At 40.4% G+C, this 72,089-nt stretch overlaps 1 protein-coding gene across 2 annotated transcripts; it reads right to left on the bottom strand.

The window, feature by feature from the left end:
- Window positions 1–22,047: 22,047 nt before the first annotated feature.
- On the bottom strand, window positions 22,048–40,215 carry RGS18 (regulator of G protein signaling 18). 2 transcript variants are annotated; one of them, XM_089515807.1, is made up of 5 exons: window positions 39,599–40,215; window positions 32,948–33,046; window positions 30,576–30,637; window positions 28,940–29,136; window positions 22,048–23,912 (listed from the first exon to the last, which is right to left on the bottom strand). In XM_089515807.1, the coding sequence occupies exons 1-5, from the start codon at window positions 39,712–39,714 to the stop codon at window positions 23,655–23,657; spliced, it is 732 nt and encodes a 243-aa protein (XP_089371933.1). In that variant the 5' UTR covers window positions 39,715–40,215; the 3' UTR covers window positions 22,048–23,654. The 2 variants fall into 2 exon arrangements, with proteins under 2 accessions (XP_089371933.1, XP_089371935.1); XM_089515809.1 differs by having other exon boundaries at window positions 28,940–29,106; window positions 39,599–40,213.
- Between the last annotated feature and the right edge of the window lie 31,874 nt (window positions 40,216–72,089).

Consider the following 72,089-nt stretch of genomic DNA (forward strand, 5'->3'; position numbering starts at 1 on the left):
ATAAATAGAGGCAGGTGTTCCAAAGAAATCTTTTTGTAATAATTTGTCACTATGCAAAAGCAAGGTAGACACATGCCTAAATATAGGGCTACTTCTTTGTATCCAAATCCTTCTATTTGGATATTGTTTGACCTCCATATCCATAGCATTTTTAAAACTGCTCCTGCTTTACATAAACCTGTTGACAAACATACCAGAAGCATATGCCAAAACAATTCAATAATTGTACAGTCTAAAAATATGTCTTTGGAGGAAGGACACTTTATTGATTGTGACAAGCCAACCTTGAAAGTATCAAAGGCAGAAAGACTGAAGGAACATTCTAAACACATGACAGATTGAAAAACCCTATCCTCCATCTTGTTTTGAGTCTGAGAGCTTGCACCTTGATTGATTTATCCCTTGAAACCTTACCAGGTGAAGAATTTAGGCAAGAATCATATCAGCTACGGTGTGACAGAAGCTAGGGCATTGTGATAGCTTTGCAAGGATGTTGCTTTGGTGGGGCTATCCTCATCACAATTCTGTTAGTCTTCCTTCAGTTCTCATCTGACAGCAGCCATTCTATCAGGCTAACAGAACTGTGTGTTTTGGGACCAGTCACTCTCTCTTGGCTTGACCTACCCCAAAAGATTTTGGTGATAAAGCAGGGGACCATGCACCATGACTCTCAAGCACATTGGAAGAAAGATGGACTAAAATATAGGGAACACATATAATAAAAATTAAACACAGCCTTTTCCCATCTGAATGTTAAAATCCTCTGCAGAGACAGGGGAGGTTATCAGTAGTGCCTGAGCTTTGGAATAGGGTTGGAAAAATATTTTCAATTATTTGGAAGATGAATGGGTCAACTTGCCCCTCACACCTTTTCTGAAGTGGGAGGGCAGAAGGTGCTCTTCTAACTAGTTTTTAGTGGCTTAAGGACTCTGACTGGGACATAATTTAAAAGTCGTGTATTTCAAGCATCACATTTTTATTAAGAATTTCTTTGTAAACTACAGGAGCCATTTGGGTAATTTTCTAATTCTGATCGAGAGTGTCTACATTATGCAGTTCAAATGTTAATGGTGAATATTCATTAGGATTTCTTTCTTTCTTCTTTTGCTGCCAGATTTTTATTACACCAATATACCTTTTTGATTGTCAGTGCGGGTTATTATTTTTTTACTCTTCTTTGTCTAACCCAACTCTTAAGATGAACAAGTGAAGCTAGCCGACTCACCTCTTTGAACTTACAACCTTTTGTGTGTCAGAATTTTTCTGCCACAGGGTATTTCAATAGTCCTTTCAACATTATAGCACATCATCTTGAAAAGGTGTAAAAATGACATCCCACCAAATTGCTGACCTTTGGTTTCATAATTAACAGTTATTGTGCTGACAATTTCAAACATGGAAAATGTAGCTTGTGCACAATGTCTGGTAATTGCTTTAGATCTTAGGAATGCATTTATATATAATTATTTATTTCTTAAGTTTCTAGTGCACTTTTTTTCCTGAAGAGCCCAGAGTTGTATTTGGTATGCTGCAGCTTTACATACATATGTATGCGAGAGCAGTGATACTGGGCAGCTGTACAAGTCTCGTAAATGATGATTCACATTGTGTCAGTGAGCAATGAGGGTGTAAGTTATCTCACCTTTTTGGTTGCTGTGGAGGCTTAAATATATATTGTTAGTCCAGACTACAATACAGCCATTGAATTTATTAGATTTGCCTGTACTGTGTTTTGATTCGTCATTCCAACTTGTTCATGATGGCATGTTCAGACTGTATCACATAATAAAATACCAATATACTTGGGTTCACATGTCACAGGAATCTGTTATGCATTCAGTCCCAAAGGCCATCAGTGCCAAGTCAGAAGTTGGATTCAGTGCTTAGCGGGACCAGCATTTAAAAACTATCTTGAAATCAGGGGCTATGGCTGAGCCCACCTGTGTTAATATAATTAATTTAACAACTGGTTCATCACTTTTATAAAAGTCCAATTATAAACCTATACAATGCAAAAGCCATCTTTGTAGCTATCTTCCAGTACTGACTAAAGTAACATTTTGTTGAACAACTGCATATGTCACATCTTGAGATGCATTCTTATACAACTCTCATTCTAGTACTCCGGTATGCCAAGGAGATAAGACTCTTCAGTTTCATTTTTGTTGTGTTTCTCAGAATCCCATCAACATTTTCAATGCATCCAAGTTCCATATCAGATTGCAAATTGTTTTTTTTTTTCTATTTCTTGCATTTGAATGTGTGCATTTTTCTTCCAGATTTCGTAATGTATACATTTCATGCATTTCCTGATGATCTAAAGTGTGTTTATGCACAATTTTCGAGCAGACCTATTTAGAGTCATGCCATTTATTGACAAAGAGCACCAAGGTTCTTCCTTCCTAACCTTTCATTACATTTGAATGGGGCCTGAACTTGGAAAGGCATTTGTGTTTGTTTTACCAGAACTCTCAGAATCCAGTCCTTCATCCAGCATAGTCGGTGACAATACCATCTGCAGAATTTTGAAAGTTGTATAACAAATATATATATTTATTCAGAGTTATGACCTGGACCAAAAAGAATTGAATGCCAAGGCATGCTGGCGGTGCCATTTTGGTGTGTGCACATTTACACAGTGCACGTACCAATGATGTATCTCGTGTAATGTGTCCAAATGGTGTGGCGCACAAGACACATCATGGAGATGCCCCAGAGGGCTAATGGCTCCTTGGCAGCATCGCCGGAAGGAGCTGCATTTTGCAGCTCCTTTTTGCAGTGGATCGTTGTCGCGGAACTCACTCCTCACTCCTGGAACCTCCTTCCCCCACGAGCTTGGGTCATCACTTCTTTAACTAGTTTCGAAATGGAGTTTAAGATTATATTATTCAGGGAAGCGTTCCCAGGCATTGTGTGACTGTTATCTGACTGTTATTTGATATCTGATTTGATATGTGATATTCAATGTTTTTAATTTGTTGCTTGCTTATTTTATCTAATGCTATCTTGTATTATTATCTATTGTTTTATATGTATTTGCTATTATCTTGTAGGATGTACGCCATTGGCAGATATTATTTTTATCGATTTTTTAAATTGTATGTACAATGCTGTGTAAGTCTACAGTGCTGTATAAATAAAATTTAATAATAATAATAATAATAATAATAACAATAATAATAATGTGTACTCGCCCAGAATGAGAGTTAGGAAGGAAAATACTTCTTTGGCTGGATTTCCAGTTTTTGCCTTCCTTTGGTGTAAGATATTTTCCCAAAGTGCATCATGGGTATATTGTCCTGAAGTATTACCAATTGCAGAGTTGTGTGCAGTTCCAAACCTTTCAGGAGTGTGAACATCCTCTCTTGAACTTGTGTGCTGACCTTTATAAAGGGAAGCGAACTGAAGTCATATCATGAATGGCATGTGGTGGGAGTGAATTCTAAGGCACCTGTGAAAATGTCCTAAGATGAAAACAGGTTATCTAAATATAATGACTCTGCATAATTATTTGAGAAAAGCAGCATTTTCATGTTTTACAATAACACCTATTGAGTGATAAACCCATTAAACATGACTGGTGTGCTGCTTCTTAATATATTTTAATCTTATTCACAGTTTCTAATACTGTGTCTCTACTTAGGTTAATCTAGGTATATCCAATCAAGTGAAACAATAAATATAATTATGGATTCAAAATTAAAATGAGTGGGAATTAATTATATTCATGTATTCCTACCCACCACCATATGACAAGCAATTAACAACACATTACCATACATAGTGTGCTCAGAAAGAAAAAGAGAGAGAGAGAACGAAAAGAAATACAGAGTTCAACATGCATATTCAATGTAGAGAAAGGATTTTAGGTTTTTTCAAAGTCAGATAGAGAAGAAACCTAAAATTGTAACAAATACACTTAAATTCCTGAACCATATTGTCAGAAAAAGAACCTCTTTAAACCCCTTAAAAAGAAGCATAGGCCCAGTACATACCTGTAAAATGGTCCGGGCTGGTGGAGGCCTTTTTTTCGCCAGAGGGGAGGCGCAGCTGCCAAACCATTCAGCTTTGCATAAGCGGAAAAAGAACCTGCAAAAAGTGGGTTCTTCTCAAACTGTGTTGACGGCATAACAAGTCCGCCATTGGCCCACTCATTACGTAAGTGCTGTGCAGCACCGTGTGGACACCGCATGGCTCTTACGTAACAATGGTGGTGCTCATGTAGACAGGGCACTGCCATTGTTACGCCCTCATCACGTGCGAGGGTTGCAGGGCGTGTGGGTGCTCTGCCCCCCAGGCCCCCCAGGCAACCCTCGCACATGATGAGGGCATCGGATAGGCCCGTCTCTGCCAAGCCATATTTTAAAAATAGGTTGCTCTCATGGAGAAAGGCAATCAGGCATTTTATCAATAGGCAGTGGGGGGGGGGGGGGAGAATATTATTTCAAAATATAAAAGAAGAAGGATTGGGAATTCCTTGTACAAAGTTATTATTATTATTAACCTTTATTTATAAAGCGCTGTAAATTTACACAGCGCTATACATACAATCTTTTTAATTGGACGGTTCCCTGCCCTCAGGCTTACAATCTAAAAAGTTACTGTGATGAATCTCACTTATTAGTAGAAATAGATTATCAACATCCAGATTAAGTCAGAGGTCTAACATTTATATTTATTCAACTTAAAAACATAGCATTAACAGCCTTTATCTTTACATATATATGGTGACTGCTCAAAAATGAGAAAGCCTATATAATTTAACTGTGGACTGTTGGAATGGGAAGTTGAGGTCTCATGCTGTCATAAAAAAATTAATACAGTAGGTTCACAACTAAAGACACAAACTCCATAATGACTCTTATATCACAATTTTTCCATGTATTCTTTTTATTAATAAATACAGAAATAATCTAGATCCACTTGTTTCTCATCGTTTCTTCTTGATCTTTGGAATGACATCTTCACTTGAAAGCTACAAAAAGAAACACCATATATACATTTATTGCATGTTTGTTATGAAATACTGAAAGTCTGACTTATAGTGACCAAAGGTGAACCTATTATGAACTTTTCTTGACATAATTTATTAAGAAGGGGTTTGGCCTAGCCTTCCTTTGAGGTTGAGAAAGAATGACTTGCCCAGGTCACCCTGTGGGTTTCCATGGCCACACAGGGATTCAAACCCACTGCACCACACTGGCTCTTACTAGCAATATGAAGTCTCCTTTCTTTCTTTCTTTCTTTCTTTCTTTCTTTCTTTCTTCCTTCTCCTTCTTCTCTTCCTCCTCCTCCTCCTCCTGTTTTTGCATTCTCACTTGTAAGAATCAAATGCTTTCTTCCCATTGGGTAAGATGGTGATAATTCTGTATATTTAAATGGTTTCTTTGCAAAATGTCTTTTTACACAATTTGTAGAAATTTCATCAATGTGAAATTGCTTGTGAGTGCTTTTTAAAGAAAAAAATAATTTCACAGAAAGCAATGTATTTTTCACAAAATACACAGTTGTTGCTTCAAACATTATTGTATCTCACAAACAAGGTCTCCCTCTTGCTCTCCTTCATGAACATTCATGTACACACACACACATACACACTGTCCAAAAAAACCACAAAAAAGTCCCAGGATGCAGAAAATTTCATTGTAGTTGACCAATTTTCTAGTACACTGGCTTTTTCATCAAGCAAAGGTGTTAAAAATCAAATAGCAAAAAGAGGGAAAAATGACAGTGTCAAAGTCAAGGGCCCACATTTTGTCAAGATGTCATTTTTGTTATTCTCCGTTAAAAGGTGCAGAAGGATATCCATGTAGGCAGAGGCCGTTCCTCCACCTTGGCCATGACCCTGGGAAACAGAGTTGGAAAGTCCAGGAAATAAAATTTAAACTCCATTAGCACAACAAAAAACAAAACAAAACAAAGGCGGGTTATAAACCGCCATAAAGTACGCGCTCCACGCGTACTAGGGTTAGGAAGGGCCATATTAGGGTCAGGAAGGTTCTTACCTTCCTGACGGCCCTTCCTCCCAGTACGTGCGGAGCGTGGACTTTATAGCAGCGCCCATCCACATGGGCGCCGCCATTTTGACGTCTTGGACGCTGTGCGTCCAGACGTGTCACGGCGGAAGTGACGCTGCGAGGTCGCACTCCGCCCCTCGCGGCGCCACTTCCGCGTTCCGAAAAGGAGCGCCATTTCGGCACTCCTTTTTCGCTGCGCGGGGAGGCCGCTGGGGCTTCCCTACGCAGTGAATGGTGGTGGCGGGAAAACGGCCCCTTGAGGGCCGTTTGTAACCCGCCAATAACTCCTTTGAGATCCAGGTTGTCTCTATCCTGTGCAAGGCTACCCATCCCATTCTTTTGCAGAGAACATTGGATTGAGGCTGTTGTACTTTGGTCACATCCTGAGAAGGCATTACTCACTAGAAAACACAATGATGCCTGGTGAGTTAGAAGGCAATAGGAAAAGAGGAAGACCACATAGCAGATGATAGATGCTCAATGGATAGACAATCATTGAGGATACTGCACTGAGTCTGAATCTGAGTTGGAGCAGAGCTGTTGAGGACATGGAGTCTTGGAGGTATTTCATTCACAGGGTTGCCATGAGCTCGGGCTGACGAGAGCAGTTACCAACAACAGCAGTACTGTACAATCCATTCTGCATCCCCTAGACTAGCTTGCTATCTTTAGGTTTGGTGACAGAGGATGGTGTACCACCACTGCTGGAACAATATTTATCTGCCATGCCATTTGTTCTCTATGTGTAAAATGGAAGAAGGATTTATTTTCTTCACTTCCGCCAAAAGAAGTCTGGGCCCAGCCCTGGTAAAGAAAGTATGTGCTGTTTTTGGCATTCTGCAGTAATCTTATTTGTGAGTTGTCCTTCACAGAAGCATTGCAGTAGTCATAACTTATTTAGTACTGAATGTGTGGTGACTTGTTTCATGTGACTACACAGTTACAACATTTTAATACAACTTTAACTGGCCTGACTCTGCCATACAGAAGCTTGAGATTTGTAGTTTGGGGAGGACACAGAATTCTCTGTAGTCAGGCACTAGAGCTGAAAATTCCAAATCCCTCACCAAATGGCAAATTACATGATTCCACAGAATGGATTATTATGAAAAGCCATTTGCATTTTTGGTACACATTTTCTTAATGAGTATATGTGTGTATATTTATATGTAATCTGTAATCTGTATATTTATTTACTCATTTTACCCAATGTACTTGTTTTCCTCACCTTGACCAAATGGTTGTTAGTGTGTATTTTTTAATCTCAAATGTACAGATGTGTTAGCTTTTTGGACTTTAAAATGTGAGCATTGCTTTGGCACAGTTGATTTCTCTGAAACGCCCCCAGGTCTTTGACGATATGCAAACTTTCTGCAATCAAATTGTGTTTTGTCTCACTGTGAGTCTCAGAAAGTGCAGAATGGCTACTTTTATTGGGTCATTTGAATCTTGGCAACATTCTTTTCCATCCTTCCATGCAAGTTAGACTGAATGCTGCAAGATTGTGAAGGTTAGAAAACCTAGATTGCTAGGGTATTTGATGTGTGTGTGTGTGTGTGTGTGTGTGTGTGTGTGTGTGTGTGTGTTTGTAGCTGTCTTTGTTCCTTTGGCAGCATCTGCTACACACTACTGTAACTGGAAGAGAACTGGATCATTTTTTTTTACCTTTCTCTAACAAGTTGCTGTCTTCATGAACCCCACTATTAATAATATATCTATACAGTTTTTATTTTGTTGTGCACTGTTTCTTGTTTCTGTTCATTTCACACTCCATGGCAGAGTCTCATGGGAATGGAAACAAGTATGGACTGGGTTTTTTAATCTTGTATTCTCAAATATCATCCTCCGCTTACCAAAGTTCATGCATTTTATATGATGGTGATCTCAATGCTCAGCACTATAATTTCTCCATCCAAAAACAGAATTGAACTTTATCCCTTACATCCCATCTCTCATGTGAATATATCCTGGCTCTTGTTATTCATTAAACTATTTCTGCAAGCAAAAACTGGAATGTGTTTTAAAACGTGTTGATCTTTTCAGTGTGTGTGGTTGTTTTTGTTTTCTGTGTGAGGCTTTGAATAAAAACAACAACAACCTTGCCACAAGGTATGGTTCAGCACTTTAAATTTAGTGAGATAAATCATCCTTAACTGAATCACGGTGATTCTTCAGTGAAAGAACTGTACCTAATATACAACTGCAAATGTACAAGAAGAGACTTAATGTGAACACATCTGAAAATAAAATTTGATTCTTAACATTTTCTAGCTTTCTTTTGTTGGTGTCAGAGTCACTGGTTTTTGGTTTCCTTATCAAATTAGTGATGTGAGAAATATTCACTTCACATTTGGTATGTGGTTAGTAAATGGGGAAAGGTCCTTCAAAAGCCATACATACTGATTTGATTGCCTCCATGATTCCAAGCCTTCTTAAAAATGGATTTAGGAATGGAGTGTACAGTTGTATCCCACACATTACCTTTCAGGTATGCTATGTCTTCCTGATCATTTGTGTTACATACTTGAGGATATTTTTCTGCTTAATGCATAAGCCCCATTTATTATTTTTTTAAAAACCAAAAGCAGGTAGTATTGTCCACCTGCTTCAAACAGTAATCATAGAATCATAGAATCGTAGAGTTGGAAGAGACCACTAGGGCCATCCAGTCCAACCCCCTGCCATGCAGGAAATCTAAATCAAAGCACCCCCGACAGATGGCCATCCAGCCTCTGTTTGAAGACCTCTAAGGAAGGAGACTCCACTACATTCCAAAGGAATGTGTTCCACTGTCAAACAGCCCTTACTGTCAGGAAGTTCTTCCTAATGTTGAGGTGGAATCTCTTTTCCTGTAGCTTGCCTCCATTGTTCTACATTCTAGTCTCTGGAGCAGCAGAAAACAAGCTTGCTCCTGCCTCAACATGACATCTCTTCAAATATTTAAACAGGGCTATCATATCACCTCTAAACCTTCTCTTTTCCAGACTAAACATCCCCAGCTCCCTAAGTCTTGCCTCATAGGGCATGGTTTCCAGACCCTTCACCATTTTAGTCGCCCTCCTTTGGATACCCTCCAGTTTCTCAATGTCCTTTGAGAATTGTGGTGCCCAGAACTGGACGCAATATTCCAGATGGGGCCTGACCAGAGTAGAATATAGTGGCACTATTACTTCCCTTGATCTAGACATTATACTTCTCTTGCTGCGGCCGAGAATCACATTGGCCTTGTTAGCTGCCACATCGCACTGTTGGCTCATGTTCAACTTATGGTCTACTTGGACTCCTAGATCCCTTTCACACGTAGTTTCATTCAGCCAGGTGTCCCCCATCCTTTCATTTTTCCGCCCAAAGCGCAGTACCTTACATTTCTCCGTGTTGAATTTCATTTTCTTAGCTTTGGTCCAGTTTTCTAGTCTGTTCAGGTCATTTTGAATCTTGATCCTGTCCTCTGGGGTATTAGCTACTTCTCCTAATTTGGTGTCATCTGCAAATTTGATAAGTATGCCCCCAATTTAAGGAAAGATTTAGTTACAAATTCTTTAAAATTGTAACTAGTCTGGATGATGCTGGAGAATGATGTGTTGTAGATTTTTCTTATTGTGTAGATATTTACATATCGTGTGGTTCATTTGCTTGGAATAAAAACAATAAAAACAGAAAAAAGTGGATATGTGGCACTTGCAATTTCAAAACTATCATTGTGCACTGCATGCAGAATTACTTTGATTATTCTGGAGCTAATCCAGAAATTTTATGAGCCACAACTCTTATCTGCTAACATCATTGGCAACACTGGGTGGGAGATTTTAGGAGGTGTGGTGCATTGAAAAAAGGGGAACAGTATATCAAACTCTAAAGTAACTCTTCTATAATGGCGGCCGCCCGGCTGCATGGGCAGGCTGCGTTGCTGCTGGGGCCTGGCACCACTGAAGCTTGGCGCGCCTCAGCATGCCTTGCTGGGTGTGCGCCGGCCTCCTATTGGCCGGCCGCAGGGAGGAAGGACTTCCGCCTCCAGAGCGACACTCTGGGAGGAGGATGGTCCCTCTCGATGGTCACCCCGGTCCTCCAGGGCAGCCAATTACCTGGCTGCTCCTGGGGACAGGGCGACTCCCCTCCTGGCCCCCACCTTTCCGGCTGGCCTATAAAAGGCCACGTGGCATCCTTCCTCGGTGCCATTCTTGCTCAGCTCTCCCACCCACCCTCCCTAGGGTGCATGGTTTTTTGTCACAACTTTGGGGCGGCAGCAGAGGTTCTGGATCTGGTAGGCATGGTCTATAAGGTTGCATGACACTGTATCAGGAGTCCCAAAGGGACACGGGAGCAATGAGGGCATGCGTTGTGGCCATTGCGGGGGCCATAAAGTGACACCGCTTCCCGGTGACTAGGGGCTTTATGATTAAATGCAATCAGTGGGTTGCATGGATTCGAGAGGGCATTAATTTAGCCCCTAGCTCATCCCAATTCCTTGCTCTATATGACATGCCCATTATCCTACAACGGCGGGTTGTACGATGATCCAGACCGTATGCTTTTGGCCAACCCTACCTTTTTGTTGCTGGCTTGCGTTAATAAATTTGTGGCCTTTCATCCACATGCGGCTCTGCTTGATATTGTGGTGACGCCATCCCAGGCAATAACTTTAAGAAGGGCAGTCTGCCCGTGTCTTACCTTCCATAAAAGGAAGAGATCCGGTAGTAAGACCTTGCTATATTTAGACTTTCAGTTTTCAAATGTTGTCTTTCTCATATGATGAAAACTACTAGGCAAGCTTATTATCTGCAATAACTAGTGTTTCTTTCTTTTTCTTTTTTCTTTGGGAATGGAAAAGTACACATTTTAGCAGCTCTGCTACTAATGGTGGGGTTGTCAACATCCATGTGTCAATATTCCTTTCTTTGCCTTTACAGATAGTTGTGTCTCAGTAGGTTAAGACATGCATATTAGTTCCTTTTCAATTTAGAATATGTTGGACTTGCTGATGCAAGGGGTCATGACAATGTCTGGAACATGGGGAGCTAAACTTGATTTCCATATGTACTAGGTAAATAATGCTATCCTGTTGGGGAAAAAGCTTAAATAATATATGCATCAAAACCTCAGCCTACAAGCATTAATTTTTAATAAACAATCTATATGGTTCTTCCCATATAGGCTGGGAGCATTTTTCAGAAGTATTTGATCATTCAAAGAGGGAATCAGTACACATAACCTTACTCGACTTGCCATTAATTATTTCTTCATTTATCTTTAAGGCAGCCACTTCACTTCCAGTGCTTCATGAAGAAATATAACTAAACAAGCAAATGAACTGGGGGAGGGGGGGTTGTCCCATGGAGGCTCCAGTCTTCAACACTGGACTGAACAATACTGGGAGGGAAGAAAAGTGATAAGGTAACAGGTAATGGATGTGAACATATTTAGAGACAAAATAAAGGCTTAATGGAAGAGAGGGATAGTCATGCTTGGAAGAAGAGGATGCCATCAAGGAGACACAACACGATATTTCCCCAGATGCTATGCTGTCTACACAGTGTTAACAGCTGGTTTAATTGTTTTTAAATTGTTTTTAAAATGTTATGTATTATCTTCTGGCTTTTCATTTGTGGTCAGGAACCAGGATTAAAGATAAGGTTCTTTTTTTGGTTTCTGAATGCAGATGCCAAGAAGACCTCTCTGGCTTGTTGCTCAGTTTGGAAGATGGACCTGTCTTGCAAATTACTTCAGATGTGTTCGCCAGTAGCTAGTACTCATAAGTGGCTATTGAGTGTACAAACTTCCCTGTGGTTATTTACTCACTGTGGAGGGAGAATATTTTCTTGTTGTTTCATATTGAGAGGAATCTGATGTTTCTAGGATAAAGAAACACTGGACAGTAGGTCAATATTTGTAAAGGAAGAATTTTACTTTGTAGGAGATAATTGAACAATCTTTCTAGTTAAGAAACCTTGGGTGTTTCTTTGTGTGCATGTATGTGAGTGTGCTGTTTTCTTTCCAAACATCTTCAGTCAAGCTAAAATGTACACTGCTTTACATGAAGTACAGTAGTGGTTTGTTTTTATCTGAGATGTTAACATCCCATGAATATCCATATCCTACTGTGCTTTTTCCATAAATTATTGCAACTGGGATGAGAGTCCCCAAAGTAACAAGATTTGGATACAATTATGACTGTAGAAGGCATGGAACTAGGCACATTAATGCTTGGCAATTCCCATACTTTGATTACAATAGTTTAACCCAAGAAGTTTCATTTTTTAATTTGATTTGCATCCCGCTGTTCTTCCAAATGGGACTCCAAGCAGCTCAAGCTCAAGAGGACCAGCCCTCCTCCCTTCAGCCACCATCTGGGAGAGAGAGGCAGGTGAGCTCCAACTACCTGCCTCGAAGAGGACCAGCCCTCCTCCCTTCAGCCACCATCTGGAAGGGGAGAGAGAGGCAGGTGAGCTCCAACTGCCTTCCTCGAAGAGGACCAGCCCTCCCTTCAGCCACCATCTGGAAGGGGAGAGAGAGGCAGGCGAGCTCCAACTGCCTTCCTCGAAGAGGACCAGCCCTCCCTTCAGCCACCATCTGGAAGGGGAGAGAGAGGCAGGCGAGCTCCAACTGCCTTCCTCAAAGAGGACCAGCCCTCCCTTCAGCCATCATCTGGGAGAGAGAGGCAGGTGAGCTCCAACTGCCTTCCTCGAAGAGGACCAGCCCTCCCTTCAGCCACCATCTGGAAGGGGAGAGAGAGGCAGGTGAGCTCCAACTGCCTTCCTCGAAGAGGACCAGCCCTCCCTTCAGCCACCATCTGGAAGGGGAGAGAGAGGCAGGCGAGCTCCAACTGCCTTCCTCAAAGAGGACCAGCCCTCCCTTCAGCCACCATCTGGAAGGGGAGAGAGAGGCAGGCGAGCTCCAACTGCCTTCCTCAAAGAGGACCAGCCCTCCCTTCAGCCATCATCTGGGAGAGAGAGGCAGGCGAGCTCCAACTGCCTTCCTCGAAGAGGACCAGCCCTCCCTTCAGCCACCATCTGGAAGGGGAGAGAGAGGCAGGTGAGCTCCAACTGCCTTCCTCGAAGAGGACCAGCCCTCCCTTCAGCCACCATCTGGAAGGGGAGAGAGAGGCAGGCGAGCTCCAACTGCCTTCCTCGAAGAGGACCAGCCCTCCTCCCTTCAGCCACCATCTGGAAGGGGAGAGAGAGGCAGGTGAGCTCCAACTGCCTTCCTCGAAGAGGACCAGCCCTCCCTTCAGCCACCATCTGGAAGGGGAGAGAGAGGCAGGCGAGCTCCAACTGCCTTCCTCGAAGAGGACCAGCCCTCCCTTCAGCCACCATCTGGAAGGGGAGAGAGAGGCAGGCGAGCTCCAACTGCCTTCCTCAAAGAGGACCAGCCCTCCCTTCAGCCATCATCTGGGAGAGAGAGGCAGGTGAGCTCCAACTGCCTTCCTCGAAGAGGACCAGCCCTCCCTTCAGCCACCATCTGGAAGGGGAGAGAGAGGCAGGTGAGCTCCAACTGCCTTCCTCGAAGAGGACCAGCCCTCCCTTCAGCCACCATCTGGAAGGGGAGAGAGAGGCAGGCGAGCTCCAACTGCCTTCCTCAAAGAGGACCAGCCCTCCCTTCAGCCACCATCTGGAAGGGGAGAGAGAGGCAGGCGAGCTCCAACTGCCTTCCTCAAAGAGGACCAGCCCTCCCTTCAGCCATCATCTGGGAGAGAGAGGCAGGCGAGCTCCAACTGCCTTCCTCGAAGAGGACCAGCCCTCCCTTCAGCCACCATCTGGAAGGGGAGAGAGAGGCAGGCGAGCTCCAACTGCCTTCCTCGAAGAGGACCAGCCCTCCCTTCAGCCACCATCTGGGAGAGAGAGGCAGGTGAGCTCCAACTGCCTTCCTCGAAGAGGACCAGCCCTCCCTTCAGCCACCATCTGGAAGGGGAGAGAGAGGCAGGTGAGCTCCAACTGCCTTCCTCGAAGAGGACCAGCCCTCCCTTCAGCCACCATCTGGAAGGGGAGAGAGAGGCAGGCGAGCTCCAACTGCCTTCCTCGAAGAGGACCAGCCCTCCTCCCTTCAGCCACCATCTGGAAGGGGAGAGAGAGGCAGGTGAGCTCCAACTGCCTTCCTCGAAGAGGACCAGCCCTCCCTTCAGCCACCATCTGGAAGGGGAGAGAGAGGCAGGCGAGCTCCAACTGCCTTCCTCGAAGAGGACCAGCCCTCCCTTCAGCCACCATCTGGAAGGGGAGAGAGAGGCAGGCGAGCTCCAACTGCCTTCCTCAAAGAGGACCAGCCCTCCCTTCAGCCATCATCTGGGAGAGAGAGGCAGGTGAGCTCCAACTGCCTTCCTCGAAGAGGACCAGCCCTCCCTTCAGCCACCATCTGGAAGGGGAGAGAGAGGCAGGTGAGCTCCAACTGCCTTCCTCGAAGAGGACCAGCCCTCCCTTCAGCCACCATCTGGAAGGGGAGAGAGAGGCAGGCGAGCTCCAACTGCCTTCCTCAAAGAGGACCAGCCCTCCCTTCAGCCACCATCTGGAAGGGGAGAGAGAGGCAGGCGAGCTCCAACTGCCTTCCTCAAAGAGGACCAGCCCTCCCTTCAGCCATCATCTGGGAGAGAGAGGCAGGCGAGCTCCAACTGCCTTCCTCGAAGAGGACCAGCCCTCCCTTCAGCCACCATCTGGAAGGGGAGAGAGAGGCAGGCGAGCTCCAACTGCCTTCCTCGAAGAGGACCAGCCCTCCCTTCAGCCACCATCTGGGAGAGAGAGGCAGGCGAGCTCCACCAGGCCTGCCTGGAAGAAGCAGAGCCCTCCCTCCGGTCCATCTGCCTTGGTCCAGGCCTCAGAGGGAGAGAAGAATGCTGGACCTGATCCCCTCCCCCCTCACCATTCCCTTCTCCTTTTGTGTCGTGTCTTTTAGATTGTAAGCCTGCGGGCAGGGAACTGTCTGGTTAAAAATAATAATAAATGTAAGCCGCCCTGATAGCCATTAGGGCTGAAGGGCGGGATATAAATACCTAAATAAAATAAAAATAAAAATAAAAATAAAGATATGTTAAAACAAAACAATGTAAACAGTATGGAGTGCAAACGTTTTTAAAAGCATTGAAACCTGAATTCAGTTAAAGCAGAACATTAACAAAACACAATGAGAAACACATACAATACTTATTACATGTAAAGGCAACACACATAATTGTGTGCCAGTTAAGGCTGAAGGTTTGCATTAAAAAAAGGCCTTTGCCTGCTGGCAGGAGGGATTTCAATAGCCTAGGCCAGTGATGGTGAACCTTTTAGAGCCTGAGTGCCCAAATTGCAACCTAAAACCCACTTCTTTATTGCAAAGTGCCAGCATGGCAATTTAAGCTGAATTCTGAGGTTTTAGTTACATTAGCATCTTTTATCTTAAAAGAAAAACACAATGCAAACAGCTTTTTATTGAAAGGTAAAAGTTTGCACTTGGCATGCTTTTGAACAATTAATGAACAATTAACGGATGGGGAAAATAGTAAATGGAGGACATGAAAGCCACAAGAAACTGGAGTAATGGTGGGCGTGCCAACAGTAAGGGCTCTGTGTGCTTTCTCTGGCATATGTGCCATAGGTTCACCATCTAGGCACAACCACAGAGAAGGCTATGTCTTGTGTTTTCACTTGATGAGATTATGAGGGTGGTGAAACAATGAGAAAACTTCCCCAGAAGATTGCAGTACTCATCCGGCTCATATGAGGAGATATGGGCTTTCAGACAGTGTGGGTATATATTGTCCAGGGTACATTAAAAGTATTGAATGATTTCTTGGTGAGACATTATTTAACTAGCTGCAACTGTTGACTTACACAAAGGATCATTCTCCTGAATGGCTTCTTTTCACTTTGATTGTTTTTGTTGTTTTTTTAAAAAAAGAGGGAAGAAGAATGGGATGCAATTTGTGTTCTGTGCTGTTGATTATAGCAGAGCAAGTTATGACTAAATCCTGTCACTGTTGAATTATTGAACGAAACTCATGTTTAATATTTCAGGAATTGCCATGCACTACAAGATATCCCTAGCAGACACCCTGTAGCAAAAAAAGGCTGAGTAATTGACACATGCTGACTCTGAGATTGGAAGCATGACTTGAATGATAAATATTTAAAGAAAGGGAACTTTCCCTCCACATTGCCAATTCTCCATAAACAACATATTCTGCAGACAGCTTAATTTGAAAATTAGAATGGCAGTTTTCTTGTGGCTGCAATGCTTGAGTAGTTCATATTCTCTTGCTCTCTCTCCCACTTCCCTGCTTTCAATATTTTTACTTTATTTTCAAATGCATCAGCACATTTATGTAATTGAACCCAGGATCACAGCTAGTAACATTCTTCATCTATGAAAAGTCACCTACTACAATGTTGTGGTATGGGAAAAATAAAACTGACCAATATTCTGTTTCAGCTACTTAGCATTGTTTTCAAACAATTAGCCATGTTAGTCTCTTGCAGCATAAACAGGGGGAGGGGAGGGGGAAAAGAATGTAGCAACACCTTTAGAGACCACGGGGCAAAAAAGACTACCCCAAAAGGATGGATTGGGGCTGCCCTGCAGCTGCTCACTCCAGCACCACAGCAACCACACACCATGGCCCCAAACCGTACCAATGCTGGCCCAAATAGGAGTGGAAAAGATCCATGGGGGATCCCCGTGGCCTCTGGGCATCTTGGGGATGTGCGGCATCAAAACGCCATGCCCCTATGCCACCTGGAAGCCAGCTTTTCCAGGCCATCTGTTAGGCCCCTATTTGGTTTTTCTTTTATGATGAGCTTTCATAGATATAAACTTTTTTTCAGATGCAGTACTGAGTGATATCCAGGCCTCAGGATATAAAGCATATTTACACAGTTGTTCAAACTGAAGTGGGATGGAATGTACAGTGAACCCTTGTTATATGCTGGGGTTTGGTTCCAAGATCCCCCGTGGATAACAAAATCCGTGGATGCTCAAATCCCATTAAATACTGTATAATGACATAGGAAAATGGTGTCCCTTCTAAAAAATTGAAAATCAAGGTTTGATATTTGAAATTTATACTTTTTTTTGAACATTTTCAAACTATGGATGCTTGAATCAGTGTATTAAAAATCCATGTATAAGAAGGGCTGACTGTAATAGGATCCAGAAATATGTAAATTTTGTAGCAGATATAGCATACTTGCTATTAATATCAAAGGTTTCCTTAAAACACACATGCACCTTAGAAACAAAATGAAACAAGAACAGCTAGGTTCAAGCCTGAACAAGTTTTATTTCTGAGGACACATCATTTGATGGAATTTAAGTGTCTCTCTGTGTAATTAGAATAGAATAACACTCTTCACCAAAGTCAGAGACATAGCTATGCAAGTCCGGAATGTTAGTATGCAAAGAGATCTTGCAGCACCTTTGAGGAGCCCTGATGGCACAGTGGTTAAATGCCAATACTGCAGCCACAACATTGTGAGTTTGATCCCAAAAGGCTCCAGGATGACTCAGCCTTCCATCCATTTGTTGATCAGTGAAATAAGTTAGGGACAATTGGCTTGCAGATTGTAAACTGCTTAGAGACTGTTGAGTTCACTGTGAAGCGGTATAGAAATTCAAATGCAATTCTCTGAGACTAACTGTGTGAAGAAAGTTGGAGCATGAGCTTTACCTCTCAGATGCAGTCCCACATCATGCATCTGAGGAAGCAGACTAAGGCCCAAAACAGAAAGGGAAATAAAGTTTCCAACCACTTTGGGGGTATGACATTCAGATGATGCACACCGCAAAGTGGCCAGAAGCTGCTCCTTTTTCTGCACTGAGGCAGAAAAAGCTCATACAAAAACCAGAAAAATTGGTTCCTGATTCTGGCCCTTTAGGAACCATTGTGGAAGACTGCTTTGGGAGTGGGCTGTGTAGCCTCTGGCCATCTGAGGCCAGAGAGGGCTTGGGCTACTCCTTTTGGCCTGTCTCTTTTGCCTCTGAGTCTACAAAAAGCTCATGCAACAATTTTCCCCCCACATAGTCTCAAAGGTGCTTCAAGAACTCTTTGCATACATGCCATAGAGGAAACAGATGATCTAATTTAATCAAATGTTTTGGAACAACAGAGAAGAATTTTTCCATGTGCATCCATTACAAAACATGAAGATGATATGACTAAGGAGATTCCCTGGAGATTAAAATAGATCTATCCATCAGTGTCTTCTAACTGCTTGTCTTTAAGAGAAGGTATTTTGCTCTTTTACCTATATGCTAGACATTGCAAGGCTTATTATTCTTTTTTAAAAAATAAGTATGACATAGGACTTTATCACACAGGTGGGGGGGGGGTGACTGAGGGAAAAGCAGGGGTTTAAATGGACATTAGCCCATGAAAATCATGCTATTGTGGTGAAGATTTTCACACGCATCGTGATTAAGGAGGACATATCCAGGCAATAAACAGGTAACAACCAGCAACAAATCATTCACAGGGAAATCATGTGAATGATTTGTTGCTGGTTGTTACCTGTTTATTGCCGGTATAAGTCCTCTTTTGCTGACCAACTCATTAAATAACGAGACCAGACACAGAGAACTGGGTTATAAAATGGGCAACTTTATTAAAAGTCAACCTATTTAACTGTATTTCTTGAGAACTGCAAGCCCAGTGGGGAGAACCTTGTGTAGGAACAGCTGGTGGATGTTCTGCTCCAAGACCAATTCCCCAGCTTCCAAAGGGCGAAAACACCTGAGCCCCAAGGGCAATCCATAATTTGGGTTGCCCCTGGCCAGCCCTCATCCGGAAGGCCAGCCCAAGACTTCCCCACTTAACTCTCAAGACTTAAGTGAGGGTTTGAATCTCAAGCCAGCCCCAAGGCAAGTCTCTTTCCCTTCATGTTGAGTTTCAAGATGTAAACCTCCATTCCAGAGACCCATCTTCACCCTTTAGAAGGGTGCCGAGGTGCTCACCGAACCGACTATCTCCCCCCGCCTATGCATGAGGCCTATGTATGGCCTCACCCCAAGCCAATTGTCCAATTCCCCATCCAACAGTGTAGGTAGGCAAAAAAACCTTGGGAAAACAAGGGCAAAAATGCCTACCTGGCCCCGAAGCAACCAGAATGAATCTCACACTGTTGTCAAGGCAGGAGGGTGGGCCAGCGCTCTTCAAACTGACAGGGAGCCAAGGGCAGGTGAGCCTTAAATAGGCTATAGCCTCCCCTCTCCCTGTCTAACGGCCACAAAAAGCACACCTTTTTATTTAAACATGCTGGTCTCTCCAATGAGAGGCCAGAAAAACCTTGTCGCTGGGCCAATGGGCCCGAGAAACATAATTGTGACATCATGTGTAAATCTTCACATGATTTTCACAGGCTAATGTCCATTTAAACCTCTGATTTTCCCCATGTGATAAAGTCCATAGAATACAAAACGTAGTTAGTATGGCAATAACACTGGCCCCAATTATTGTTGTTTGGGAATCTTTGGAAGAGCTGTTATTATTTGTTAAGGGCACCAAGAGTCTCAGTTGGTGAGTACTCAGAAAAGTATAAGCTACATCCATTCAGAAATGGGAAATGATATACTTGTTTAGTTTAGTGAAATGCTTAAGGCTTTTATTTGTACTGACAATAAGAGAAGGCAGCTGTGGGAAATGAAGTATGACTATGGTTGATACTCTTCTCCCAACACTGGAGAAGAAATAATCAATTAGAAGTTATTAACTGTATTGAATTTACAGTTCACCTTCCACATCCATGGATTCTTTATCAAAAGATTCAACTATCCACAGCTTGAAAATAATCCAAAAATATATAAATTTCAAATATCAAACATTGATTTTGCTATTTTATATAAGGGACACCATTTTACTACGCCATTGTATACAGTGAGACTTGAGCATCCACAGATTTTGCTATCCATGGAGAGTCCTGGAACCAAACCCCAGCAGATACCAAGGGCCCACTGTATGATGGATTTGTGGAACATAATATATAGAGAAAGCACACACACATACACACACACTTTGTGCAATATGTTGGATAGGTATGTGTTACTTATATCACAGAAAGGGGCCCTGAAGCACCGTGTAACCAAAAAACCATTCAGAATCAGCTTTATAGGTATAGGTGGAAAAAATCAGTTATATTGTCTATTTCTTTAATTAATATCTACCCTTTCTCTCAGAGTTAGTGGTTTGCAACCTATTAAAATCAAGTATAGCTTTTTTAAAAAACCTGTAGAAATAAATATTTAGAAGGTAAAAATCCTAAAAACAGAGAGGATAAGGGAAAGGATTCAGTGGCACAGAATATTAGGGACTATAGATGCTGCGTCATATTGAGTCAGGCCATTCGTCCATCACACCCTGTATTATTAATTGACTGGCAGTGGTTTTTACAGGGGCTTCAATCTATTTCCTGGCATCACTTGGAGGCCTCTACTCTCCTTGGTGGTCTCCCATCCATATAAAGGAGAGGACTGACCCTCTTTAGGTTCAGAAAACAGATTGGATTGAGTGTGGTCAGGATGATACAGTGCAGCTAAGACTAAGAAACTCACAGTAGGGCAGGAGAAGGGATGGAACAGAGTGGTGGAAATGAAGGAAGAGAAATAGCAGGCTGAAGATACAATCTTCTCCTTGTCCCAAATACAGACACAAGGCTGTAGCTTTTTTGGGGGTGGCGGGGTGGGGATTGAGCAAAATGAAGGCACTGCTCTACCAAATAGGAATTCTATCTCCAGTAAAAGTCTCCAAATCCCAGTTATTGAAGGAAGTAAAATTTCAGTTGATAATTTAGAAATATAGTTTAGGCATCCAAAGAAAGGGACAGGCAGAGTTACCAAGGGAATGCAAAACCAGCAAATACAAGTGTTCAAATTATCAATGTTTGTCAATGTCATTTTCTATATTATTAGAAATTTTGGGACTGAAGGAAAAGTTCATTGGGGAGGGGGAGACGTATTGTTTGAGGACAATGCCTTGATTTTGTGTGCACACATACCGTAGCTACACCTGTGTACAAACACCAACCAGAGAAAAGAGGAAGTTCTAGCCTCTGTTGGAATGGCAGAGTCAAGTGTGCATCCTTAATTTTTATTCTATAAGTGAATGGCTAGCATTCACACTTCTGGAGGGTTAAAAAAAAATCACTATCTTTGGAGCCCATTTCTCAGGCAAAGCTGTTGCTTAAAGAGATGGGAATAATTTGTCACCCAAGTTGCTATTGTATTGATATACTCACCCAAGGTTGGATTATCAATGGTGCCACATGGAGCAAATGCTCCAGGACCTTCCATGGCTCAGGGCCACCATAATTTGTTTTTTTTATTTTGTTTTATTTATATACCGCTATTCCAAAGATCATAGCGGTGAACAGCAAGTAAGCTAATTAGCAAGTAAGCTAATTTGCCCCCAACAGTCTGGGTACTCATTTTAGCCACCTCGGAAGGATGCAAGCCTGAGTCGAGCTTGGGCCGTTTTGCTGGTCTTGAACTCGCAACCTTGTGGTTTCGAGTGAATGGCTGCAGTACAGGCATTTAACCACTGCGCCACCACGGCTCCATGTTGCCAAGGCTGGCATCACGTATATACACATACAATCACAAGGTTTTTTTCATTGTGAAGTTGTCAAGGCAAAAGGCTGAAAAGGGACTATAGAACATCTTCTACCCCCACCCAAGGACTGACATTGTTTATTCCTCATTCCAGCATATTTCCCAGCTGCATTATGAGGATACAAGTAAGTGATGCATTTGGGTTGCCCTTTATGACACTCTGGCTGCAGTCAAGCTATTTGGGACATTGGCAGGGGGTGCCATGATCCACCTCCCCCCCTTTTCAGGCCTGAAGGAACTGTCCCAACCAAATGGGCTGATTTTGTCTCAGCAAGTCTGATCTTCTACAGCAGAAAAGCCAACCCATCCCAACAGTAAAGCCGACATGTGTGTGGAAAGGAGTTATTGTTTTTGGAGCTGTTTCAGAACTTCAACCACATTATTATAGCCTTCTGCTCACCCACTTGTTTGAGCAATGAAGCTTTATCACTTGCTGAGTTGACTTTTAAAGGAGGCCACTGAAAAAGTATTACATTTTGTAATACTGCCATTTATTTACAAATGTTGAGACTGAACATGAGTGAAGGCATAGTTTAACCACACTGACAAACCATCAAAGTCCATTGGAGCCACATAGATCCCAGGGAAACAGCCAGCACTTTCACATGTCTACAAAGGCCAGGCTCAGTTGTGCCCTCCATCTGCATCTGAATCTAAACTCTGAACGTTGACACGATCAGTTTTCCTATTCAAATGGTTCCCAATGTGGCCCTATATCAATAAATCATTAATTCCCATGGCTGCATATTGCTTATAGTTTACCTGGCTGAACATGGCAGCATTTTAAGCAGTCCTCTCTTTTTGCCATCCTTTCCCATTTCCCTATTTGATGTTGTTGTTAGCTGTCCTGGTGAACCTGTGTCTCAGACATCTCCAAGTTCTCCTATCCTCCACTGCTCTGCTTCCAGGCCCATGACCTCCCTGATTGAGTCCAGCCATCCGGCCTGCAGTCATGCCTTTTCATGATGTGGCCAAACTACGACAGCCTCAGTTTGGTCATCTTGGCTTCCAGGGAGAGTTCAGGCTTGATCTGTTTAAGGACTCAATTGTTTATCTTTTTGACTGTCCATGTTATTCTTAGCACTCTTCTCCAACACAACTTCTCAAATGAGTTGATTTTATTTTTATTCACTTTCTTCACTGTCCGACTCTCATGTCCACATATGGTAATTGGGAATACAATGGATTGGATGATTCTAACTTTAGTGCTCAGCTGTATATCTTTATTCTTCAGAAATAGGAAGGACAGCAATGAAAAAACTAGACAAGACCATAGTCTTGTTATTTCTTGACTGCAGTTCCCATTCTGATCAATGTTTGATCCAAAGTATGGATCAAGGTATGGGACTCTCTTATACTGAATCAGACTATTGATTCATTTGGTCCAGTATATTTGTCAACAACAGTGCACTGGCACTGACACTTTTCCAGAGATACAAATAGGAAATTTCCCTGTCCTACATGAGAATGCCAGGGAATATCAGAGATTTAACCTGGGAGCATCTGCATGCAAAACTCATCCTTGCTTACTTAGAAGTAAAACACATTGAGTTCAAAGAGCTTTAATCCCAGGTGACTGATTTTAGGACTATAGACATCTGTGGATTTGAGTATCCACAGATGGCCCCACCCCATTATTGCTAATGACGGTGTTTGCACATGGCCATGCCAATACAGTCACATGCATGTCACATGTATATTGACAATATGGAACTTGAGGTTCCACACTTTTTCTATCCATGGGGGTAAAGGTCTGGAACACATATTTCAGAAACATGTCTGAGGGTATAGAAGTATTTTAAAAACATGTATGAGTGTATAGCACATTCTTTATAACCAAAAGACCTTTGTTGCTAAATGGTGGCCAGATACAATATGTCCAGGTACAAGTTGGACCTGAGAATTAAAAAAAATCTGTTTGCCTTCCCTGCAGGGAAACTAAAGTTTCTGGATCTGCTTATGACCAAGTGACAGTAGACATAAGTCCATGGGAACTGCTGAAGCTAGAGTTACATAAGCCACCTGTGGTAAAGATTCTGTATTGCAACAGAGTCAAGGGGAGATTTTTTTTAAAAATTACATCCAGATGGAAAAGTCTGGTTGGGCATCTTTGAATTCATTGAAGGTAAATGACCGTGACCTCCTTCTAAGAGCAGAGCAGCCATGTGGTCGGCCATGGAGCATGTCTAAGTAAAGGTTGGACCTCAGGAAACGTGGGTAACTGTCTTGCTCCATTAGGGCATATATTTTGTTCTGTGCAGCATCAAAGGTGTTGAGTATTGGATGTTTCATGCTCTCACTGGTACAAGCTTTGGTGTTAAAGTCAAGGTTGACCTAGGTAAAAAGTAAAAGGGAAAACAGCACTTGATAAAGCAAAGATATCTGATTGAATTTCCCAAGATTTACAAACACCCAGTTAATGATAAAAAATAAAAAAAAATAAAACAGTAATCTGATCAGGTTCCTTGGGATAGTATGTGTACAAAAAACACTATTAAACTTGTGTCCCAGGTATTTATCACCTTTCTCCTGTGCTGTGGAAGGGTTCGCCAGATTTGCATCATTATTTAAACTTGCTTTAGCCAAAGGTTACAAATGTTCTGAGTAAATAATTGTAATTGGATTTGTAGATAATGTGCTGAGTAGATCATTGTAATGAGATGTAGGGATAATGTGTGTCCTCTGAAAAAGAATCCTTTTACCAAGTTCTAGATCCAGTAGTAAGAGAGGTAGTATTTTCTGGTGGCAACCACAGACTGAAGGAGTCATGTGGTGGTCAGTTATGGAAATGTTGTAAAAAATGGTTCCAGGGATGTTGCCCAAACCAAAGAGACATGTAGCTCATGATCAGAGACAGAGTTCTGCTGGTTTAACACAAAGATCCATTTAATTGATCAACATGTCTTCCACAGTGTCCAGACTAAGGAAGCCCATAAGCACAACATGAGGGCAACAGCCCTCTCCCACTATTGTGCCCTGGCAGCCAATTTTTAATTTTATTTTTATTTCCTCTTTTTCATGCAGTTCTGGAGTTCTGCCAATGCAATTTAATTTTTTTTAAAAAAAACTTTATTTTTCTTCAAACATATGCATATCTTTCCAATAATACATTAGAAATTACTTAATAACATAAAACACTACCCCTAAAACACTACTTCCTCAATGTCTCTTGCAAGGTCATCCTTTCTTCCCAACCAAGTCTATTTAAATTTATTGTTCTTTTATGATATAATCTCATATATCTACAGTAGTCACAAAGTTTTATACTCATGCAAAGTTTTATACTCATGCAAGATGCAAGGGATTTTTCTTCCCCCTCCATGTTCACCTTATTTCCCTCTCATCCTAATACTCTACCTATAATTTAAATCCATCTATTCTTGTACATCTCATTTATTGGAAGCCATTCTTTCTCAATTATGTTCACGTACTTCTGATTGAGACGAGCTGTCAAAATATCAATTTCTATCATTTCCGATTATTTTAGTACGCAATCATCTATTATGGGAAGTTCATTCTTTTTCCATTTTTTGTGCTACCAAAAGCCTTGCTGCCCTAGCCATATAAAGTAAAATTCTTCAGTGTTTCCTTTCTACATGAAATGGGATCTTATTTAACATATTGAGTAGATAGATTTCTGGTCTCAATTCATAGTTTATTTTGAGTATCTTTTCAATCGTTATGTGTATCTTTTTCCAAAAGACCTTTAATTTTCGGCATCTCCACCACATATGGAACCATGTACCTCCCTTCCCTTGCCATTTCCAACATTCATTAGATGGCATTTACTTGGTGTCAAATACCACCTATGCTCCATTTTAAAATAATTCTCCCTCAAGTCCAGTGCACTTGTAAATTTTGTTCTATTTCTAGCATAACTCCAACTCTCTAGTCCGATGACTCGATCACAATCTGATGCCCATTTTATCATCTCATCTGATATCAAATCATCTTCCTGTTCTCTTTTCCTTAGAAATTTATATAAATTTGATGTTCTTTTTCTTGGATCAAACAAAATTTTATCTATTATCAAAGTTTCATGTTCAAATTCTTCAGTTTTTTGATTCATCAGAAATCTTTCTATTAATTGTAAATATAGAAACCAATGCATTTCGGGATCAAGCTGATGCATTTATTTTTCTCATTTCATACTTATTTGGGTGGACTTGATCCAATATGTCTTTATAAGTAAGCCATCTATCAACCTTTTTTCATCTTCCAATGAATGCTTCTTGTGGTGACACCCAAAGAGGTTTCCTTCTGTAAGTTTTCTTCTTAAAGTTCTCCCAGACTCTTAATAAAGCTCTTTTTTTAACAATGTGGTGCCAAAATTCACTATGGACAGATGTTTTCCCATACCAAATGTATGTGTGCCAACCAAAATGATTGTTGAATCTTTCCAAGTTCAATAATTTAGTTCTGCCTAGTACAATTAAGTTGGCAATCCAATTTAGTACACTTGCTTGATAATATAATTTTAAGTCTGGGATACCTCCTCTCCCTCCTTCTTTTTGTCTTATCATAGTTTTCCAGTTTATCCTTGGTTTCTTATTGTTCCAAATAAACTTCCTTAAACATGTTTGCCATTCTAGAATCGGTTTTTTCGCTACTCAATAAAGAAATACTTAAAAATAAAAATAGTGGACATCCTTCTCTGGTTCCTTTTTTGATGGCAAAAGTAATGGTTCTATTACCATTTACAATTAGTTGAGCCATTTGTTTTTAATATATTCTTATCTAGGACACAAAATTTGTCCTCATTTTCATCCGTGTCAATATTTCTATCATGCAACTCCAGTTCACACTGTCAAAGGCCTTTTCAGCATCAACAAATATTAGTCCCAACTTTTTATCATTATGTCTTTCATAATATTTCAATACATCCAGAATTAATCTTATATTTCCTTCATCTGTCTAGAAGGGAGAAATCCTGCTTGAGCTTCATTTATATACTCTGCAATTACCCTTTTTAGTATTTCTGCCAAAATGGTTGCCATTATCTTATAATGGATACATTAAAAAAGAGACTCAAAACCGTTCTCTTTCGTCAAGCTTTTCCCCCTGAAGAATAAAGTTATTCATGCTGGCTGTTATCGATCCTCTGCCTTACCCTGGATATGTATGTGATATGTTATGAGTAATTATTAATAGAGATTGTATTTTTGTACTGTTTTATATTTTATAACAATTTTGTAATGGTTTTTTAGTCTGTAACCCCACTTCGATCCAATGGGAGAGGCAGGGAAACATAAATAAAAAATTATTATTATTATTATTATTATTTGTGACAAACTTTTCATCTCTTTCTTCTTTTAATATCAGTATGATGTTATCATTTTTCAATGTTTCTGGAATTCTGTTATTTTTCATATCATTTAATGTCCTTTGTAATGGTATTTTTATCTCCTCATAAAATTTCATATAGTACAAGGCAATAAATCCATCTGGTCCTAAAGCTTTCTTTATTTTAAATCTCTTTTTTACCTCTTCTGTTTCATTAATAGTGTAAGCAGCACTCATTATTATATGATATTTCTCATTTATATGCTGAGTCTTTTGTATATCCAAATAATCTCTTATTGTTTGCAAATCTATATCTTCCTTACTGTATAAGTTCCAATAAAACTTTGAGAAAGCCTTTTTGATCTCCTCCTGTTGTTATACCATTTTAAATTATATAATTAATATCCAATTGCTCCTACTTCTTCACCTCCTGCTTCCTCTTCACCCTTTGATTTTTCACTTCCAGGTTCCAGGGTCTCATGCGCCAACTCTTACTTCTCTCCTCCTCCTCCTCCTCCTTCATTTTAGTACTTGTCCGTTGCTTCTTTCCTCCTTTCAGCTCTTGTTTTCATTCTTTCCCCTCCTTGCAAGTCCCTTTCTTTGTCTGATCTCAGTTTCCTTGGGAAATCTTTTGCTTTTTGTATAGAGTTGATTGGAATAATGAGGAGAAGGGTAAACAGGAGGAGAAGATGAGACATTGACACCACATGATTGCCAATATTGCAGCTGCCCCAGCAACAATATTTTACACGTCGGAACTTGCCCTATTTACAGTTTTTCCCATCAATGAAAAGGGATGCTCTAACCACACTTTGGAGACACAGCAGCTGTGAGTCAGAGGTGGCATCATGCAATAAATATTGCCAAAGACACTTTTACAATTGAAACTATGGATTAAAAGCCACATGTAGTAATCTCCTTAGACTAACATATTTGCTGTCTATGGAGAAATACAGGTGGCATGTTGCTATGTCTTGGAGAGATGTACCCAAGTGTTACCCCACCAAAATCTACCTTCAAAGTGATGCATTCCTCCCAGCAGAACTATTTCCTTTTTGCTGGAGAGTGTAGGAGATCAGTGGAGCTGTGTCCAGCTATTTTCTTGTACTTGAAGTAATAGGCATCTGCCAGAACTTCCCAAGGATCTTCAGGAGGTCCCTGTTCCATGTCCAGCTACTAGAAAATAGCTGCACTTATAACTGTTGATCCCTTTGAGTTCCAACAACAAGGAAATGGCTGTATTGGGAGGGCTACATCACTTTACAGGGGTTTATGTTTTGGGGGAGGGATTTAATCTCTGAGCACTCAGTAAAGAATTCCATTCTTTGGGATGACCTAAAAGTATATTACAATAGCATAAATTAGACTTACACTATTGTAACTCACTAACAAGATGCCAGCAATTAATTATTCCATAGGAACCAGAAAACAGTTTGTAAATATACCAGCCCTGGCTCCACAGTTTACGCATAGCCTATCTGACACAACGATGGCCATTTTGTTGGTAGAAAGTGGATGAAAACCTGGATCAATATATCAAGTGTGTGATATATCACTAATATTTCATCTTTAATACTGCCTTTTGGAACAAATCTGCAATCAGTCTTTTTTTTAGCTGCTTAAAGCTTTATGATTATTATTTTTTTTACTCTGAAGGTATTATGATTTTTTACTCTATTTAAACTGGTGATTTGTTTTATTCATTGGGTTCATTATCTGAAATCTTGCCAATGTAATAGTTATAGGTTGAATGTAATAGCAATTGCACCTGTAATTATTGTTTTAGCAGACAGATGGAGTAATCCTAGCTACTAGCATCAAATATAGGCAGATATTGTTCTCAGACAGATAAATTACATTTCTCTTTCACTTTGATGCTGCTGCTGGAGCTTGTGCTACAATTTTCCTGACATGTTTTCAAAGGTTGGGCATTAAGTTCAAGGTGAACATTAGTATGCATGTTTACTCAGAAGTAAATATCACTGTGTTTAAGGAGATAACGTCTTAGTAAGTTTGATGACTTTCTCTTCACAAACCAATAGAAAACATATTTTGTAATAGGATCATGTTCACTGTACCTCTTTTGGAGCTTCCTTTTCAATAAATGTTTCATAAATAGTCTTTGCTTTGAGTGGAAGTTGAGAATCATCTTTACATTTCTTGTACTCTTCACATGCCATCCAAAACTCAATGTTCTCTTCACTAAACTCACTTCTTAGGAATCTTGTGAATACATCGACTCCAGCTACAAATGAAAAACAAGAAAACAAGAAAACTAGCCTGCATTGTTAGATATATACAGGTTTTCATAGATAATAAAACATAATTGCATTTTTCCGACTGCAATTTTAACATAAACATCTGTTTTCCAATTTTCTTTCAGCAACATCAGATCACTGCAGTCCTTCATAAGCTATGCTTTTAGTTATATTTGTGCAGCCAATGATACCGTTTACATGGCTTAAAGCAGATGAGGAAGCTTAGTCCATAACTTTCAGAAATGGCTTTTAATTCTGAACAGCCATCCAAAAGTTTTGAGAGAAAAGTGGGAAATAAATGCATCAAACAAACAAACATTGCAGGGAAAAGCTGAAAAAATTGCCTCTGCCTTTCAGGAAACTATTATATGTTTAGCATCCTTTCCAAACATCTCCTTTAGTTGTTAAGGCTATGAGTATATCTGAGCTGTATCAGTTTTGCGTATATTCCTAAGTGTGTTCCATTCTGTTTCTTAACCGATCTGCAACTTTTTTTTTAAAATCCACATTGAAACTTGTCTTTAAATACATATTTACACACATGCTTTCTCATCATATCTGCATTTCTATTGTATTTCCCCTTGATGTTTTCATTTTGTGCATTACTATATATCATAAAATATATATTTTCAATGCACTTTTACACATGTGTTGAGGTGAGGATTGCACTGCAAAATGTGGAGAACTGTGAAATCCAAATGGTAACTGGTGTTCCAGAGCCAGCATGATTTGAGTGTTTGACTATGACTGTGGAGACCAAGGTTCAATTCCCAGTTCAGTCATAAAACCCACTGGGTAAGTCACATGCTCTCAGCTTCAGGGGAAGCCAATGACAAACCTCTTCTGAACAAATTTTGCCAAGTACAGTAAATCCCATGATGGGTTTGCCTTAGGATTTCCCTAAACTGGAAACAACTTGAAGGCACATAACAGCAACAAATTGTGTTCCAGCCTTCAAATTGCTCTTGGAGTTGTAAATCCGGTCAGTTGACTTCAGATTGTGGAGTGAACATAATCCTTGAGCATTTCTAGATTGTGCTGCACAGTGAACACTAACACTTGATAGAATTTTCAAGTAGTAACTCTAAAACAACTAGCTCAAGCTTTGCATATCATTGAGAATTCATTAAGCTCTCAGCCATATCTAATAATTCCACTTTGTATTTGGGCAGCATGGCTCACTGAATCGTTTTCTGGAAAAGTTCAGTCACTTCAAAGTTTTTTCAGGTGTCATGATCAAAATTCAAAGCTATTTCCCACAGCAATCAATTTGTCATTGCAAGGCCTAGACTGAATACAGTTCTTCACTTTTGCACATGGTCAATCCTCCACCCAAAAAGAATAATTATAATGAGTCGTTTTGACATGAAAATGTTTTGAGTTTTCTTGCAAAATGAATGAAAGGACATAGAACTTCAGTGAAGCGTAATTCCAGGAAGAAACACTCAATACTAACCTTTGTGTGAAATCAAATTATCAAAAGATTCACCCCACTTCTTTACCATGTCAGGAGATTCACTACAAATGACAGGGGGGAAAAAAGAACAGTCATGTGTTTTGTTTGTGTAGGTGAGCTATTTCTTAACACAGTTTACTTCCTATTGCTTTCAATTTGTCATATTTCACAAGGTGCTGAAATAAATTGTTTTATAAAAAAGTAAAAAAGCTCTTTCCTTTAGCCTTCAAGAACAACTTGTCTAATTTTGTTGGCATTTTTTTCCTATTGAATTATACAAAGAGCCATCTCTGCTCCCTCATCCCTTCACTTCCAATATTCCAAAGACTGAAGTATTACCCCCTGCTTATTTTTTGTTGTGACCCCTGTCTTTTATGCAAAATTAAAGCATTCTGTGAAGTAAAGATCGTAAGACAAAGGGGGCAGCTGTCTTTCTGAAACCGTGAAAACACAAAAGCTGGGAAGCTAAAATGACCTGTTTCTACAGAGATGTGGTTTCAAATAGAGCCTAAGTCTTGGTGACCACAGGCTATTTTTAACAGTGCACAGGAAGCTCTATGGTATATGGAAACAAAGATGCAAAAGCAATGGCCCAGTAACCATATTAACACATGTAGCCCATTGCTTTGTTTACAGACAAAGAACATTTTTCAAATGTCATGCTATTTCTGAAGGACTGGATGCTATTTTGTTGGGGAGGAGGGGTCTTTTTTTTAAAATCAAATATGTCAAAGCATGAATTGAGTTTATTGAACTCTGGTTTTTTAGTTTGCCGAAAAGGCAAGTAGAAAAGGGTAAGGGTAAGGAGTAAAATCCCATTCCTTTGTTTGCTCTTTTAGGCAAGTTGTAAAATTAAGATTGAGAGAACTCATTCTGGGCTACAAGGAAAAGGAGGGAAAATGCAGGCAATATGAGGCAATATGAAAAAGGTAGGCAGTTTGAAGAGGGGGAAATAGCAGAGACACAGGAGGTAGAAGGAGTCTTAAGAGGTTGTTGTTAACTGCCCCAAGTCAGATTTGACCCATGATTAATTCAGTATTAGTGTTTTAATGATGGTATTTTGTATTATGTATCATTTTAATGATGTAATCCCACCTCGATCCGTGGGAGAGGCGGGAAATATAAATAAACATTATTATTATTATTATTATTATTATCATCATCATCATCATCATCTCCAAGATGCCCAGTCCTCCACAACTCTGCTTAGTTCCTGTACATTCACACCCCTTAATAGAGTCCATTCATTTAGCCTGTAACCTTTCTCTCTTTCTCTTCCCTCCAGCTTTCCTAGTACTATTATTTTCCCAGTGAGTCATGCCTTCTCATGATGTGTCTGAAGTACAACAGCCTAAATTTTGTCATCTTGGCTTCCAGGGAGATTTCTGGCTTGATTATTTCACGCCAAAACCCCTCTGGGATACAGGTGAGTTGTAACCATCACTGACGGATCTTACCACACTGCCCTGTGCCCAGGCAACTGACAGCCCATATCCAACCTGGGAGTGTCCAGGTAATGGAGGGAAATATGAGGCAGCCTCAGAGCCAGAATACTCAGGGAGCCAGTATCGACCTGCCCGAGAAGACCTAGATTTCTGATCATTGGTTATGCTGGCTAGGAATCCTAGGAGATGTAGTCCATCACCATTGGGAGGGCTACATAATTCTCACCCATGATATAGGACTAGTCTCTCTTTCAGATTATAAAATTTAATATCCTTACAAGAATAATTTTGGGTGAACAATTTTGGGGTGGTGGAAATCTTCAAAATCCATATCTCCTTTGCTCTAACTTTTCAGATTGTTTCAGTTTGTCTGTGCCCCACAATTGGCAACTGCTTAGACATGACTTTCCTCTCATTTTGTCCTTCACCTTAACAACAGTAATGCCACCATGTAGTCTATAAAGTTTGGCCCATTTCAGGATATAACTGAAGGTATGCAAAGAAATATATCCTTCCCATCATGTACATAACCATAAGTCTGTCTTGCTGAAAGTAGCAATGTTGTAGCCGATTTTTACCTTCTGAATCTGCAGGAAGGCGAGAGCTTTTTTCAGAGGGTAAACAGATCCTCTGAAAGCAGCCACAACTTTTTAATGCTAAAAACCATGTACTTCACACACACACAGACACACACACAGAGCTTTCTGTGCAAAATCATTGGCTCCTCCCCCCTCACAAACCCCGTGTTTTGTAGAAACAATTTTTGTTCATACTGAAAATTTTACAGCAATAGACTATTTTCTAAGACAGAGTATTGCAGTTTGTCAGAACTTCCTTTCCCAATGTGGATGTTAACACTGACAAGCATTCTACACATCACTATTTCCTGGCCATTGGCTTTTCCACTTTTTGTCCCACACTGCTCACCTTGAAGCTTTTGTCAATTTCTCAAATTTGTCCAGATTGACATCTGGGTGCAGTTCACACTTCTGCAAAAGACTCAGCCGGTTCCTTTTTTCCTGCGTCCTAAGAGACAGAGTTTAACCCACATAATATTACTATTGCAAAAGACTTGCAACGACTTCCATTTTGCCAGCATATAAAGGTCCCCGAAAAGCCAGTCATTTCCCTCTCACATGCTATTTCACTAATGTTGATGTTATTTCTCCCATGTTCGCTATAGAGAGTAATGAATTTCTCCCTTACACCTCTGCATACATTTACATACTGAATCATCTGCAAAGGGTAAATGAAAGTCTTTTCATTTTGACACTCTTGTGCATTTAGTTTGCGGGCAAAAGGCAGGGAAAGCTAATCTTAGTAATCTCAAAGAGAGAAGGCCAAGGTCTTCTGGTGCCATTTAAAAAATAAAATAAAAGGGAAAGGAAAATATGCCATGACTCCCAGCAATTGAATTTACTAAAAAGAAATCTCCTTCACTGTAGAGTAAAACAGAACTAGACATTCTAGAAAACATGTGCCTGAAATAAAAAAGCTTGTCCTTCTCCTTCTCCCCCACCACATAACATCTACTAACAGAAAACACATCTTGTTCAGAGTTTTCTTGCCCCCCCCCCCAACAAGTCGTTTGACTACTATTTGGAGAGGTGGACAAAACTCAGAATAGGATGGCATCTTATCATTATTATATATATCTTTTAAAAGTTATATGTAACGAGGAGTACATAACATCTACAGAAAGCAGAGCTAGAGTCTTCAGCCATGATCGTATACCCACAAGAATAATTAGTCTATGTCCCATCTAATTACACAGATGAGACATTTCTCCAAACATCACCTTAATAAAAGACTAATATAACTACCAGGTATATTACTTGAACATTACCAATCAGAACTATCTACATAACTTCAGTCTGGAAATGTCTAATTTACAAAACTCACTAAATCAATACTTGGAATTATATTTTAGGGGCCTTTAGAAAATATAAACAATTAATAAATAACAGCTTACTACACTTTTTAGTAGTCCTTGTAGTGAGCATGAGTGCAAACATTACCACATTCTTGGGGTGTGTGGGTTCTGGTGTGACAGCACTACTTTTTGATGTGAATTTTGCTTATGCCTAAATGACTAATTTGATGGGCCAATGTCAAAACAGAATGACTTCTATGACTACATCTTGATTTATTATCGGCCATATTATCATTGTTGATGATAAATAATGATCATCTTTATCACCACAAGAATTTAAATGCCCATTGCAAACAAGCTTGTACAATGTGGGTAACTGTTACATGGATTTGTAATTGGTTGACTGGCTGAAACCAAATGGTGCTCAACAATGGCTCCTTTTCATCCTGGAGAGAAGTGACCAGTGGGGTCCCACAGGGGTCTGTCCTGGGCCCAGTGCTATTCAACATCTTTATCAATGACTTGGATGACAGAATTGGGGGCATACTTTTCAAATTTGCAGATGGCACCAAATTAGGAGGAGTAGCTAATACTCCAGAGGACAGGACCAAAATTCAAGATGACCTGAATAGACTAGAAAACTGAGCCAAAGTTAACAAAATGAATTTCAACACGGAGAAATGTAAGGTACTGCACTTAGGGCGGAAAAATGAAATGCACATATATAGGATGGGGGACACCTGGCTGAACGAGACTATGGAGCTTATCCCCGTTCTGTTCCCTTTCCGCCCCCTTCTGTTCCACACTGGGCCCATTCCCCAGAGCCCATGCGATAAGCTCCTATGTGTGCAAGGGATCTAGGAGTCCAAGTAGACCACAAGTTGAACATGAATCAACAGTGTGATGCGGCAGCTAAAAAGGCCAATGTGATTTTAGGCTGCATCAATAGAAGTACAGTCCGCCCTCCCATACATGGGGGATCCGTTCTGGACACGCACACGTCTATGGGGAAAAGAGCATATGCCCAAGCCCCACAGCAAATAATGGGGCATGTGCTCATGTCGGCGCATGGGGTGCATGGCGTGAGTATATGCCCCATTATTTCTGCTAGGGCTTGCCTTCCGCATAAGCTCAAAGCCATGGAAGGCAAGCCCGTCTATATGGAGGGCCAACTGTATAGTCTCTAGATCATGGGAAATAATAGTGCCACTCTGTTCTGCTTTGGTCAGGCCCCACCTGGAATATTGTGTCCAGTTCTGGGCACCACAATTCAAAAAGGATGTTGAGAAACTGGAGCATGTCCAAAGGAGGGCAACTAAAATGGTGAAGGGTCTAGAATTGCCCTATGAGGGAACGACTTAGGGAGCTGGGGATGTTTAGCCTGGAGAAGAGAAGGTTAAGTGGTGATATTATAACCCTGTATAAATATTTGAAGGGATGTCATATTGAGGAGGGAGCAAGTTTGTTTTCTGCTGCTCCAGAGAACAGGACCCAGAACAATGGATGCAAACTACAGGAAAAGAGATTCCAACTCAACATTAGGAGGAACTTCCTGACAGTAAGGGCTGTTCAACAGTGGAACACACTCCCTCGGAGTGTAGTGGATTCTTCCTCCATGGAGGTCTTTAAACGGAGGCTGGATGGCCATCTGTTGGGGATGCTTTGATTGAGAGTTCCTGCACGGCAGGGGGTTGGACTGGATGACTCTTGTGGTCTCTTCCAACTCTATGATTCTATGATTCTGCTAGGAGGGGAAGGACGGAGGAATGAGTAGGAACTGCTGAGATTCTATTTCATATTTCATTCATCCTAAAGAAGAACCTCTCACTGGGATATTTTCTTGCCAGGCCCATTTGCAACTGAAAACAGTCATTCTTCAGTCTTATTGTTATGATAAGATGTTGTGCTACTAGTTTAGCTTTGGGAAACATGGCCCTCCAGATATTGGTGGATCTCTACTCCCATAAGTCTTGGTCAGCATGGGCAATGGTAATGCAGTGACAGAGAGCTGTAGTCGAAGAATAACTGAAGAGCTATACAATTCATATGCCTGAGTTCATACAGGCCTTAAACGGGCCATTTCCGCAAACCTTGCTTTACCAGAATTGTAATTTACAGCTTTATTGCCTGAAAACAGTTAGTGTAATGCAATTAAACCCCTGTCTATGGTTTTCAGCTAGCAGGTGACAAATGTTTAAAACTCACTAAACCACTTTACAAAACTCACTAAACCAATTACACTACAAAATTGGGAACGTATTTCATTGAAAGATAACAAATACAAATAATAAAAACATGCAATCAGAACAGCAGGCCAGTAACTGATACTGATGGAAGTCTTAACATTTTTCTTGGTTGAAAATGTGTTCCACTATGATCACATGGCACTTTGGCTTGAATCCTTCACATTGTACTGTTTGATGGGCCGATTTCATATCAGATCAAATTTTATCAGCATGTTTTGAATTATCATGTGTTGAATGGTCATATGAGAATTGTACAGATCACCCAGACATTTGAACACCCATTCGTAATATTGTATAAGGAACCGTTGTATATACAGATACATATCCTAAGAAATAAAGGAAGTGATGGCCTTGCTTATGCAGCTAAAACAAGTCACACAACTGGGAAGTATCAGCTGGCTTATGGGAACCCTGAGATTGTGGAGAAGAACAGAACTGCCTTTTAAAAAATATCACAAATGGCGGTTGTCTATTTGCAACTTGAGCATAGTCAATGAGCACAGAATGCTAATCAACCACAGGCTAGCTAGGGAAATTCCAGTACATATGATTTGCACTGTTGGAATCCTAAAAAGGAAGATCTTCACATCCAGTGCAGCCATTTGTCTATTAGTATTTTGCTTCTACTTCAGGGGTGTGAAGCCTGTGGCCTCAAAATGTTGTAGGATCTCAACTCCCGTAAGCAAAGTCAACAGAGGAAAGACTAATGGCTGTGGAAAGTCATGTTCCAACAAAATTTAGAAGGCCATAAGCAGTGGTGTAGCAAAGGGATAGTGTGAAAATGAGAGCATTCTCCCTGACAAAGGAATTCTGCTATTCACAATGAAAATTGTTTTCAGTTCCCAAACTTATAGCATTGCAGAGACTGAGACACTGAAACCATTCACAATGATCATTTTTCTATTTTCTGTGTTTGCATTCCCTTGGGAACTTTGCCTGTCTCTTTTCTTTGGATACCTAAACTTTATTTCTAAATGCTCAACTGAAGCTTTTAGTCATTGAAATGCTAGTAATCTGAGGCCTGATGGAGGTGGAATTCTTATTTTTGCTGGGTTCAGTGCTGTCATTTTGTCTACCATCACATCTTAGCCTTAGAACTGTCACTGGAGATTTAGTGTGTATAAAATTTGCACATGGTTGATTTGCATAGAAAAATAGCATTTTCTGCCCAGGAATTAATATTGTATTTGTTGAGAAAAATCCTGCATTCTGTGCAAGAAATATTTTCTGGCAGAAAACAACCATGTGTGAATTTTGTGCAGAATAAGTCCTGAATAGCAAATAACCTTCAAAACTGTGTGGTTTCTGAAGACTTTCTCATACTCGAAAGAAAATGGCTGAAATTACTCATTGCTCCCTTCAAGAAGAAACTGAGGTCTAAAACACACTGCAGAAATAATCCAGTTTGAGACTGCTTTAAGTGCCTTGGCTCAATACTAGGAAATTTTTGGAATTGTAGTTTTGTGAGACATTTAGCCTACTTTGTCAGAGAGCTCTGGTGCCAAATAAACTGCAATTCCCAGGATTCCCTAGCACTGAGCCATGGCAGTTAAAGCAATTTCAAATTGGATAGTTTCTGCAGTGTGTTTTGGACCCAATTGAAGAATTACACCCCCGGTTCTTACTGACACCTTGTCAGGCCATGAATAGTATTGGTACATCAATAAAAACTGCTACAACATAATAGTGCATTCAGCTTACATAGTTCCAAAAAACTAGCTAAGTGACCCAAGTACCATGCAGGGGTTTCAAACTGTCTTGATAAAAAGGAAGCTAAATAACAGCAGCAAAAATATTTTGACTGAATTTAAAACATGCTCCCTGACACTGACTCCTAAATGAAAAATAAACATTATCACCATATATTATCCTGCATCTAAATCTTTTTTTGGACATTCTGTGGTAGAACTAAAACAAACAAAGAGGGAAAATGGAGTTCTGAGACAAAAACTATGAGCACTTTGATATTCTTCCTTTTTGACTCAGGACAAAAAATGTTTCTCTGCCTAATGAAAGTGCAAGTACTGAGTATTTTTGTTCTGGCAACTATTGGCTCTAAGGCTTTGCATACAATGGAGTAGGAAAGAAATTAGACAAGATGACCTTAGCAGTTCTATGTATGTCTCACTTCTTTCCTACTCCTTTTCTTGACTTTCCATCTTCTTCTCAGATCATTCTGTATGGCCACACTAGCAGATAGGGCATTATTCTCCTTTCTCTCTTCAGAAATGTAATTCCATAATCATGAAGCCACCACTAAGATAGCTCTCAGGCTGACTTTGTTTCTGGGGCAATAACCCAACCAGTAGACTATAGCTGCTGCCACATTGCAGATTAAAGCAGTTTGGCATTCCTTTAACTGTCATAGTTCCATCCTGGGATTGTAATGTGTTGTGTCACCAGAGCTCCCTGACATAGTAGGTTAAATATGCCGCAAAAGTACAAATTTCAGAATTCTCTAGCATTTTGCCAAGGCAGTTAAGGGGTGTCAACATGTATTAATTCTGTAATGTAGTTGCAGCCAGTAAGGAAGGAGAACAACTTGGCCAAGGGGCTCCTAGGATGGGCAGTAGGCCCCTTGATTAACACATGCCCAATCAAGCCAATTCATGTTGTAGCTACACATGTGCAAATTGTGCTGTAGTTTTCCTAAGCTATGTGCACTGTATACTTTCTGGTTGTAGCACAATTGGCACATATCTACCTGCTTTCTCCCCTAGGTTCATGTGTTTGCCACTAATAGGATGCCAGCCACCAAATGCTTGAGCAGTGATAACAGCAAGGAGAAAGAGCACCAGATGTCCCTCATCTTGCTTCCTCTGGGCAGCCATTTCTTCCTCTGTTGTTTTTGTTGTTGTTGTTGTTGTTGCTTTTTTTCTTTCCCTTTTCATTCCATGCTAATATCAAACACTGCTCAGAAGAGTATGGTGCATTTAAACTCTGTTGATTTTAACAGGAAATAAGCATGCCTCACAGTAGACTACCTTGCAGTACCGTAAAAAACAGTTAATCTATGTCCACACTGACCCACCCATCCATAGTCATGTTTCCAGATCTAGCTATATATCTGACAAAGTTGGCCCCAGGCAGTGCAAATTTAGACCTCAACAATATATTAGTTAGCCTTTATTTTACACCCACAACTGTGTCCCCCCCACACACATAAAAACTCAAATATGCATTTTGGATCTCTCTCAGTGTTGTCAGGGAGCTAGTACTTAAAGAAACAAGTTCATAATCCATCCCTGTGGCTTATTACATGGAACAGAAGGTCAGTGAAGGCTCCTTTGAAATCATCCAGGCATCTCCATCTTTTTTGAGTCCCATCTCACAGGTTATTTGTGCTCTACATAGATGAGCACTGAAAATGCATGGTGACATCCCCAAAACTGTTCATATTTAGGAAAAAACAAAAAAGAGAATGACACACTTTAAAAATCAATCACCATAGCCTCTTACCTGCTTTTTGTTTCTGTTTTTGCTCCTTCTTTATTAATAGATTTCACAATTTTACACAGAGACCTCATTTTTGAAGCGGTATTTAAAGTAGGGGATAAGAGCAACGAATTCTCCATTTTTTTTCTCTTCACAGCTCAGTCCGAAGCTACCTCGCTCTTCTCTTCTCTTCAGTTGTATATACACCACCCCTTGAAGTCTAGTTTCTTCTGTGCAGTTTCTCACTCATTTTGAATCTTGATTTGGTATTGGTTAGACATCTATAGAGATTGTGGCAAGCAGGTTTCCCCCCTTTTGGCTCATCTGGTGAGACAAGTACTGTATGTTGAATATTTCAAGGAAGTATTCTTTCAGATGTCATTTCTGTTTAAGGCAAAACTAGTAAGAGGCCAATGTTCTGCAAGTCATCAAGATAAGCATAGACCTTCCCACAGAGGCAGCTTGTGGTTAGTGTATGGGGAACATGATCTTTTGCGAGGCACAGGATGACATTTGATATAATGTATTGAAAACAAAACAGCAACATGGAGTTACAGTGCTGGAAGAGAGAAATATTATAGGTTCTATTTGTTTATGTTCAAACTGAAGGGACCAGTGAGGACTATACATTCTTCACTTCAGCCACAGCTTCAAGTATTCTTTGACAATTTATGAGATTTACAAGAGATTGTAAATGGGTTTGTCTTTTCTTCCATGAAACCATTGTGCTCAGGAGGATCCAATGGTGCACATCTTCTGGTAGTATGGTTTCTACTAGAGGACTTGGAATGGGGTGATCTTCCTTCTCCACCTGCTCTGGAAGACTGAGAAGCTATATTTTAGGGAAAGCGAAGGGATGCAGGGGGAAGGATATTTGAAAAGAATTCTGCTGCCAATATAACTTTGAATTTATTCTGCTATGAGGTAGGTTAGACTCAAACCTATAAGGTAAATAAAGTTGCTGAGCCCTGAGTGAATAAGTTTCTGGGCTGATTGTGGATTTGAACCACATCTCCCTTGTCAAAGTCCAGTACTCTGTTCACTATGCCACAGTGGCTTTTCCTGACATTTCCATCAGTTCTCTAATGTATGGCAGATACATCAATCAACTTGACATCCTCCATCACCACCAACTGCCCTCCTGCTAGAAAAACAGATTTGCTATCTGCATATATTTACAATAACCATAGAATTTGGTGTGGGCTGGAAGAGGCATAGAACAAAGCCAGTTTTTAGATGCATATATGTGAGAAATAGCACTGTGTGTTTAACCTCAGTTTTCAGCCATGGTGTCTGTGTCTGTTTCACATCTTGGAAATGAAATTTAGCCACAGACACATCTGGTAAAAACTTACAGATGGGGGGGAGGGGAGGGGAGGAAACCATCCACTTCCTTCTATTCTCCCACTCTTTGTACATTTCTGTTACTTGTAAACTGCATATTTTGCACACCGGCAATGCTCACAAATTTCTGTTTGTTTCTCAGTAACACACCTAACAGGATCTGTTATTGAGGCAATACACATGCCTCTGAAAGTACTTCCCATTTTTTCTTCTTGTTTAGATCACCTTGTGTCTCATATGGGGAAAAAGTCAGATATACATCAAATCAAATATTAAAAGTAAATATTTATTTCAAGTGGGGTTTATCTATGCAAGGCTGGCCCTACCATTAGGAAACATGAGGCAGCCACCTCAAATCGCAGAGGGTGAAGTGTTTTAGGTCTGCCATTCAGCCAGCCATTTTGCTCTTAATACCTCTTGTTTAGTTGACAGTACTGGAGCATCACTGGTGTGTGACTAAATAAGTAATTCCCAGTACTTTAGTTGGGATTGAAAATAGGATTCATGCCCTTAATATGGCACCCTGAAATGAGATGAAGTCTGTCTTACACATTGCCAGTCTAAATTCAACAGCATAGTCAACTTCAGAAGATTAAATGGGATAGTGGTGGTGGTAGTGGTAGTGGTGCCATTTGCTACTCTGCCTCAAGGAATCAAATGTCAGGACTTATATATTCTGTTTAGATGTTAGTTTGATACAGCAGACCTTTTCATGGTTATGCTGACCAGCCTTACTCTGTTTTAATAACCAAGTCTATAAAATTATTTCAGAAAAGCTAAGAAGCACTGAAGGCCATGCTCTCCAGGAGTGTATGAATATGTCTATTTCTAGACCATAGCTCTTGACATAAAAAAGATTACCCTCCTCTGCATTTGGGTAAACTAATGCTGAATCTAGGAATGTGATGGGAGCTCATTGCTGTTCATTAAACATATGAAATTTTTGGTTTTCTTGAGTGAGGTGTTAGAATTTGCAGATACATTGAAAAAGAAGTAATGGTGCAGGCACTTCAGTGAGAAATGCAATATTCAGGATTTTTTGCCCTTTTGCTTATATAATAAAAGTGACAGAGAATCAGCCATTCATTATAATTGTGTGAGTCTCATTCAAGGCAATTTGAATTACTCTATTCAGGTACAGGAGGAGCGGGGGAGAGGTAGGAATTCAATTCAAAAGATATGCAGGCTATCTTTCTTTGTTAATACACCATGGAAGGGAGTGTTTTATAGCACTCTCCAGTCACCACCAAAAGCTCCATTATAACTTCAGATCACAAAAGTATATGTATGTATGTGTGTTTCACATATATGAATGTGTATTTCACATGCACTTGACATTTTACATAAGCATACACTGCTACAGTTCGATCACTTAGACAACTTGATATAATCCATTTTAAGTGTGATAGGGGCTTGACAGACCACTCCTAAGAGGTGACTCTGTGCTGCCTCTGGAACCACTGAGTTGGGAGTGTGGCAACAGCATGCCATGCCCCCAACCTGACAGGTCCATGGTGCAAAAAGAAGCTGCAAAAAGCGGCTTCTTTTTGCACCACAGAAAGGGCACCATAGCTGTCACCGCTGTGGCTCTTCCATGGATATTGGGTGCATTCATGGATTTTGCTATTCATGGGGGTGGGGGGTGGGGTCCCTGAAACCAAACCTGAGCAGATACCAAAGATCCATTGTATTTGAATGCTAGCTCAAACAACAGCAGCAGCAGCAACAAAATAGGTCCTAAAAATCTGAACTAACTTCTGCCTTCAAAACTGCATGTAGGTAGTAGTGAGAAATTGGAGGGTGGGGCCATGAAACAGCAGGGGGAGGAAAGCATATATCAGAAATTGCACTTCATGTTTAACCTCAGGATGGAAGGAACCCACAGCCTCAGGAAGAAATAAGCACATCTCAGAATAATGCAGAAGGCCCCAAAAAAGAGGGAGAGAAAAAGGTAGAAAACAATGAATTAATCTCAACAAATGCCATTGCTCTGCAATTCTCTGAGTGTTTAGGTTCCCCTTTGAGAGGAAAAAGTATCTACAAGCCTTGTACTGCCTGTCCTTCCCATCGGCATTATATTTTATGGAGTCTTTTCTTTTCTCATTCTCTCAATTGCTTGAACAAAGCAAACACCTAATTTCAATAATCTTTTTCAAAGAACTATAATCCCTGAATCACAATATTAGGCTGCCTTCTGCATGATTCCCTTATATCATTTGTAGACTATGATGCCTTCACCATCATCTTGTTTAGTAAAAACAATTCCAGAGATGCTTGGGTAAAAGTGATGACATTAATCAATTCATTCCCAAGCATGCAGCTCTAATAGTGCTTGATAAATTCAGGCAGCCTGTCTGTTTATCTTGCTTTCTATCTATTTGTCATTTTGAATGAAGCAAAACATGGATTGGAGAGGTTTCAAACAAAGGGGAAGTGGAAATCTAACAACACACGTCCAGGTGGTAATAATATTTTATACACTCATTTGTCTCAGTTGAGGAGCAATCTTACTGAGAAATGGCTCATAACTATATATATTCATATGAAACATCAATTATACGATTTAACATTGATTTCCTGTCAGGCTTTTTGAGGTAAGTGAGAAGTAAATGATACCATTTAATGTTAGTGTTCAAGGAGAGTATTTTGGGCAACATATCTTAACTTAGAACCAGTCTCACTCCCTGAAATCTCATTATATATAATAAAAGAATCAGCAAACTTAAAAAAAAAAGCCAGAAATACCAAGGAGGAGGAATAGTTACCTGTAGCATAGCACACAGAGGGTATGGATTTAGTAGGGGAATTTAAACCTTCCCTTTGCCTATGATCCCAGTAAAAACAGTCTCTTCCAGGACAACTCACATTAAGGAATAGGATTCCCAAAACATGGATCCTGGCCCCTTTTCACCATTTCTCAGGGATAAGGGGCATTATCTGAGAGTAAAAATATCTGTTGTTGATGGTCAATGAAATTACTGGGGGCTTCTCCTTGTTACCTCACCAGGACCTACCCACATGCCATCACAAAGAGTCATCTTTAGGTCTTATGTTTTGGTGCTGACCGCTTAGGGCCTGGGAAAGTTCTGAAATGTCAACCCTATGAGGGGGAAAAATTCAAATGAATTGCTATTATTTGCTAATGCTGATTGCAGCATGGTGGGGGCAGGGGTAGACTATTGTGCCCACATGTATTTCCTTCCCCTTTTTATCTTTTTGCAATGTGTAATCTGTTCTTCATGTTATTAGGATCACTTGTAGTTAGTCCCTTAGGGAGACAGCATGTGGTCAGCAGGTCTGACTGCAAAAATCTGGGTAGGAAATAGGAAATAATGAATGCTCAAATGTTCATCATATTCCTTGGAATTAAAAACATCCTTTTGTGGATCAAAACTTCCAGATTAGTAGCTATGCTGGGTATGGATTTCTGTAAATTGTCATTTTAAAAAGTAAATTTTAAAGGCTTTGGACACTCTGTCTCTCCCCTCTCTCACACATTCCTATATACACATTTTTAGCTTCATATTAGAATAAGCTCTTGGCCAAGGAGCCCACGGTGGATTCAACTTCCTCCTTGTCATTGTTTCTCCTTTCCTTTTCTCTTACCATGCACAGCTGCTCAGAGGAAGAAATGGCTGCTCAGAGGAAGCAAGATGAGCGACATCTGCTGCTCTTTCTCCTTGCTGTTATCACTGCTCAAGCATTTGGTGGCTGGCATCCTGTTAGTGGTAAACATGTGTAAGTTTTTTTTTTACATCTGCATATGTCTTTCAATACTGTATCCTTCTCCCCTCCCTTCCTCCATCCCTCCCTCCCTCCACAGAGTTAAAGCCCACCCCTGGCCTGCTGAAGCTCCCGCACACAAGTATAGCCATTTCATGTCTTGTGAGGAGCAGGAAGAATTGAAAAACATCTGGCTTTCCAAACACAAAATGATTACAGCAACACTGAGACCTCTAGAAGTTCTCAGAGTATCTCAGTATAATCATTTCACTTCTGGCTCTGGGGACATAGACACATCTCCAAACATGCCCACTCCACATAAGGCATGGAATGATCATGCAGGGAGGATCTATCTGTATGATCGATCCAGTGATGGAGTGGTAGTGGTATATGGCTTGGCTCAGCGTACTGCCACATGCAGAGCTAATAATATACTACACTGAACCATACAGGACTGCAGACAGAGTTGGAAAGCCAAGAAGAAGAGGGAATGAAGGCTGAGAGAGTTCTTGGGCAGGAATAATTCCTCAGCACAGCACTCAAAACCTGCCCAAAGTTGGTAAGCCCTGATGATAACTCAACTACACGAGCTAAGGATGGATGAATCTGAATCATTTTGTCTCAGAGTCTTTTTAAAATGTGCACAAAAACACTCTTTTTTCAGCCTCCCCCTCAGAAAATTTGTAATGTTTAGTATGCTCTTATAAAAATAGATGGAAAGAAAATCTCACCCATCTCCATTGACTGATTCACTGGTCACAGTTAATCCCAGCATAGAGAGGACCATGTTGTACTCACTTTCTACAAAGCTATAAAGATAAGAAGCTGCTCAGACAAATGATCTGACAGACAAAATTGTTGACAGTAAAATCAAAGGAAAACTAATGTAAAGTACTATTATAAACACTGGTTATTCAGAAAATTGTTCCTGGCAAACTTCTTGGTACCATGTAAAATCATATTTTGTAGGCTGAGATCCTAAATTCATCTAGGAGAGTTTAAAGCTCTACCAGGCACAGCTCTGCTTCCTTCCCCTTCCTCATGCATGGTACCTTCTTCCCAATTACATTTTCCCCACCATAACCATTTACCAGGCAGGAAAGGCTGGAGTGTGACTAGGCTTCATCCATTTATGTTTCTGCAGCCAGATGCATGGAGATCATACATCCTCCTGCACCTCTGAAGGACTTCCAGGAATCATAAGAGGATGATCCCTCCTCCCTGAGTCCAGCTACAGAAACACAGCCAGACACTGACTACTCTCACTCTCCACTTCCCAGGATTCCCTAGCACTGAGCCATGGCCGTTAAAGCAATCTTGAAGTGGATTATTTCTGCAGTGTGTTTTGGTACCAATGGTCAGGAAAAGAGGCCTAACTCCAGTTTTTAGTATCAACAAGTGTAAATCCATTGACACAATCAAATTTACCAAAATACTGTACTGAAGAGTTAGTCCCATTCAGTTGGTTTACTCTCACAGCCACTAATTTTAAGTTTTAGGCCTTTTTCCCCAAAGACTTCGAAAATTGAAATTTCTGATTTCTATCCATAGTTTGTTTTTTCCTGCAGAGTCTAGCTTGTTTGTTTTATGGAGAATCTTGCTGCAACAGAATAATATGGCTACTCTTTTGACAGTTGTTCTACAGTAAAGTTGCATTTGACATTAGTGGAGCCATGAGCCATTGTGCCTTCTGAACAGTCCATTAATACCACCATTTTTTTCTTTCTCCCTGTGGTGCATAGACCCAGTGAGTGAATGCATTTGCTTTCCCTCACCAGTTGGAGTTCCCCATTTGAGACCAGCTTAACAAATCTAACTGGTGCGGCTTGGGAGTTCATTGTTTCCATGAAAAACATGGGCCTATCCCAACTAGTCCCTGGTCCCACACATTGTGCAGGTCATACTCTTGATGTGTTTTTTAGTACGGAACAGGGTGGAGGTAGTTAATATTACCGCATTGTGATGGACGGATCATTTCCTGGTCAAGGCTGGACCCCTCGGGGGTAGAGGACCTATTCAAATGGTTCACCTATGAAGGCTTATGGAACCTACTGGGTTCCAGAAAGCCCTAGGAGTTTAATGGTTGGTGATGCCAGTGATTCTGTTGAGGCCTTGGTTAATACCTGGAATAGTCATCTTACCAACGCTATAGGCACAATCACTCCCAAGCATCCTTTCCAGCCTGCTTCAAAACATAAATCGTAAACCATAGTATAGAGAAGATCTTAGGAATATGAAGTGGGCAGGACAATGACTAGCGCATCACTGGCAAAAAACCTTGACTCTCATCTGAGAAGACATGCCATACAAAATTTCTTCGTTCCTATGGAGTGGCAATATGTGCAGTGCAGAAATCTTTCTTCTCTGCACATATTGTGTCTGTGAATTCTCATGCAGCACAGCTGTTCAGGGTGGTAAGGGAGCTAACTCAGGTATCCGCCACCCAGAACCCCTTACTACAACCTACTATAGCCTGCAGTGATGCATTTAACACCCTTTTTGCAGATAAAATCTCTCAGATAAGAGCTAACTTGGATGCTGGCATTTTAGCAGAAGTGATAGGTAAGGTGTCCAGCAACTCCATGAACAATGTTATACTGGATCAGTTTGAGTCCATGAGCACCAAGAATGTGGACAAGCTTCTTGGTAGTGTGAAAAAGACAAGTTACTCTCTCGATCATTTCCCCTCATGGCTGGCTGTCCAGAGTGGAGAAACAATAAGGATGCTTCTGATACTTATTATCAATGCATCCTTCAGGGAAGGCCGATCTCCAGCCTGTTTAAAAGAAGCGGTTATGAAGCTGCTTCTGAAAAAGCCTTCCCTAGACCACCTGAACAAAAACAATATAGGCAGGTCTCTCACCTTCCATTTCTGAGCAAAGTGATAGCGAGAGTGTTGCCATTCAACTCCAAGTAGTCTTGGATGAAACAGATTATCTGGATCCATTTCAAACTGACTTTAGGATATGGAGTAGAGACTGCTATAGTTGCCTTAATCGATGATCTCTGTCTGGGTATTGACAAGGGAAGTGTGACCCCGTTGGTACTCTTGGACCTCTCAGCAGCTTTTGATATCATCAACTATGGTATCCTACTGGAATGCTTGGGAGAGTTGGGAGTTGGGGCACTGCACTGCAGTGGTTCAATCCTATCTCTCAGGCAGATTCCAGATGATGATGCTTGGGAACAGTTGCTCCTCTAAGAGGAAGACTAAATCTGGTGTCCCTTAGGGTGTCATTCTGTCCCCAATGCTATTTAACATTTATACGAAGCTGCTGGGGGAGATCATCCGGAGACAAGGGGCAAGGTGTTACCAGTATGCTGATGACACCCAGATATATTTCTCAGTGCCTCTGACTGCTGCAGTGACTAAGGATGGCATCTCTCCTCTAAATGAATACTTTAAAGCGGTAATGGACTGGATGAGGAAAAGCAGACTAAAACTGAATCCAGGTATGGCAGAGGTACTCACTATTGGGGCCCCTAATCTGGGTATGGAGATATGTCAACTGGTCTTGAATGGGGTTGCACTTCCTCTAAAGGACTGTGTTTGTAGCTTGGGAGTACTCTTGGACTTGTCCCTTCAGTTGTCAGCCCAGATAGATGCAATGGCCAGGAGTGCTTGTTATCAGCTTCGGCTGATACACCAGCTGCAGCCCTACTTGAAGCTTGGTGACCTAGAAACAGTGGTACACACACTGGTAACCTCGCACCTCGACTTCTGCAACACGCTCTACATGGGGCTACCCTTGTGCCAAGTTCAGAAACTTCAATTGGTTCAGAATATGGCAGCCAGACTGGTTGTTGGAAAATCTAGGGGCGACCATATACTGTAACACCAATCTTAAAATTTCTTCATTAGTTGCCTATTAGTTTCTGGGCACAGTACAAGATGTTGGTAATAACCTTTAAAGCCTTTCATGGCTTGGGTCCAGATTACTTGCGGGAGTGCCTTCTTCCATACAATCCACCCCGCACTCTCAGGTCCTCTGGGAAAAACCTACTTCAGCCAAGGAAGACCAGGTTGACTGCAATTACCCAGAGGGCCTTTTCATCTGCTGCTCGTAAATTATGGAATGGCCTGCCGGAGGAGATCCAGCATATCACCACTCTTATTGGCTTTAAAAAGGCTGTCAAGACAGATCTCTTCTAGCAGGCCTTCCATGAATGATCCTGCCAGTCCACTGATCTGGATTGCCTGTTGACTGCCCTAGATGTCTTGCTCAATTATGTCTGTTTTAATTTATTTTAATCTGTGTTTTATAATTGTGGAGGTTTTTTTAGTTGTACATAGGGGAATAAGGATGTTTGAAAATTTTAATTACATATGTATTTTGTATTTTATGATGTATTTTTGTGTTGTAACCAGCCTCGATCCTTTTGGGAGAGGCAAGATATAAATAAAAATTATTATTATTATTATTATTATTATTATTATTATTATTATTATTATTTCCCATGCTGATCATGAACAGAGGAGCCCTGCAGATGTTCTTATTCAGGTCTGAAAGTATCAACTGCTTTCCTCCCCCAACACACTTTGCAGAGAGAAAATAAAATGCATTTTACACAGCAATACATGGTCTTCTGTGTGAAATGATGATAACAAGTGAAAAGGGTTTCTTTTAAGCGGAACAGCTTTGCTTTGTGTTTGCTATTCATTCACCTCCTACGTTCCACTCCACCTTTTCTGCTGGGATGCAATTATTACCCAGATATAAGTAGGACTTGAAAACCAAAGCTTAAAATCAACTTCACATTAAGGCAGCCTTTCGGAAGCTTTCCATAGGTTACCTTGGAGTGTGTGCTTTATCATTCAATCCTATTATAGTTATTGTGTGAAGATTACTGAGCCACTCTTACTGAACAAGTTTGCCATCATTTCAGAAAGATGATTTAAATGTGCACAAATTATACATTCAGTCATTGTGTAGTCAAATCAATTTAGGGAACCTCCTATTATTGAGAAAGGTACAAAAAACAGAATTGAAAAGCCATCCCTATTTTTCTCTTGGTAAGGGCAGCCTGAATCTTTGTTTGCGAAAGTTGAAGGCAACTACACGAATGAATTGCAGATAGTGTAATTCATTTGCAGAGATCGGGTTCTCCTCAGGCAAGGATGTTACGACTGAATGTTTTTGTAAAGTTTCAAAAATCAAGGTTGATGATAGGACAAGAGAACTGTGTGCACGCCACAGGAAGTGGTGCTTCTCTCGAAACACTTTCAGTTCTCTTACAATTATTTTTTTAAAAAATACAAACAAAAATACATCAGTGATACCTTTATTGGCCAACCGAAATACACAATATACTTGTTGCAAGCTTTCAAAGCTCCATAGGCTTCTTCATCAGGCAAGATATTACACTCCTGAATTATTATTTTTTTGGTAGTACATGGAGAATGTCAGGAGTGTTTGACCTATGGTGGCTCATGGCTTTGATGTGTGTGGGCAGTGAATCTTCTCCAGTTCAAATTGTAGTTCAGACTTTAAAGGAACTATCCAACATGCTCAACCTGTTTGGGGGCTAGGCTTTAGTACCTTGGATAACAGCTTTAAAGTTCAGCTGAAAATCCAGAGTAGTTTCACCACCTCACTTTCATTGGAACCACAAGGTGGCATGGCATTGGACAGGATGAACAACAAACAGGTTGCCTGTCATTCTGATTTGAAAGTGTGAGTCTGAACAAGTTGGGCAGAGCCTCCCACAAGCCTCAATTGAACCTGCACTTATTTTTAATCCCTCATATGATGTTTAGAATGAAATTGGGAATGCCTCCCTACACTGAACATCAATGGGAAAAATTATGCTGCTTGGGAATGAGTACTATATTCTTTCCTGGGCAATAAGGATCACCTTCTACATTCAATAGGAAAAAGAGAGATACCTTGTACTCATTGTTGAGCAGACAGCTGCTAAGAGGACAGCCCCTCCAACAAACATAAGCCTTACAAAGCTCAGATTTCAATGCGATCTCAGATCCAGTTGGAACCATCCTGTACAAGCCTTCTTCAGCCAAGCTATCACAGGTGAGGTAGTTGCAAAAACTTTGGAAATGGGGTTCATTGTCCAAGAGAGCGAAAAAATGAACTCATGGCTGTTATTTGTGCAGCAGTTTAGATGGAACCATCCCCCTAATTCTCAAGGGGCACCAAAGGATGCAAAGTTATGGCCAGTTATTCTATTGAGGAACACTGAGGACCTAGCAAAGGGATTTGCTGCTTTCAGTGCCCTTACAAGATGAGACTCCAATGAGCTGATTCCCACAGAAATGCAATAGTTGCCATCAGAATTTGCAGAACATTTTTCTGAACAGAAGGTAGTATGTGATGTTTTAACTTTTTTTGGCATGAATATAACAACCTCATCCCTTGCAAGCATGTGTTTTGTGACTGCAGTTGCCATCTAGCACAATGGTTCTCTATTTTTTTGTGTTATCAAAACAAGTGGAGGAGGGAGCAATAGCTAACTAGCTAGCTAGTTAGAGGTGTTTCCCCATTTGAATCTTCTAGATCTGTGAGTCTTGCAAATCCTGGCCTATATGTTTCTTTATTGAATCAATCTATATGTAATGTGATCTTCCTCTTTCCCTAATGCTTTCCAATTACCTTTTTTATTTTTGGTCTTTTCAACTGAGTCATGTCATCTCACAATATGTCCAAAGAACAATAACCTCAGTCTGTACAAAAAAAATATTGTGTGTGAATTTGCACAGAACAAGTCCTAAACTGTGAATACTCTTTGAAAGAGTGATTTCAAAGACTTTCTTGCAGTGGGAAGGAAATTACTAAAATTACTCATCACTTCCTTTAGGAATGAAATTAGCACTAAATAATATATATATATATATATATATATATATATATATATACACATACACACACACACACACACACACACACACATACATACATACACAATCACATCTCTAAGTTATTGTGACTGGCTGATAATCAGCTTGTGAGCCTTATGACTGAATGATATTTGAAGATTGTCAGGATCCATTTCACATATTTTGTGAACTGGTCTTTTGTTGTACTGGTCTTTTAGAAAGATCAAGCAACATCAAGTGATGCACACTTCTTCAGTACTGCACGGTCGCTTCCATGACCAATATCTCCTTGTATTTCTGTCCTTTGGTGAGTGCTAAATGGTGGTCCACAGTCTCCACAATTGTAAGGATATGATAAATTTTGAAATTTCATTTTTTGTTTTTAGATTCAAAGGATCCCAACTGCATCCCATCCTTGTTCCATATCAATTTGTGTGAGACTTTTTTCCATTTCTCATAAGGCAGTTTGTACATATTTTGGTACTGTTCCTACCACTACAAAATGCAGCATTTGTATATTGTATATTTGTTTGCACCTTTCCAATAGGCATACTTTTGGTAGTGAACAACTTTCAAATGCATGCATGGTTTTGTTAACATTATTATTCACTGAAAAAATCCAAACATAACACACCTCAAAAGAGTACAGATTTCGAAGGCAAAATGCACTTGATTTTGTTGCCTGCCTCAGAACTTGTGAAATTTTCATCTCTATAGAGAAATAATAGCTCAATAACTTTGTTTTCACTCTCTTTAGTAGATATTCCTTAGCTCAACAGCATAGTTGTTGGAAATGTGAAGAAGACGACATGTCCCCTCGATCCCTGCCCCTCATGGCTGGCCGTCCGGGGGGGGGGGGGAGGGTGATGCCTCGATGGCATTTCTCAGAGATGTCATCAATGCATCCCTTAGGGAAGGTTGTGTTCCAACTTGCTTAAAGGAGGCGGTTGTTAGACCACTCCTGAAAAAACCTTCCCTGGACCCCCTGGATATGAAGAACTACAGGCCTGTATCCCATCTGCCATTTTTGAGCAAGGTGATCGAGAGGGCTGTCACCCTTCAACTCCAAGTCATCTTGGATGAAACCGATTATCTAGACCCATTTCAAACCGGCTTTAGGACAAGATATGGGTTGGAGACTGTCATGGTTGCTCTGGCTGATGATCTTCGTCTAGGCATTGACAGAGGAAGCGTGACCCTGTTGGTGCTTCTAGACCTCTCAGCGGCCTTTGATACAATATATCATGACACCCTTTTGGAACGCCTGAGAGAGTTAGGAATCGGTGGCACTGCACTCCAGTGGTTCCGGCCCTTTCTCTCGGGTAGATTCCAGAGGGTGAGCTTAAATGTGGCATCCCTCAAGACGCCATACTGTCCCCGATGCTATTCAACATTTATATGAAGCCACTGGGGGAAATCATTCGCAGACATGGGGCAGGGTGTTATAAGTATGCTGATGACACCCAAATATATTTCTCCATGTCCCGATCAGCAGCTATGACAACAGATGGCATTTCTCCTCTCAATCAGTGTCTTGAAGTGGTAATGGGCTGGATGAGGAAAAAAACTCAGGCTGAATCCAGACAAAACAGAGGTACTTGCAGGAGGGGTCCCCAAACCAGGTATAGGGTGTCAACCTCCAGAACTAGATGGGGTCACACTCTCCACAAAGGACTGTGTTCACAGTCTGGGGGTGCTCCTAAATCCGTCACTTCACATGAAAAATCAGGTGAATGAGACGATCAGGAGCACTTGTTATCAGCTTCAGCTGATACGCCAGCTGTGCCCTTTCCTGGAAGTAAAGGACCTAAAAACTGTTGTACATTCACTGGTAACTTCACGACTTGATTTCTGTAATGCGTTCTACATGGGGCTACCCTTGTGCCTAGTCCGGAAACTTCAACTAGTGCAAAATATGGCAGCCAGGCTGGTCGCTGGAAAAACTAGGAGTGACCGAATAACACCCATCTTAAAATCTCTTCACTGGCTGCCTATTAGTTTCCGGGCACAGTAGAAGGTGTTGGTTATTACCTTTAAAGCCCTACATGGCTTGGGTCCAACCTAATTGAGGGATTGCCTGCAACCATATAATCCGCCCCGCACCCTCAGGTACTCTGGGAGGAATCTATTGCAGCCTTTAAAAACCAGACTAACTGCTACCTCCCAGAGGGCCTTCTCTGCAATTGCTCCCAAACTATGGAACAGTCCGCCGGATGAGATCCGTCAAACTGACAGCTTAGCTTTAAAAAAGCTATCAAGACGGATCTCTTCCAGCAGGCCTTTCCTGAATAAAAGTGCCCGGCCACAGAATGACTGCCCCTCACATCATGTATCAGCCCACTGCTCTGTCCTCACTGTATTTTTATTGTGTTTTTAATAGATGTTTTAATTGTAACTTGTTTAATTCTGTTTTAAGGGGGGGGGGGAATTTGGGACATAAATTTGTAAATGTGGATTTTAACATGTTGTAAGCTGCTTTGATTGTCTTGTCACAGAAAAGCAAGATATAAATAAAAGATTTATTTATTTATTTATTTATTTATTTATTTATTTATTTATTTATTATTTAGTGGGCCTGCACATCACCACCATGGGCTTGAATCCTTCTATAGAGAAGAGCTCAGCTTTGCTAGTTAAAGAAACCCATTGCACATCTCAGCAGGATCTTCCCATAGCTATCACTTACTACAGCCCCAGTGGTTACTGATACAGTCAGCCCTCTTTAGTTACAGATTCTGCATCCACAGATTTGAGCATCACTTGAATATATATATATATATATATATATATATATATGGTAAAAATCACCAAAGCAAACCTTGATTTTGCCATTTTCTCTAAGGAACACCATTTTACTATGTTGTTGTATTTAATAGGACTTGAGTATCCATGGATTTTGGTATCCATCAGGTGTCCTGGAACCAAACCTCAGTGGATAATAAGGGCCTGCTCCAGTCAGAATGGATACATGACAATAGGTTTCCCCCCACATTGGCAGCATTCTGAAATACACCTGTAATGCTTAGTTAATGATATGTGATATAACATTTCAGATACCCCTTTCCCCAGTAAGCATCTTCCAAATATCTTTAATTAAATGTCAAGTTACCTTGGTGAGGACACAGACCTCTCATCAACTCATCAAGCAGATTCGTTTAGGAATATTATGTAGGATGAGCTTCAAGATTGCTTCCTCTCTTCCGCCTTTTTTCTTACTGCAGTAGAAGAGTTGAAAATTAAAACTGCATATTTTGAATGCATTTACATGTGAAAATTAATTTGGCTCCTTGCAAGAAACATTTCCACAATTTATCAAAATGGGATGAATATTTATGATGAGCTTGTTCAGTCTTGGAAGGAACTGTAATTGGACCAACAATTTTGTAATCATACAATAAGCAATGAACTGCCAACATATGGCTGTTTTGTTTAATCTTTGAAGGAAACCCATTTCTACTCCACTAACTGATCAGGACCCATGTGAAAATACACAGTTTTCTTGTACATCTACATCAGAGCAACTTCACCAGAAGCAATTTTGTCAACCAAATAAGAAAACCAATTGGCCTAGCCACTTTTTGTTTAAATGCTTTGGGCCCAATTAACAGTAGCACTGGGGTTTCTTTGTCTTACAATCATCTTGTTTGTTTAAAGCTAAATACAGTGTGCCCGCGCCATATGCAGGCTCGCCATACGTGGATTTGAGGTTACGTGGAAGCGAACCCTAATATGGTGAATGAGGCTTCATCATACACAGAATTTGCCTTATGTGGAGGGGGAGGGGATAGTCCAGAACGGATTCCCTTTGTAATAGCAATAGCAATAGCAAGTACATTTCTATACAGCTTATCAGTGCACTTAAGCACTCCCTAAGTGAATTACAAATTGTAAGCTAATTGCCCCCAACAATATGGGTACTCATTTTAGCGACCTTGGAAGAATACAAGCCTGAGTGAAGTTTGAGCCCTTTCACTGATATTGAGCTCGCAACCTTATGGTTTGTGAGTGAGTGGCTGCAGTACAGGCATTTAACCACTGCGCCACCGTGTAAGGCAAGCATGCACTGTATGAAGACAGCATCCCCCCCCCCCCCCCGTCAAAATCCATGTTCTCTTCACAGTAATCTGGCAGGGCTGCATGCTAATGCTGGATGGGCAAGCCCAGAGCCCAAAGGTGAGGATCACATTCCTCTGCCCTGTTTTTTTCACACTCTTTCTTTCTCTCCCCTTTCTCTCGCTCTTTCTCCCTACCTAATGAGCTGCTGAAGAAGGGTCAAATAGCTCTTGCAAGAGCCTGCACTGATCACTTGTACAATGCTTTTGAAATTAAGCTAAAGAACTCATTCAGCCCCATGGTTGCAGGTTTCCTAAGCCTTCATATATAAGGTACATGGGTCATGGACAGACAGGCCTTTTAGCACGTCCTGGCGATGTGCTAGGGTTGCCTCAGGGTGCCGTTTCCAGACACTCCACAACCCTAGGACATCACCAGGATGTCATCGCTGTGCGCCACCGTATACACAGCGCACGTAGCAATGATGTCACTGCTGTGCAGTGTCCAAATGGACCTGCGCGGCAGCGATGTGCTCGCACCACCACAAGCAGTTTGCTGCGGTGCTAAAAGGAGCCACTTTTCAGCTTTGCTTTGCTTTTCACTGCACAATTTGGTTGCTGTGTACAGTTAAATATAGCTTTCATTGGCCTTCAATTGGTGGATTTCACTGCTACATGGCCAATGAGTGTATCACCATGTGAACTCATCCATCTCCAGCAAGGTATTCATAAACTAAAGCCATGAATTAAGTATGGAAAGAATATCAGAATGCTAAAGAAAAGAAGTGAAAAAGTGAAAAAGCAAGGAGAATCCTTTTCAAGTTCCTTCTCATTCCCTTCTCCCATTCGTTGAAAGCACTTGTCCCCTGTTGTTGCATGACAAGTGGACATGAGAGACCCAGGCATGGGGTGCTGGAAGACTGTAGCTTTCCAGATCTTTGGTTCCCTCCCCTCACCCTCCCAATGTCAAATGGGGTGGACAAGAGGGGAAGGCAAGGCAAGCAAGAAATGGAAGACTACTGTAATTTTCCTTGTTTAGATGTAGAGTTCCCACCCACTACCCCCATGACCTCATTCGGGATGGCCAGAAGGTAATGCTTCTGATAGATTGCTGGTGGACTGCAGAATTTGAGCAATAATTTTTGATTTTCAGCTTTTTAATAATAGCACATAGAGAAAGTCAACAGGAGGAATCCAGTGCAGATCGTGTCCACTCTACACATTATCCAGAATGTGTGGAATAAGAAAAGCTTACCAAATTTTGGACTGATCCTCATGCATCTCTAGTGTAATGGAATGAAATCTGAAAACCCTAAACAGAATGGAAAACAAAGATGTCTATCCTTAAAATACGAGAAGTATTATTTCATGCTGCCAAGGAGGGACCAGTTTTGAGTTGTAAAAAAAAAAAAAAAAAAAAAAAAAAAAAAGACCAAACTCCAGATCTTTGTTGTGCTGTTCACTTTGTTTCAGTGTAGGCTAGAAGTGCAGATTATGTTTGCAGGGAAGCATATGAATTTTAATATCAAGCCAGCCTCAGCACAGTTTGAAATACTATAAGAAGATTTATGGATTTTTCATTAGAGCTGAGCCAAATATTTGCAGTGCAGCTCATATCCCGCTAATGTACCAAATTTCAGTGTCCTAAATCTGACAGGGAAAATCGTTTTCTGATCTGCATGCTCCGCTAGCAGAGTTCTCTTGAGTCTTTCTTGAATGTCGACCAAGCAAGCTAAATAACATGATCAAATTTCCAGCTGAAATAAGTAAGGTACACCTCCCGGGTAACAAATTCTGATTTGCTAATAACTATCAAGTGCCCTAAGCATGTGATGCTTTATGACTTTTTTTGCAGATCAATACATAAAGGAATTGGTTCTTATGGTACACAAAATGATTTAACAAGGCAGGAAATTAACTCAGAGATCTGAGAAAAACAGTTTTTAAAAACAGAGTAAATCTATAATCTCTATCTGTATCTTTACCATTTGTCTAATTTAGCAGTGGATATAATCTATCATTTGGCTCAGAAATTTGGGATGAAACTGTAAACTACTTTCTTGGGTAGATTAGTCAGCTAAAACAATACTTTATTATGTCAGTGAAATTTAAATTGGTACATCTGTGAGTTAAGTATGCACACGTATTTCTGAAAGAATTATTTTTGTGTGCATTATTAGAATTAGCCAATGAAATTTAAATTAATATTTTAACATGTTATATGCTTTAACATGATCTATGTTAATATTTTTAATATGTATTGGAAACTGCATGGGTTGGACACTAGTATTGCTAATTTATTTTTATTTTATTTTATTTTATTTTATTTTATTTTTTATTTTTTATTTTTAAAAATAAAAAGGTATCAGATTTTTCCAAGTTTGAAACATTACTGTATCCCAGCTATTGTTGGTAATGCATTTACAAAATGTTGTTGCTTGCCAAATATTACACGCAGTCAAACAAAAGTAGCATTGATGCTAACTATTTGTAAAATCTCCTCTGACTATTAAAAGAAAGCATGCTGACAAATACCAATTACTGAAATCAGTGATCACAGGACATAAAATGCACATATTCAATATTCAGATGGATATTGAATATTTAGCATTGAAATCCACTGAGGAGTATGTTGATAATTTTCCAGAGTGAAATATGCATGTTGCATTCTAGGATGCATTAAAAAAAATGCAGCTATAGAAAGTGGATGCTTGATATCCTCTGGGGTTTGGTTCCGGGACCCACAGTACACATCAAAATCTGTGGATGCTCAAATCCCATTATATACAATGATGTAGCAAAAGTATGTCCCTTATATAAAATGGCAAAATCAAAGTTTGCTTTTTGGAATTTTGTTCAGAAAAATATTTTTAAGCCATGGATGGTGGATGTGTGGATGAAGAATCTGTGGCTATGAAGTGTCAGCTGTACATCACTTATATATGCTGCATGGTTGTTTTGATTGAGTGGCAGTTTGGCCTGCAATAATCAAATCCCTGACTTTAGAGCAGACCTGCCCCATGATATTCCTTTTCCTGGTAATATATTTCTCTTTGCCAATGGAAACAGAGCTCTATCAATATATTAGTAAGGACCAGGTCTTTTTTTAAAAGCTGCTCCAACTATATATTCATGATTTAAACACAGATATGTTTAAGCTTCAGCCATTTGCTACTTCCACAAATTACTGCTTACAGAATTCTATTGAAAATTACTGGTATTAACCTTTCCATTGCTGCAGGGAGCATTGTTGGCTTGCATATAATTTACTGAGTTTTTATCAACTGGACACAAGTAACCACCAAAGCTATTAGTCATGTGTGTGTTGAAAACCATGGCTGACAAAAGAGTCATAGGCTTATAATTATTGAGTTCCATGTTTTCCACATCAGCGTCTATTAATAACAGTGCCACTGGGTTTCAAAACAGGGACTGAGAGGCAAGGTGAATAGTGCTGAGAGTTCTCAGGGTGGAGAAAATTCTCTAGAATCACAGAATCATAGAGTTGAAAGAGATCACAAAGGCCATCCTGTCCAACCCCCTGCCATGTAAGAACTCATAATCAAAGTACAACAGACAGATGACTATCCAGCCCTGACCCTGGGAGATTTCTCATTTACATGTTGCTATTTTTCAGGACATCCAGCCTCTGTTTAAAGACCTCAAAATAAGGAGACTCCAGCACTCTCTTACAGTCAGGAAGTTTCTCCTAATGTTTAGGTGGAATCTCTTTTCCTGTTGCTTGCATCCATTGTTCCGTTTCCTAGTCTCTGGAGCAACAGAAAACAATCAGGCTCCATCTGACATTGACATTGTGATGGTTAAAATGAATAAATAAATCAAAACCAAGGATACAAAAAGTAGCATAATTTAATTATGTTACCTAGCTCATGATTCCTAACAGTTTTTCATCTGTTTTTAATATTTTCAGAATAAGGATATTTTAGAATAGGTTCTACACATCTGCCATTTTTGTGGAACTGTTATGAAGTAAAATTAATCATATATAAACAAACAGGGGAGGATATTGGGCTGGAACCAGATTTAATCATGCTTGGTATATAGCCACTCAAATCAGACTTAAATTAGCCAAAATTCTAATTGGACTAGATCCAGATTTCTCATTAGATCAGATAGATAGACTTAACCATGCACAGATCAGACTGACTGAAACCAATGGGACATTTATTCATCATCACTAAATTGTCCCATTGCTTTCTCAGATTGATTAAATCTAAAGGTAAAAGGTAGGCCCTTGACATGAATGTCTAGTCGTAACCGACTATAGGGGACAATGCTCATCTCTGTTTCTAGGCCAAAGAACCAGTGTTGTCCAAAGACTGCTATCTATCTATCTATCTATCTATCTATCTATCTATCTATCTATCTATCTATCATCTATCTATCTGTTGTATTTATACCCCACCCTTAAGCCCTAAAGGCTATCAGAGCAGTGGTTATGTGCCCAGCATGACTGCACCCAACGCTGTTACCTCCCCACCGAAGTGGTACTTATTTATGTACTGGCATTTGCATGCTTTTGAACTGCTAGGTTGGCAGAAGCTGGGACTAGTGACAAGAGCTCACCCCATTATGCGGCACTCAGGCCTTGAATTGCCAACCTGCCAATCTTGCAGGTTCAATACACAGTATCTCTGTAATGCATACAGAGAAACATAGTGGCCTTTATACTGGCAAATATGGAGATTAAATTTTAGGTAGAGCACAAAGAAGGAAAAACCAACCTCGACAGACTGGCGATGAATGCTGGCCTCAGGGCAGAGTGGGGGCTTGGCATCCACATGACACAGTGCCAAAAGGAGTGCCAGAAGGTGCCATTGCGATAGCAAAGGCACGCCTTGCACAGCACAAAAAGGAGCCTCCTTTTGTGCCATGGAAATGGTAGATTAGGGCCGTGGCATGTAGTTGCCACGGTCCTGATCTGGCTCTGAAAGCTGTAGAGGTGGCCACTGTGATTAGCCCCAACATCAACTGAGGCCAACTTGTGAGGATTACCTAAGAGGGGATTCTGAAATGGCAACATTAATTCTGATCACTGTTATGTAGGGTTATGCTTACTGTTATGCCATTTCTTGATCAGGAATCTGTTTTATTTCAGAAACCATTTTAAAAAATCATGTCTAAGAGGGTTCTGCAGATATTGTACTGAAGAACTGGAGTTCTGCTTGCTATAAGAGGCCAAAGGGGAGGCAAATGTACTTAATACTACTTAGCATACATTTGAACAGTGGGACATTTGAATAGTAGGTATTTGCCATTTCCCTTCCCTTCCCTTCTCTTTCATTTGAGGCTGCATCTGCACTGAAGAAAAAAATGCTTTAACTGCCATGGCTCAATGCTATGGAATTCTGGTATTTTCAGTTCTGTGAGATACTTATCCTTCTGTGTCAGAGAGCCCTGGTGAAGCAACAAAGTACAAATCCCAGGATTCCATAGGATGGTACCATGGTAAATAAAGTAGTATCAAATTGCATTATTTCTGCAGTGTGGCTGCAGCCTGGGACTTCTTTCTAATGACTGATAAAGCAGACAATGTCAAAATTCATGTTCAAAGAAAGGCAAAAACATAACCAAAGTGAAACCAGGAAACCGTTGTCCCTTTTTGGGTGCTGTGTGAGTTGGTATTCTCTTACCACTCTTCGGTGCCCAAAGCCCCATCCAACTAAAGGAAAATACACTGTTTTATTTTATTTCTATGTTTGAGAGTAGTATAGTGGCTTGAGATAGGACTCTGGGAGACCAGGGTTTAAATCCCTGCTCAGCTATGAAAAACTAATGAGTGATCTTGGGCAAGTCATACACTCTCAGCCTAAAAGGCAGGTAATGTCAAACTTCCTCTGAATAAATTTTGTAAATGGTCACAATGAGTTGTAGCTGATCTGAAGGCACATAAAAACAATCAATGTTTAATCTGACAGCATTGTTAATGTTCTTTTACTTTTTGAAATTCTGACAAGGCACTTGAAAGCTGGATCTGATGGAAAAGTTTCATGCTTATTATATGAACTCTGTGTGTATCTCCCTTCAAATCACCTGTCAACTTTTTGCATGGTGCTTTGTAAAGCATCATGAAAAACTTACAGCACTACATAAACACTAATATTAATAGTACTAATAATAATGGCGACCCCATGAATTTCATAGGACTATTTAAGGCAATGAGTTTTTGGAAGTGGGTTGACAATGCCTTTCTCTGACATTTATCCTCTGTACCTGGTATGCCTTGGCAGTCCTCCATCCAAGGATTAATCATTCCTGACCCTGCTTAGCTTCCAAACTCAGATGGGATCTGGTGCTTTCAGGGTATTAAGGCTCTGTTATATGATCTAATATAAATGTATTTTGAGTCCTCCATGGCTGTCCATCTTTTGACTGAAACAACAAGTGTTGATTTGCATGCATTTTTATATGAGAGAATAAATGGTTTAACTTACAGATAAATATTCATATCACCTCTTGTCACCTCAAATACGGTAATGTCCAAAGAAGTCAGTTCACACATTTAGCTTCCAGATGTTAACCAGAAAGTAATCAAGTAATATACATTCATATGTGAGCAATCTTTCATTACAATCTTATCTTTTGCTCAGTACATTCTTTCTATTTTACTACTATTCTGTCAAGGAGAGTAAAAGTTGCCTTTCAGACAAGAAAATGATCTTCAAGCAAACATTTAAAAACTAACTATGCTTGTGATACCCACAAAGGATTAGTCCAAAGTAATCTCATTGATTTTAGTAGTTTGACACAATTGCAGCCCTAAATCCTATTTTCTGAAATAACATATGAATTGAAACCTCATTGACTTTCATGGGCTTAATGCTTTTAAACTCTAACAGTTCAGGAAAATGGGCCTTACAATCCATTTCTTCCAGGACCCCCACTAGCTTGAGTACTTGAAGGATTAGCCTAAGCTACTTTGGGAAATTTAACTCTTCGAATCAAGAGCAGGCCTGTAAAGCCTCCACAAACCTAGCCTTCCTTTGACATAACGGGAGCAGTATCATTATGGCTGAGTCTGAGTTGTGTAGGCAATCTAAAGGCAACATTAAACTCTGCTGGAATAGGGCTATTATGTGATACTATTATCTTTGTTTCTATAGAAACTCTTGAAAATGTCAACTATTTTTAGCCATGTAGCTGAGGAAGGCAATGGATTTCACCAGTAAGGGGCTGGAAATAAAAGGGTTGCAATACACCACATTTCAACTGTCTGATTAAAGTCTAGTGTATTGTGTGGCTCAACTCTCCCAAAGTTTTGTTGAACCCATGAAGGAATACATATGGTTTAACCTCCCATAGGCTCTGACTGTCCTATTTTACTGGACACAGATGCTATTTCCAGCTCCATATCCCTTGAGGAGATGTTGATGATGCCTTTTAAAAATTTGCACACACATTGTCTCCCTCAAACTGCCTATCCAGATAGTAAACATTCATGAGGATGTTTCAATTACAGGGACTTTATTTGGCCACATTATTTCCCAGTGTAGGCATTCACACTGCAGTCTTTTCATCCAAAAGTCAGAGTCAGCCCTTTCACTAGGAAATGTGAGGCAGGTGCCCCAGATACTGCAGGTATTTCACTCCCTATAAGGCCAGCGAGGAACCCATGGAAGTGGCTGTTGTATAGAGGTGTGTTATTCTAAAGGGTACACAGAGCCACTATATAAATCTGCCACTTGATTTATGACATTATTTGTTGTTATCATTGTATTTCTACTGGTAGGGATGTGGGATTTTCTGCCTCCTGGGCCAAAATAATTTGATGGGCTTCAGCTACACACACATTGAGGTTATGGTGGGATGCAGACATAATTTTTTGGTCTCTGTCAAGTGGTACCCTATCTTGGGGTGTGCCACTACCAACACCCACTCTTGCCACTTGATGCTGTTGCTACTATACTTGAGGCAGTATATATACTTGGTGAGGAGTATTGTAGGACTCAAGTCTGAAAACCTGTCTGCCTCCTGATTAGAGGCCCATCACTCATCTCCTTCAACAGCACTTCTGTTTATTTTAAATATCTGCAGATATGAGGAAAAAGCTTGGAAAGTCAATGCTAAACAGTCATTATTTACAGTTATATTCCAAGGCTGCAGCAAGCAATTATTTACCATTATAATTATGTTTTTAAAAGGAACTCTTTATATACATGTTTCCCCAAATAAACTACTGTAAACAGTTACTTTAATTAATTATCAGATAAAACAGATAATATTTCTTCTGCAAGAATGCAGCACAGGCCACTTCTTGAACCATGTAATATCCCACTTTTAGTACTACTTAGGAAGGAATTGCCACCGTTTTTAAAAAGTAGTTTTAAAAGTCATTTTAATGCATAGAAGACAGTGTAGTGAGCCTAAATCTTCTTGGGCAGTCCCAGTTAGTGAGCCAACATAGGGTGTATGTGTTTGACAGTTAAAGTGGTTTCAAACTGATACAATTTTGTTATGTGGATATGAACACATCCATAGAGATACTTGTAATTGATTCAATGACTCCATGCTACTTGAGAGTCATAACAGGATTCAGGCTGCTATTTGCCATTAAGTTGCAATTATGTTATAATTTATTTACATCTTAGCTCTTGGGAACTAGAATGACAGACATCCAGTTGTTAATTTAGGGGTTATCCAGACCGGCCTGAATGGCCAGCCTGTGGACAGAGTCAAGGCGCAGCATCCTGATGACGCAGACCCTAATACCACTCCCAGGGCACCATGATGGTGTGCACTGCTCCAGACAGCACACACCATTGTGACACCCCCCCCCCCCCCCCGGCACTGTGTCCAGATGATGTAGCGCCAAAGGGGTGCCATACAGCTTTTTTGTGGCTTCTCTTTGCACCCTCCAGAGGCCAGAATGGGGCCTCAGTATGAGGTTGCTGTGGCCCTGATCCGACCAGGAATGGGGTGGCCTGTATAGCCCCTTTGTCATTATACTTAGTTTCAAAGAAGTTAAAATGCTTCCTACATAACCTGACAATATTTTCTACCCGGCCAAAATTGATGCATAATAAGGGGAATGTGGAATCTGTTAGAGGCAGTATTACTCTCTGTGCCTTACTGATTCAATATGGCCAAAGCTGGAGGTCTATATGTATTTGTGCATAAGTATGTGGGATTGTTTCCCGTCACAATGATAAGAGGAGCAAAATTCATTACGGCTGGAAACAGACAGGCCAAAAGAAGTGGCTTTTGGCTGTTTTGGGGCCATGGTGGTCAGATGATGCATGACCCCAAAGCAGTTGGAATCCACTCCAAAGCAATGCTGAGGTGGCAGGCACTGGACTTTTCAAGAGTGGATTTAATCCTCTCCTACCAGTGGCCCATTTAGGACCATGGCAGTAAACATCTTCAGGAGCGGGCCATGCAGTCACCACAGTCCCGGCCCAATCGGGGCCAGAGTGCCCTCTGGCCATTTCTTCTGGGCCATCTGCTTTGTTGCAACGTCATCTTAAGGGCTGGTGATGATCAAGACTCTTTTTGAGAGGCAGGTTATTGCAATCAGGGAGCTGCATTAATTCCTCCACAATATTTCTTTTCCTCACCAATATTGGCTGTGGAAAAAATTGGCAAAACCACCTCTGAGTATTCCTGGTCTAAGAAAACTCTGTGAAATTCATGGGGTCAATTGTTGTTATGTTTAGTAATGGTATGGTTTAGTTTGTTTGTCGTATGTAGTTTTGGATTTAAATATAAAACTTTGTGTTCATTTTTGGATATGTTTAATAGAAATATTTTTTTTAAGAAATTCATGGGAGTGCTGCTTTTCCCCTATTGTGTCCTTGGCTCCATTTCCCTCAGGATGAGCACACTTTCCCTTTCCAAAAAACCTCTTGGTCCTTAATACGCTGAAGTGTACATACCTGGGTCTACACCTGCTGGACCTTCTCTTTCAACAGGGCTACCAACTTGCACTTGGTGCAGGCGAAGTTATCCACACCCATAGGCAAGAACACAAACATCTTACAACTGTTGCAAGTGACTGCAGCAGCCCCCTCACTGTCCATATTCAGAAATCTTAAGAAGGCACTGTAACAGGACTCTGGGCAACCCCCTCAAAAACTCCCACATTAATCACCCAGTATAATGGTTGGCTGGGACTGTTTACCAGACTCTGTCACTGAGCTCAAGTGATTGGAGTTATAACTATATAGAGAGCTACTGGCCGCTAGTATCTTCCCCAGAGAAGTCTTTGACTCACTTCCTCTGAGCAAAAGCCCCTCACAAACACTGTGAAGAGAAGAAAAACAGTAAAAAAGTAAAGGAGAACCCCTCAATCACAGCTCCCAGTTGACATTCTGCTCTATGCTCTGAATCTTCCTTGACTGTGAAACTTTGTGGGCCTCTGGCAGCAGTTGTAAACAGCGATGCTGCTAGCTCCACTCCCACTTGAGCAAAAGCACACCTGCATGCATAGCTCAAGCTAAATATATACCTTCCACATAGACATTTCCTCATTAAGTGTTACTACTTTTGTATGGTAAAAAAACCTTGCAAAATGGTTGCTGAGCATTGGTCTTATCTGGATATTTGTTACCACTATGGAATAGATCACGCTTTGAGCTGCATGTATTACTTTGATTCCTGGGGTTTACTGTCCAAAACAGAAAAGATTAGTGCATGTCTAATTCAGAGGGACTGATTGTTTGGTATGTTGGGGTGCTGTGTTTTATGTCTATTGTTAGAATAATTAAATCCTGCAACAGTTCTTTTAAATTCATCCTTACAATTCTGAAAGGATGTTATTGTTAGCAGATTTCTGTGTGTGATTTTGAAAGGGTCAGAAGGAGTCGAGGAGAGCTTTTTGACTCTTGTATTGATTTGCTCTTGTGCAAAAATTCATCAAATTTAAAATTAATTAGCTGAAGACATTTGGTGTCTACTTCCTCCCATAAAACCCATTAGCAGAATTACAGATGATAAAAATCCTTGTTGTACAGCAATGGTAAAAGCAAAACATAGTTAAAAAGAAGAAAAGTGTCTAAGAGGTTCATTTCTTGAGGATAAGGGAAATGGACCTGAGACAAAGGGCTGAGCTATAAGATGAGAAATTAGTAGTTGTTTCTAAAAGCAAAAGCATTTTCTCATTCCCTTTCCATGTGCTTCTTTCAATCCTAGGAAGAAAAACAACACACACACACACAAATTGATGGTGTCATTGAGTTTCTCTGGTAGCAATCCAAGTTGTTGGATGCTGCTGTGTGTCAAGCAGAAAGGACTGCCATTTGGTTTTGCTACCATGAAAGGGAGTGAGGAGGGTTGTGTGCAGGGACTCTGCTTTTGCTTTGTCATATTGTCAAATTCAAGCCACAAAGAGGAGCCAAACAAGATTTTATTCCAATACAGGCATCATGTTAGGCATGTAAATAATCTAAAGTTTTATAACAAATACGCTGAAGGAGCATGAAAGTGATACCTGCTGCACCCATTATCCTCACTATTGATGAACTGTAGAGTATGGATTTTGTCTGAATCATATTCTTTCACTTATATGCACCTTGTAGAACATGTGTGGAGAAAGTGTAGACCCTCAGGACAGCACTTTCTCCATTTTAGTGGCCCTCGAGTCCACAGATCCAAAGGAATTTTTGGCCCCCAATTCTGGGACATGGGGACATTTTTCCTGTCTTTTGGTCCCATTCCAACTAATTTTTTTTTTAAAAATTCCTTCATGTAGTCAAAGATGTAGTCATTTGAAAAGATCCCAGCTTACTCCAAACAGATGGTGGTTCTTTTTAAACACATTTTTAAAACACACAACCACTCCCCCCCCCAAAAAAAAAAATCAACAATATTTTTGCACCTCCATTCTGGAATTGATTTTGAAATGTTATATATCACTTCAAGACAAATATCTACAAATAGGAATGAAGGGGAAACTTTTTTTTCTAAAATTTTATCCTCTTCCAAAGAATAATGGGGATGCCACATGAGGTTGGAAAGCCATTTGGGAAGGGGTGAATCTGAAGTACAGTAATAAAACATGCTCCTGTCTATGGTAGATAGTGTAACATGCATATATCAAAATACCATATGCTGGGCCACAGTGCACCATGAAGGGATTAAGCAGGGACATAGCTAAGGGGGGGGGGAGTCCTTGAGGTCCAGACCCCCTTTCCATTATATACAGTGAATGGTGTGCACCACTGCACCGCCACACCACCCTTCCCAAAATCCTGGCTATGTCCCTGGAGTAAGCCTCCCAGAAAGGAAGGTACACCAAAACACAGGGTCAAATTCAAGGGCACATGTGCAAAATACACACATGGCAAAAACTATCACAGCATAGGGATGCGGGGGGGGGGGGGATGCAGTGTTTTCATTGCCTGGTTGAAAAATGGGTTTACTGGCAGTCAGAAAACCTTCAGACCACCAAGAATTTTGAGCAGCTTTCTTCTGGTATTCATATGTTCTGAATTGTATTCTGCAGAGAAAAGAAATGTGTAAGTTTTGTGTGTGTGTGTGTGTATGCACACACAAACACAGAATTTCCCTGCTCAGAAAACAAATTTATTTTGCAAAACAAAACAAAACACGCACACACACAATGTATTTTTTTTCTGCACTATAATTTTTTTTCTGTACTATAAATACTTTAGCAATACACATGAATATGGGGAGAATTTTGCAGAAGAATATTCATGTTCTCCTGCAGCAGTGAGAAAACTACCATAATTATTTGCACTCTAATTTTTAGTTACAATTTGTAATTATTTGCATTTGTAATTATTTGGAGGGGTGTGGAATTTTTATTTTTTATGTTTTAAGTGGTTTTTGAATTCTGTTTTCAACATGCTTTTTGAACGGAAGTGTGGTTCACTTGTCTCTTAACTTTTGTACTAATTTTTCCAAATTATATTGTGCTTTTAACACATTATATGCCATCTTGAATCCTGTGTTGGGGGAAAGGAGGTAGATAGATAGATAGATAGATAGATAGATAGATAGATAGATAGATAGATAGATAATACTGTCATGTGATGATGAAGTAGTCAAGGATTTACATCCATATACCAGCAGTGATTGGCTTAAAGCAGCCGAGAAAGCAAACAGCTTGAAATATTGGATGAAAAATGAGAGTAAGGACAAGTAAGGAGGTGCGGAAGAGCTGATATTCCAATTATATCTTAATGAGAGAGAAAATGAAGGGAAGAAGTGAGATTCCCCCACCCCCCAATAGTTATAACTATTGCCAACTGACTTTACCATATTCAGGAAATGTCAGATTTTGGAAATAAGAATGAGGAGATACCTAGAGTTTAATGATTCTGTATTTTGCTTCTTTCCACGTTTATTCATTCTATTTAATAATTTTTTTAAAAAAACTTTATCATTTTTTTAAATTTATGAAGAATTTTTTTATATTTTTAGGAAGGCTTATAAAAAATAAATTAAATCAAATTCATTGCCATCTGCACTGTACAAACTCAGTAGGTTTAGCTATACCCAATATAAATTGGACCATGTTATCGCTGCTTATCTTGCAGCTGATAAATAAAATACTTAAAGAATTTCTCTGAAAATTACAACTAGAGAAATGTTGACGCAGCTAGTAAGTAAGTAAAATTTTATTCGGTCATTGACCAATACAAAAATTGATGTGAGGGTGATCTGGCTGTGACATCTGTCACCCCATTGATCGCCAGGGTTGACGTAGCTATAATCTGGGCAGTGAAGCACCAGCCATGTGAAGAGTGTGGACTATAAAGGGAAGGAGATGCAAGTTAGAAAACAGGAGGTTAGAGTGGAGAGGACAGATGTAAAGACTTTTTGGAAATGTTTTGATTCTTGATGATAGCCAGTATCTTGAAACAGCTTCTTGAAAAAATTGGCAAGCACTGGGAGATTTTTCGTTTTGGTTTTTTCAGGTCCCCCTCCCAACTGGCTGAAAAATGGCCAGGTCTATTTATGAGTTTTGTTCTGTATTAAAATCTATTCTTTTTAAGCCTATACATCTTTGCAACAATTTTTTTGCATAAATTAGAATACACATTTATTTCGTGCAAAATATGTTTTTGCACCTAAAAACCCTTCCTAAGAATGTTCCCCCCACCCAAAGTTCTGATATGGGGAAAATGTGCAAAAAAATATGCAATCTCTCCCAATGGGGAGAAAATGTTTGAAATCTTTTGTTCCAATGTGCAAAATGGAAACAGCCAAAGATTTATAACACCAAATAATAATAATAGTAGTTTATTTATATTTGCCCACCTCTCCCAGATGGATCGAGGAGGGATTACAATCCAATAAAATACATACATCAATACTTAAAATATGTATGAAAACACATCAATAAAAGTAATAACAATTTATAACAATTAATCTTAAAAAACTAATAATAATAATTGTTCTGTGCTTTGTAAGTATGGGGAAAAGACTGGAATCTGGTAACCCTTTTCCCCTACAGTTTGATCTCTGTAGAATATCTCTGGGAGCAACAATGTTCTCTCGATTTCATTGCACAAATATACATTTTCCATATGTATTCCCATACATTTAGTAAGATAAACCTAATAGAGTTATATGAAGCAATAAATGTTGTGCATGATGTTGAAGGCAAAGTCTTCTTCACAGTGTCAGGGATAAAAGAACACCTCCATTGAAAAAGTCAAGCAGGTTGTCTCAAAGAAGATGTTCCCTGAAGTGATGTGTGAACAATCTGAAAGTTTATCTCCTCAAACTCTCAAAAACTAGATGTGCAAAAGTTAGATTTTCTTTGATATAATTACTAGACTGACAAGGAGTCGCCACCTAATTGAATCAGGGTAACAACTAAGATTGAGTTAGTGTGGAGAAACAATCTGTTTGACTGGTCCTACCACCTGCTTTGGATATGGAAAAGCAGATGGGGTGTGGTGAGACAAGTAATTTCTTTGGCACTCCTGTGTGTCTTTTGTCATTGCTGTCTCCTCATAAATTGGATTAATTCACTTTTAAATTCACATTTCTGGCATCGCTACAATCTGACAGATATAATTTGAATGTCACCATCTGTGATGAAAGATAAACTATAAAGCAGTGGAATACTTGCAGCCATACATCCTGACTCCAAGAAAGAAGTTCTGAGTTGCTGTGACTGCTACAATATCTGTTCATGTCAGGTTTCTTAATGTTTTAACTTGCTGACTCCATTACTGCAGGTGGATCTGAGCATCATAAAAAATATTTACAGTGATTAGGATGTGATTTAAAGATGTGAAAATTTTAGGCTGCAAACTTAGGAACCCCGTGGGAGTTATTCCTGAGTAAAGATGCATAAGGTTTGACACTATATGTGGGCCTAAGACCAGAATGAAACTGTATAAGGTGATCATTGTCACACAAGTAGTTGTTTACCATAATGCTTTATATTTATAAAAGAATGTGAGGCTTAGCATCTCAAGTGGACAATCTGGGTTGCCTACAGAGTTTTGTGAATCAGGGAGACTACCTGCTGTCCGCATGGTCCACTCCCACAATGAGCTGAACACCCATGGGCAGTCCACACCATGTGGTGCCAAGCCATGCCACTCAATTATTTTTTCCATCTCTCCTCCAATGCATGCACACCATCACACAAACACACCACCTGTGACTACCAGTTTCCTCTCTCATCCCACCCACCTGCCATCCCGTTGGATGCCCTGCATGATCGCATGTGTGACAGGCCACACTTTTGCATGAGTGCAGGACATCTGTGCACCCAGTGACAAACTGGCAAAGCACATTCAGAGATATCTCCCCCCCACTCCACCCTATTGGCCTGTCTAGTTTGTTTATGTTTTTATTACATTCATTGCATTATTGGAGACCTGGTGTGTTTGTTGCAATTTCACTTCATGGGGTGTGTGGTGGCTTGATGGTGTGATGGGTCAATGGTGCAGCTGGATGCTTGTGTGTCTGTATGCTTGACAGTAGAAAAAAGTATGGTGAGTAATGGCATCAGCAGCTGCTTCTCACCGGGACCAGGGCACATGCTCCAGAACACTTTCATAAGCTCCTGGGGCCTTCTGGCATTTCTGGATTTACCTCGAGCTGTTTATACATCAGTGCGATGATGCTCATTTTCTGCTTTGGTGCAAGGCAAAGGGGAATTATTTTGCTTCAGTTTTTCACCCTGGAACTTCATTCTGGCTTCCTCCTGTTTTGGCCTTGTGGGTTGTATAAACAGTTAGGACTCAGGTCTGGTTGAAACCACTTCTTTTTGTCAGTGTGGACAACCCCAGAGGGAAAAAAAATGAAAGAATTATATTCAGTTAGTCAATGAAGATGTACTCACAGCATTTTTAGAGAGTTTGTTAGCTTATCATGCTTCCTGAGCATTAACAGATGAAGGGTAGCCATTTATGTATCACTCAAAATGTTGACAACAGTGTTATTTCTTTCTTATTTTCTTAATACATATTGTTAAAGTTGCTAAGTTAGGGGAATTCCAAGCCTTGAGATTTTACCTGAGACCCAGAGCCCTTTTCACACAACATGGTAATAGCACTATGACTCCACTTGAACAACCATTGCTGCATCCAATGGAAACCAAGGATTTGTAGTTTGGTGA

This window comes from Sceloporus occidentalis, unplaced genomic scaffold (assembly GCF_023333645.1).
Source record: "Sceloporus occidentalis isolate IW3139 unplaced genomic scaffold, rSceOcc1.0.p SCAF_3, whole genome shotgun sequence".
Lineage (NCBI taxonomy): Eukaryota > Metazoa > Chordata > Lepidosauria > Squamata > Phrynosomatidae > Sceloporus > Sceloporus occidentalis.

Coding starts and splice junctions, on each gene's coding strand:
- RGS18 (XM_089515807.1), bottom strand. CDS start 39,714: ATGGAGAATTCGTTGCTCTTATCCCCTACTTTAAATACCGCTTCAAAA. Junction 33,047..39,598: donor AAAACAGAAACAAAAAGCAG/GTAAGAGGCTAT, acceptor TCTGTCTCTTAG/GACGCAGGAAAAAAGGAACC. Junction 23,913..28,939: donor AAAAGGAAGCTCCAAAAGAG/GTACAGTGAACA, acceptor CTTTTTACCTAG/GTCAACCTTGACTTTAACAC.